General features: G+C 41.8%; 7 protein-coding genes across 11 annotated transcripts in view; 6 read left to right on the top strand and 1 right to left on the bottom strand.

The window, feature by feature from the left end:
• Positions 1–7491, top strand: part of LOC103154167 (cAMP-dependent protein kinase catalytic subunit alpha) — a 19679-nt gene extending 12188 nt beyond the window's left edge. The window contains exons 9-11 of one of the 2 annotated variants that reach the window (XM_007575363.2): positions 151–210; positions 310–414; positions 510–7491. In XM_007575363.2, coding sequence (XP_007575425.1) covers positions 151–210; positions 310–414; positions 510–635 — 291 coding nt within the window. In that variant the 3' untranslated portion in view covers positions 636–7491. Of the gene's footprint in view, positions 1–150; positions 211–309; positions 415–509 lie in introns of those variants that run through there. The other variant, XR_001659118.1, reaches the window with a different exon arrangement.
• Positions 7492–11048: 3557 nt separating this feature from the next.
• Positions 11049–22742, top strand: LOC103154166 (atherin-like). 2 transcript variants are annotated; one of them, XR_001659116.1, is made up of 8 exons: positions 11049–12345; positions 15031–15271; positions 15773–15888; positions 16953–17001; positions 17091–17202; positions 18425–18539; positions 18644–21388; positions 21536–22742. XR_001659116.1 is itself a non-coding variant. In XM_007575362.2 (7 exons), exons 1-7 carry the CDS (start codon positions 11215–11217, stop codon positions 18821–18823), a joined length of 1944 nt encoding a protein of 647 aa, XP_007575424.1. In that variant the 5' UTR covers positions 11049–11214; the 3' UTR covers positions 18824–22742. The 2 variants fall into 2 exon arrangements, 1 of the variants encoding a protein (XP_007575424.1); XM_007575362.2 differs by having other exon boundaries at positions 18644–22742.
• A 1586-nt stretch (positions 22743–24328) lies between these two features.
• On the top strand, positions 24329–34112 carry samd1b (sterile alpha motif domain containing 1b). Its single transcript, XM_007575361.2, has 7 exons — positions 24329–25587; positions 28273–28513; positions 29015–29130; positions 30195–30243; positions 30333–30444; positions 31667–31781; positions 31886–34112. Exons 1-7 carry the CDS (start codon positions 24457–24459, stop codon positions 32063–32065), a joined length of 1944 nt encoding a protein of 647 aa, XP_007575423.1. The 5' UTR covers positions 24329–24456; the 3' UTR covers positions 32066–34112.
• Positions 34113–35739: 1627 nt separating this feature from the next.
• Positions 35740–45341, top strand: LOC103154164 (transitional endoplasmic reticulum ATPase). Of its 2 annotated transcripts, XM_007575360.2 has the most exons (18): positions 35746–36115; positions 36403–36514; positions 36588–36760; positions 38063–38205; positions 38302–38432; positions 39021–39152; positions 39248–39350; positions 39907–40040; positions 40123–40258; positions 40342–40454; positions 41218–41382; positions 42445–42567; positions 42658–42870; positions 42954–43132; positions 43218–43347; positions 44360–44518; positions 44675–44826; positions 44919–45341. In XM_007575360.2, exons 1-18 carry the CDS (start codon positions 36093–36095, stop codon positions 45028–45030), a joined length of 2433 nt encoding a protein of 810 aa, XP_007575422.1. In that variant the 5' UTR covers positions 35746–36092; the 3' UTR covers positions 45031–45341. The 2 variants fall into 2 exon arrangements, with proteins under 2 accessions (XP_016517979.1, XP_007575422.1); XM_016662493.1 differs by having other exon boundaries at positions 35740–36115; positions 39907–40258; positions 40346–40454.
• Positions 45342–46348: 1007 nt separating this feature from the next.
• ndufb7 (NADH:ubiquinone oxidoreductase subunit B7) lies at positions 46349–48198 on the top strand. Its single transcript, XM_007575358.2, has 4 exons — positions 46349–46455; positions 46540–46679; positions 47700–47868; positions 48023–48198. The coding sequence occupies exons 2-4, from the start codon at positions 46568–46570 to the stop codon at positions 48114–48116; spliced, it is 375 nt and encodes a 124-aa protein (XP_007575420.1). The 5' UTR covers positions 46349–46455; positions 46540–46567; the 3' UTR covers positions 48117–48198.
• Positions 48199–48330: 132 nt separating this feature from the next.
• On the bottom strand, positions 48331–60026 carry tecrb (trans-2,3-enoyl-CoA reductase b). 2 transcript variants are annotated; one of them, XM_007575356.2, is made up of 12 exons: positions 59925–60026; positions 55790–55840; positions 52536–52587; positions 52402–52446; positions 52196–52299; positions 51799–51914; positions 50863–50968; positions 50702–50774; positions 50570–50613; positions 50282–50339; positions 49973–50061; positions 48331–48930 (listed from the first exon to the last, which is right to left on the bottom strand). In XM_007575356.2, the coding sequence occupies exons 1-12, from the start codon at positions 59937–59939 to the stop codon at positions 48757–48759; spliced, it is 927 nt and encodes a 308-aa protein (XP_007575418.1). In that variant the 5' UTR covers positions 59940–60026; the 3' UTR covers positions 48331–48756. The 2 variants fall into 2 exon arrangements, with proteins under 2 accessions (XP_007575418.1, XP_007575417.1); XM_007575355.2 differs by lacking the exon at positions 59925–60026 and having other exon boundaries at positions 55790–56099.
• Positions 60027–61787: 1761 nt separating this feature from the next.
• dnajb1b (DnaJ heat shock protein family (Hsp40) member B1b) lies at positions 61788–65609 on the top strand. The gene is made up of 3 exons (XM_007575354.2): positions 61788–62196; positions 63737–64356; positions 64832–65609. The coding sequence occupies exons 1-3, from the start codon at positions 61986–61988 to the stop codon at positions 65063–65065; spliced, it is 1065 nt and encodes a 354-aa protein (XP_007575416.1). The 5' UTR covers positions 61788–61985; the 3' UTR covers positions 65066–65609.
• Positions 65610–68796: the final 3187 nt, after the last annotated feature.

The following is a 68796-nucleotide window of genomic DNA, read 5'->3' as shown; positions in this document are numbered from 1 at the left end:
AAAACCAAAAGAGACAACAAAAATGAGAAGGATCCCCAATGCTCCCATTCACCTGCTTGTTGGGTTTTTTGGTGACTTGTTGTGGAAGACTCTTTTTGGCTCTGTAACTGTGCGTTCACACAACCGCTTCCTCTATTTCCTTGTCCTCAGGTTCGTTTCCCGTCTCACTTCAGTTCAGACCTGAAGGACCTACTGAGGAACCTCCTACAGGTGAAGGCAAAAGTCAAGGAAGTTCTGAACTTCCAGTGAGGCGTGGTTTACTTTTCCAAGACCTCCGAGATGATGAGAACGTTCTCCTCTTGGTTTCAGGTGGATCTCACAAAACGCTTTGGGAACCTCAAAAACGGAGTCAATGACATCAAAGGTCATAAGTGGTTTGCAACAACTGACTGGATTGCCATCTACCAGAAAAAGGTGCGTGTTGGTGTTTCTACATTGTGTCTCCGTTTGCACTGGATTTGATTGCGATTTGGAGCCTTTTATGTTTTTGATGTTTTTTTTGTTTCTAGGTGGAAGCTCCCTTTGTTCCAAAGTTCAAAGGACCAGGCGATACCAGCAACTTTGACGACTATGAAGAGGAGGAGATCCGCGTCTCCTTCACCGAGAAATGTGCCAAGGAGTTTGCTGAATTCTAGAGTTAGAGGAGAAGAAATAAGGAAAATAGGGAAAGTATAAGGTAGGCTGGTCAAAAGGGAGACACAAGAAAAGTGTACTGTCTTCTGTCCAAATATAAGCACCAGCTACAAAAAAAGAAAAAGGGAAAAAAATCGAATAGAGGTGTGTGGAAAAAGAGAGCGGAGACTGATAACCAGCAGTGTTGCCTTTTCTGTTGCGTTTTTGTTGTGTTTTCTTTATTGTCGTCTTATTTATGAATCCCTTTATAACGACGCTGTGTTTTATGGGTGTCGGGAGCCCCGCTGACTTAGAGTTGCCTCTACGCATTCTCGCCCGAGATCTTCCCGTTTCTGCATCCGTTTCCGTTCCGTTCGTTTCTGCGCCACAGCAAAGACGAGTCAACACGTCAATCGGCCGGTCATCGCACGAGTGCGCACGCAAGATATCGTCGGTTTGCGCCGACGAGATGGTTTGAGCAAAACACAACACGCGTTAAGATAAATGCCCATGTGATATATAGTTTGTCTTGAGTTCACCTGACCCATCTCATAGATGAAACACTTCAAAGGCTCGAGGGGCCAAAAGAAAGACGAAACAAAAAGTCAGGTACGTCTGTTGTGTAACTCCATCTACGGCTCTTATTATTGTTAATATATACAGACTTTGTACATATCTGCAGTACTCCATTTTTAAATGTTAGTAGGTACTTAGTGGCTCCAGTGAAACCATATCATGCTAACGTTACAGTACGACGACATACCAATAAAAAGGACGGATTTCTCTCAGTTTCAACGGTGTTGCGAGAAAAACACCAACCGCATAATGGAAACTCAGGTTTGAACATATCACTTAACAGACATTTATCTCCATAAAGCCTAAGGATCAGCAGGTAAATCTCGGAGTACAGATTTGGGAATTTGAAGTTCTGGTTTTAAACGAGTTTAAAAGGAACAAGAAAAGAAAAAGAGGGTCTATTTAGAGTTTTAGTTGGCGTCTTCCACACTTTATCCCTTCCAGAATTTTTGGTCAGTTTTGATAGAAAAGCACTTCCTGTTTCAGCTCAGAGCTAATTTACTACATGAGATTATTCTACTTATTGAAACAACCGTTTGGCCCCCCTGGTTTTGACTTTTAGACACCGTGTGAGGCAGAGGACCTCCGACTGCTTCTGGCTGAGGGTCGTCGGCACTCCGGTCCGTACGGATGGCGATCAGGATGGTGTGCTTTACCTTGATTGTCGCTCGTGTCACAAAAGAGAACCATGCAAACTCTGTCATCATTTCTTTTGTGTGCGTTCAGGACATGCACTAGTTTTGCTAAGTTTCATTTTATGTGTATGTATTGATGATCTGAAAATGATTGGTACTCTGTTTGTCAAGTTAGAGATGGGAAGTGAATATGCATCTGGGAATTTTGTATTGAACATGTTTTTCCTCAGTGAATTTGTTTCCATTGAGGATATTGGTATAAAATTCACACCAGATGTTGCTAGCAACCCAAATAATCTGCACATACAAAGAAATAAAAGCAACTAAGTCCATAAATCAGGTTGCATATTATAAAGTTGAATTCTCTTAAATATTTGAAAGAAAAGCTTTAAGGCATCTCCCGTATGTAGAAGCTAGTCGAAGTTCTCAGTTGTCATTTTGACTTATTCTTTGATAAAAACTGTCTTCAAATTTCTTCACCGCTCTCTGATAACCAGTTATTTCTATAGTGTTTCTAATTATGTTCAAGTCAGGTGACTGACTGAGCCGTTTTTCTCTCCTCTGGTTCCTTTTCCGACACCAGATTACAAGTTTCCATGACTGTGTTTTTGGCATCATTGTCTTTCTGACATGTGCTGTTGCACTCCTTCCTATCTTGCCACTGGCATTTTAAAAGATACCCTGTTACATGAGTCTGAACATGAGGAGGAAATTAAGGACATTTTGCAAAACCTCAAATTCTGTCATGTTTTTCAAGTGTTTGTTACTTTAGATCAGCTTTGTCTGTTTATACTAGAGACAAATAGGACCAATTTTGTTTAAATGTTCTGCAGTCATGACCAGTCATGTATTGCTTTTTCATAACCACGCCATCTTTTAATTTCTCTTTAGAAAGAGTAAACAAAAGACCCTATGGGAATTAAATTTCTATGTTTTGAGAGCGCCCCCTAGTGGTCAAACAATTACTAACCAAATTAATCAGAACACAACAGCTGCAGCTGACATGATTTTGTAGCAGCTGCTGCGTGTGTAACAACCACTCTCATGTGGCAAGATTTTGTTTATATTATAATTAAAGTCGTGTATGTTACAGTGTTGAATGTATAGTGATGCAATATACATTATTTTCCAATCACATAATTTCCTGGAGGTAAAAAAAAACTGATACAAAATATTGTAACAAGGGCATTACTAAGAATATCTTGGTACATTTCTTCCTATAAATGCTGCCACTACCACATCCTGTAAGACGGGCCCACAGTATCATGTTCCCACCTCCGAACGTCACTGTCAATGTGGTGTTTTTGGGGTTGGTGGCCAGTGCCATTTCTTCTCCAAACATTGTGTGTGTAGTGACATTCAAAGAGTTTAATGCTGGTCTCATCTAAAGATGATAATCCAGTTTTCCACTGACTTGACCAAAATGTTCTGTAGCAGACTTAGAGCAAACTTTCCGGTCAATAGGAGAGTCTTGCATAGTTAGTTTTCAATGAGGCCATTGTGGTTTATTTCCATGATTTAAAAAAAATGGATTACTAAAGCTCAGTGAGAGCAATCATTTACTTTCGGAGACCTGTTCTGATTACTCTTTTTTTGTCAGAAATTTTTACAGAAAACACAGAAGCCACCCAGCCGTGGCTGATTTTTAGTGAAATTGTGTTCTTTCCTCCTCCGGATAATGGCTGTAATGGTTCGGTGCCATTTGTATTTTTTGTAATAATATGGTTGTGGAGATTCTTACGTTTTTCTGGCAACAGCATGAAAGACAAATTGTTTATGCTCCCGCCTAAATCAGCTGTCATAAATTATTGATAACTGAACTAATACAAGACAGGATTGCTTACTACATGGTTACAGATTTCAATTATGTTTTAGTTGCCTTTTTCACTCAAGTTTATTACATATAACTTTAATTTCTGGAGCAATTTGTGTCGATCTTGCTGTGAGTGGGAGTTTCTTGGGTTGTTACAGACATCCTGTGTGAATTTTTATGTCAGTAGGACTAATAGAAATGTGTTTACTGAGAAGAACTGTTTGATCATTGTTTTCCTGCTACAGCTTGTTGAAATATCCTTTAACATGTTCGCCAAACAACCTGGTGATTTGAAGCTTACGACAAAGGCCACCTCGGATGTTTGGGGGTCTCCTTGCTTGACACAGTTTGACAGCAGGGCATTAAAACAACGTCCTGAGAGGATTCAATTGTTTGTTTCAGGCGTTAAATCATAATTTGATCTTTTACCTTATTAGGGATGTGAAATATTGCAGTTCAGATAGGCACAAGGAATTCCTTTCATCATGTTTTTTGTCAAGAGTCTCGACTTCGTGAAAAATCTCAGATATGAGAAAAATATGATTGGCCTTTTGTTTGAAATACACATCTGCAATGTTACTAGTCTGTGTGCATCATTTGTAAATTAGAGTGGTGTTTGAAATGGCTTAACATGAAGGAATTGTCCAGGTGGACGACCTGGGTTCACAGTATCCTTTACCACATGTGTCTCTTAGGAGAGACCATTCCCGTCCATCTATCTACTGTCTTCCACTTATCCAGGATCGGGTTCAAGAGGGATCCCCAGACATCCTACCCTGGCCCCCATAAGCATCATCCAGCTCATTCTGGGGCATCCCAAAGCGTTCCCATGCCAGATGGGACATAAAATCCCACCAGTGAATTCTGGGTCTTCCCCTGGGTCCGATCACGTTCCAGTGGGACGTGATCGGAAAACGTCCAAAGGGAGGCACCCAGGGGGCATTCGGATCAGATGCCCAAGCCACCTCGACTGACTGTTTCAATGTGGAGAAGCAGTGACTGAGTCCAACCATCCTCTAGAGGAAGCTCATTTCGGTCGCTTGTATCCAGGATCTCATACTTTCAGCCTCTTTTCTTATCTTATTACCACAGGTGAGGGTCAGAACCTAGGTCAGTGAATTGAGAGCTTCGCTCTTTTTTCAGTCACAACACGTCACAACTGCATACAAAGCCCCGATCCATCTGTTGATCTAGCATTCTGTCCTACTATCACTCGGGAACCAGACACCTAGATACTTAAACTCCTCCACTTGAGGCAGAGACTGACCCCTGACTGAGAGGGGAGCCGTCTTCCTGTCTCTGCTCAGGAACTTTGGCTTCAGACTTAAAGGGGCTGACTCTCATCCTGGCTGCTTCACGCTCTGCAGTGAACCGCTCCAGTGCCCACTGGAGGTCATGGGCTGAAAAAGCCAACAGAACCCCCATCTTAAGTAAAAAAAAAAAAGTAAAAATGAGATGCTGATGTTTCCGAACCAGACGCCCTCCCCTACAGGGTTATTCCTTGATATCCATGAATATTGGTGGAATCCAGAGCACACTGGGAACAGGCTTCACTTTGTGCCGAGAATACAGACCCCAGGTCCTGCTTTGGGCACACATAGATTGGATACCCAGCCAGACACCCCATACTTGTGAAGAACAGCCCCCAAAATACCTGGGATGGACCTGGTCATAAGTCTACTTCAGATCCATAAACCACAAGTAGAACTGACAAGCAAACGCCCTCGGCAGTTCTGCAAAGTAAAAGATGTAGCCCACTGCTCTATGAGCCACATTGCACTTCCTGTATCCGAGGTTCAGCCGTCAGTCAGAGCCTCCTCTCCGATACAGCGAATAAACATCAATAAACATCAAATAAGAGAACTTGCAGGAAGCAACATAAACACAATATGTTATCACGTCTGGTAAAAATGTTAATTACAGAAATACTTTAGTGTAGTACCACAATATCACACTTTTTAAAAATATTCCAACTTGTTATTGAAGTAAATTTACTCAGTGAGGAATGAAATACCATGTTAGGAAATAATTGTTTTCAACAATGTGACACAGTCACTGGGAGCCCTGTGTTAAGACGTCAAACAGCCACCTTTTTACAATAGTGCAGCACAACAGCATTTACAGAGATGGACTTTTGGCCGTTTTCTTTTACATAATCCTCTCTATAGAGATTCTCCAGAGTCTTGGCTCTTCAGACTTTGTTCAGTTTACTGATAAAAGCCACCAGGCTTTTCTCTAAATCATCAGGTATTTCAAAGAATTTATGATGCCATAATCAACAGGCTCACAGCGTCACAGATACTCCGCTGTACTTCAGTCAACATGACACTTACACATGTTCATACTTTGTTTCAAACCCACTTACAGTGTTTGTTGCTGAAAAGCTTAATCTCTGTTTCATCTGACCAAAGCTCGTACCGCTGTCTAGGGTCTCAGTAGAGTTTTGCAAGCTGTCCGTGTTTCTGTTAACGAAGGAGGGACTGGAAAGGCTTCGTGCCTCACATGCAGCTGGGTGGCTCGTAGACAGGATCTCATGATTGTTATGGAGACTTGGCGTCCCCCAAAGATGTCATTATTTGCTGCAGTTCTCAGTTCAGCTCTGTTCTCTGAATTGAAATGCTTCTATTGCATCTATTTTAAAGGGAATGTTGGGACTACCAGAAAGAATGGCTCTGGTAACTTTGTTGAAAAAATCTATTACATTCTATCATTCAATTATTTCCCTCACTGAGTAAGCGTACTCAAGTGAAAGTTTGGACTTTGTATTTTTTCTAGTGGGAGATTGTCCCGCTGCAGTAAATTCTGAATTCATTATATGTTTTGTTTTGGGGTTTTTTGTACAATTTTTTGGAAAAATAGGTTTGTCTTGTCAGTTCCCTTATTACAAATGCAGGTTAAGATCTACAAACACTCAGTTCACATCTCTCACATGGTTTAACACGTATGTGGTAAATTTGTTACAGTTTGAGCTGCTGGTTTTGTCGTGAAACTCTAAGGCAAAAGTGTGTTCACTGGCTGTGTTATTATTACTACTGTGTGAACAGAGACAGAATGTGAGTTTGGTCTGAGTTACAGCGAACCTGGAACACCTAATTGCAGAATAAAAACACATACTACATCTGAAACAATGGTCCACTGTAACATTATTTATTTTACCTTGTGATTCACACAGAAAGAGTCTGAAACTTTTAGGCCCCTTCATAAAATGACCTAATGTTATGCTTCACATTTGTTTTTCTGTATCCTTGTATGTTATAAGTGGTAGGAAATGAATTACCACAATAAATCTGGGGCTTGTTTATTTTGTTTATGCCATGTCAGGCCACTTGGTTTGAATTAAAAAAAAATGTCTCTCTTGAGTTGTTATGTTCAGTGTTCTGTCAATTTATTTTCTTGACGAATCTGAAGATATGTTGGCAGACAGATGGCAGCTTTCTGGTCGTCATCCGCTTGCTCACTGATTATGATAGCCTAATTTATAGACTATTACTATCATCATGATATTGTTTACATCTGTGGTTGGGACATCACATCCCCAACATTTCCTTCATGTCGGGTTCAGTATGCAGCATCCTTGAGACACTTTTGCAGAGACACAACTTCTTCTCAGTGCAGGCACAATGCTGGTACATAAGAGCCCACTGTCGCACTTTTTAGGGAAATGAGACCTCCCTCCTCCCCAGCCAGTGTAAACCATATCGACCCATACCACTCACACACACACAGACACACATGCGTACACACAAAACACTCTTGTGAAGGGAAGCATCTAAAGTCACGGGAACAGTGACATAAAAACAAGTGTAATATTTTGCAACATGAGTATCATTCCAATAAAGTTTTACTTGTAAAATCTCCCCTGAACTTGTGTGTCCTTACTGAGTAGTGTGTGCGTGCGCGTGCGTGTGTGTGTGTGTGTGTGTACGTGTGTGTGAGTGATTGTTCAAACAAGGACAAGTTCATGGAGAAAGAAAATGATGGTGACGTGTGTAAATCATCCTCTAGTAAAGACTGACTGGGGTATTGGTTATCCCCCACCCTTCCCATTCCTTGCCTTTGTGAACTTGTCTTTTTCCCACCAACCATGAGTGCAGAGGTTCCTAAGCAGTCTGGAAAAGTAGACAAAAGTATGAAATGTGTTTCCAGTATTTTCCAGATCTGGATAAGTATAGAGAAAAAGAAAAAAACTATGAAAGCATGTTTGTATTTTCAAATTTTATGCCTGTGTCTTTGTCTGGAAGTTGTGTCCTTTGTTGGGACCTACCTGTGTATTTTCCTTCTTGTGTCCTTCTACTTCCTACTTACTTCAGTCCTTCTCTTCCTTTCTCATTACCATCATTCCTCCTTTCCTAGTGTCCTTTCCTTTTCCCTTCTTCCTTGTGCCTTGTGTCCTTCCTTCCATATTTCCTCATTGCATCCTTCCCTTCTTCTCTAACACACATGATGGAAATGCTAGCATGTAAACAATGGCCATCTGTGACGATGAACACATATAACAGAAATGTTTTCTATCCAATGGTTTGTTTTCTTTATGTGTGTTAAAGTCAGGCAGCCTTCAGTCTCACCACATTTTGTCAATGTCTTAGAACCCATCTACATATTTATGTAAAATATCTTAGTTTTCAGTCTTTATAATGAACTTCGCAGTAAAAGAACAGCTAAAGTAAGACTGGTTGTGTATCTGTATTAGGCCAAAGGTCTGCAAGAAACACAGATATCCCTGGGAAAGATGTGATTAGCTATGAAACTATTTGTAAAAGTTTTTTTTCCTCATATTATTAACTGAAGCTCCAAACAAGTATTAGTCCTGCCAACATTTATATGTGGGACCCATATGGCTATGTGGTGAAAAATAGGCCCCACTTTAGACTGTCCAGAAGTTACATAACTATGATAATAGCCTACATTTTGTTGTGGGACAACTGGGTAAAAAGTGGCACCCATATGGAGTCTAACTGTGTTGTGCAATTTGAAAAGATTGTCCTAATATCCATTTGACAAGTCTGGAATAATGCTAAAAAAAAAACATTTCAGAAAACTTTAACTTTTTGCAAGTAGATCTGCCAGTCCATTTTGTGTGTGTGTGTGCGCGCGTGTGTGTGTGTGTGTGTGCGTGTGTGTGTGTGTGTGTGTGTGTGTGTGTGCGTGTGTCTGGTTGCTTGGATCCAACATTAAGCTTGGCTCATCAATGAAAAATAAATAGAGAACAATCATTTACTTGAAAACAATGTGAAGACAAATTTTGTTGTCTCATATATGTAATTTTACTGAAGAACTTCATCACAGAAGTTAAGGCAAACATGTCAAAACTGGATCAACACCCAGATCTTAAGATTTCCCAAATTAACCATTTATTTAAAGAACAAGCAGGAATTTAAGACACAATCCAGTCTGAGTCATTTTTAAGCCTGTGTTTTGTATATACCTTTTGAAGAAACTTAAATTAATGATTAACTTGGGGATTGGTGGGATGGAGTTCTCCCTTGGGTCTCAAAAAATCTTGGGGCGGCCCTGTTTCTTAAAGTCGATATCCTTAACTCATAAAAAACTACTTAACTACAGAATGGTTCCTTTACTCTTACGAAAAACTGAAGGAACAAATGGACCAATAGTTTTTGTTTTGGACTTTTTGGGGGGTCAGCCATTCATCCGGAATGGAGTTGCCCTCTACCTTTATGGAAATACTCAGTCGGATTCATCAAAAAGACCCAAAGATGATGGTAAAATTCAGAGAGCTTCTATGTTTCTTTGTGCTGTGGTGGATGAGTTTTGCTGTAAAACCTTCAACAAAGAGTACAGACACAAGGCGAGAGAGTCCGCCTTAAAAGCTGTTTTGTTGGACGGAGGCGCCATCTTCAGTCCACCTTAAACGCACAATGTAGCCAACGAACGCTGGAGTTCCTACAGGGCTACGGCAAGCCGTTTGTGTAAATATTTCACATCCCTAGAACATAGTTATTGTCTGCTAGTTTGCAACAGCTGTAGTTCAACGTGTCCTCATATTAATTAATTTTGCTTGATTTGTCCCTAACTTTAAAAAAAAAAAATCTAAACCACATTGTTAGTGATGTATAACAACGTATACACCAAAAATGATTTTAGATTTGTTAAATCCCAGAGAATGTCAAAAGATTCTCTTTGAGACTTTTGAGAAGTTAGAAGTAAGCTTCTCATGGGTTAATTCCCAACATTTGGGTTATGCGGAGACACATCTGTGGATGCAGTTTAAGGTAGCACTTAAAGCAGTTTGTGTCCTGGAGTGACATCACAGAAAAATCTTTAAAAAAACCAAACATGGTATCAGAGAATCTACAGGAAACCACAATGTGGATGTGCGACTGTGGCGCAGGAAGTCTAACATGTGGTGGAAGAACTTGGAGTCAGAAGACCTGCAGTGCAGGAGCTTGGACTCTGCAGACTGGTGGTGCAAAACTTTGAAGGGCTGCAGTGCAGGAGATCTGTGACATGGCCGATTAGGTGGTAGAGCAACCTGAGGTGGTTGAGGTATATGCCTTGAAAAGCCCTGATGATGGTCGGTGATGAAGGCAGAGGAACCTTGGGGACCCATTGGCATCAGCTGGGGAACTTGGTTGGTGGTGCTTGAGGAATCCTTGAGGCTGGTGGGAGAGCAGCTGAGTGTCTGGAGGCTGATGGTATACAGGTGCTTAGAGGCTGCAGGCTAGCAGTGACAGGGGAAGGCATGGTCTGGAAGCTGGCGGTGGTGAAGCGGCTGGACCTGAGGCCGGATAAGATGAAGTCTGGAAGCTGCAAATCTGTGATGCAGGAGCTTGGACTCTGGAAGCCTGCAGTGCTGAAGGTCTGGAGGATTGTGATGTGGTTGGCGACCCTGAAGAGTAAAAACCTGCCTGTCACTTTGCTCCTGACACACCTAAGCCTGTAGCAATGAGCAATAAATCAATTAAATGTACAATGAATTAAAACAAGCTCAATATTTTCCATTTGCATGATTTGTTGTTTTTCTCTTTTATCTCTCTCTCTCTCTCTCTCTCTCTCTCTCTCTCTCTCTCTTTCTACCAAAAACTTGGTGTGAGTCTTCCAAGTCTTCCAAGAGCTTTGGTATCAATTAGCCCTTTTTTGAAGAACACATTTTCTTACAGAGACTTCATGATTAATGTTATTTGTTGTTTTGTTTATTTAAAATGTTTTTCAATTTCCCTGTTTAATTTTTTTTTAAGAATCTTTAAGGGTGTGTTATTGCATTGTATGCCATCATTACCATAGTATTACTTGAAAATAGACTAAAAAGAACAATATTATCGTTTATCGCAATGACCTCTGGGACAATTGATCGTCCCGCAAAATTTGTTGCCGTGACAGGTACACCTGAATTTCCCCACTTTGAGGCAATAAAGATGAAGTCTATTCTATTCTTCGTCAAAGATACGGAATATGTACAGCAACGGCTTGCCATAGACTTCCGTCCTCAGTTCTCCAGCCAGAAAGGGGTGTGGGGGGTACCGCCGCACTTTGGCTTCCCAGCTCTGACACAGCGTCACCGGTGAAACAAGAAGACGCACTTTCGGGCCGAGCCCCGTCCGCACCCACAAAGGAGAGACGATGTCCGAGCCCAACAAGTACCGAGAGTGGATCCTGGAAACTATCGACTCTCTCCGTTCGAGGAAAGCCCGTCCGGATCTGGAAAGGATTTGTCGAATGGTCCGGAGGCGACACGGGTCAGACCCAGACCGAACCAGGACGGAGCTGGAAAAACTCATCCAGGAGCAGACGGTGCTCAAAGTTAGCTACAAGGGATCGATATCGTACCGAAACGCGGCCAAGGTGCAGAGGAAAAGCAGAAAACGGAGCGAGTTCGGCGGCGGCGCGGATGCACCGAGGGAGCGGACCAAACCCGATCATCCGAACAACAACAACGGCGACAGCGCGCACAGCTTCACCGACCCGGAGGAGGGCGAGACGGAGCCGGATCCCCGCGCCGAAACATCAGTCGGCAGTCGAAACAAAAAGCTCCAGCCTGCCTCCAGCCCGGGTAGCGGAAACGGGTGCCTCAGTTGTGGCGCAACAACGAGCTGCGCTGTCGGGAGCGGCTGTGAAGAGGAGAAAGCAAGTGCACCGAGAGACAAGGGATTAGGACAGCAGGGAGCGGGGGGCTGCCTGCCTCTCGGAGTCAGCCGCGGCGCGGGCACCGGAGACCGGAGTGAGGATGTTCCGTCCGGCGGAGGAAAGAAGCCCAGTCTGTCTGGAGCTGACACCCGAAGCCAAACTTACTGCGGGAGCGACAGCCAAGCCCAGACACAGAGGCAGACCGAGTCTGGCCAGCCCAAACTTCGACTCGGAGGAGGAAGCACCAAAGCAGCGCACCGCCACGCCAACTCCGAGCTGCGCGAACTGGCAGCTCTGTCCGAGAAGCCCCTCCGAGCAGCAGGAGGTGGAGGAGGATGTGGTGGGGGCTCCGCCGCCGCGACCCGAGGCCACGTGAAGCCGCTGGGCTTGAAGGAGATCCTGGGCTACCTGAGCAGCCAAGAGCGGCTGTCGGAGGAGAAGCTGACCCGAGGCAAAGTCAAAGTGGTGATGGAGAGAGAGGTGGAGAGGGGCAGGCTGCGCAGGACGCGCTGCGGGAACATCACTCTTCCTCTGCGGGGGATGGAGCCGGACGAGCCCGAGCCGAGTGATTCGTCCGCCGACAGACTTGCGAGAAGCGCACTGCAGGACAAGCGCGCAGCGAAAAAGGTGGGCAACTTATTATTTCTGACACGTCTGTCCCGTCTGTCGCCACGAAGCGAACTGTGTGGATCTGCCTCGATGGGCTTCGCTCATAAATTAATGATCGGTGTTTTTAAAACAGCACGCGTGGCACCGAGGCGCGCCGGGCTTATAGGTTGATAAATAATTACATTACTGTTCAAGTAAGCCTGTTTTTATTACATTGTTCTTCCCAGTTGGGATTATTTTTTTCTCAGTCTCGGTTCATTGTTACTTCGATGCGTCTTTTCTTCTCTCTCTCTCTCTCTCTCTCTCTCTCTCTCTCTCTCTCTCTCTTTTATTTGCGCTGCATCTGCCGGATCATGTGCGTGTGTGTCGGCTTTCTGCACAAAAGGTGCGGGCTGCACGACGCTGAAGTTGGCGTCCGATTCAGTGCTCTACTAAAAGCCTATTCCCCTGTATTCAACAACTTGGAGCTAAAATACTTGGAATGTTTTCATGCTCAGTATGTTTCCCTTAAAACGCGGTTTGTGAGTCTTTTAACTTGTGAAAATCTAAACAAAAAAAAAAATGCGACGATAGGTGGATTCCTGGCGTAAGAGGAACATCTTAAAAACATGACCTGTTAGATGTAGGTCAAACCTAGACAGGATGATTCTACAGTAATATCAAATTATAGAAAACAACTTGGGCTACATGAATCCTTTAACTATTTCAAATAGAAGTTGAACATTACAAAAGGGTTTAAACTGAAACAAAATGAGCTTTTGAGGGGATTGCTGGGCTTTGGACATTAGTGAATATTTTTTTGTTTGTTTGTTTGTTTGCAATTATTAAAAAGTAAAAAAAAAAAAAAAGGACAAAAAGAACAAAAAAAATTGACTTTTTGAGGCAAGACAGACTAAAGTTGTGTTAAAAAAAGAAGGCTGCATCTAATTTATCCAAATACACTGAAGGCAGATTATGCAAATGCTATTTATTTGTGAATTCATCGTTTCTTTTTGCATCACTTAATATTTTGTCCATCTTTAAAAAGAGCACTGGCTGAACTTGAACAAATTTCCTACATTAAAAATAATAAAGAAGAACTTATTAAAGTTGTAGATGGGTTTAGCCTGTCTATAAGTGGAGCAGTTTTTAAGATGTGTCTCGTGTAAATTGGTTTCAATCTAAACAAAAGCTTTCCAAATCACCTTTGACCTTTATGTATCATCCCCTGCATTTCTTGCTCATTGTTTAGCAAGATGCTAAACAATGTGTTTTAAGCCCCATGTGAGGAAGCCAGAAAAGCCTTGAAATGCCGATTTTTCAGTTTAATTAAAGAGAGGGTTTACAACTTGGATTTCATTTTAACTAGCTCCATGCATCCCCACATCACAATACTACCACCACTATGCTTCATAATGGGAGCGCTGTGTTCACATTGTATTTCCTGAGGTCTGTCAGAGCATGTTTTCCTCTAAGTGTTTCCTTTGTGTTATAGATTTTGAAATGAATGCAGTTTTAAATTGTGTCAAGCAACTACACAGCTTTAATTATTGTTTTTTTTTCAGTTTTTGCATATGTTGAAAAAAAAGTTTTAAAATTTTATTCTGTTTTACATAATCTGTTTGTCTAGGTGTGTAGGTTTAAAGGTGGAACTGCTGTAAAATAGTCTTAAACCCAACAAAGTTTTAAAATAGCATTTTTCCCCCTTTTCTTTTAACATCACACAAATTGACTAAAAGTTTTCTAAACGATAAACCTGGAATAATAAGCACAGCATAATCTCGATCTTGACTGGTCTAGTGGAGAAGAAGAAGAAAAAAAAGACACGTTTTTGCTAACCCTCTGTGTTTTTCGTAAACAGTAAACTGTTTTTGGCAATAAGCAGCAGGGTGCAAAGAACAATCCAACTCAAGGTTGGCCATTTTAAGTGTTTTTGAATTCTCAGCTAAGGTAAAGATAATTTTATTTATATATTTATACATCAACAAGGCAATACGACGTGCTTTACAGGAATTAAAAGGAAATGCAAACAAAATAACAAACCAAAGGAAAGAGCAAAAGAAGAAAAAGAATCTAATATTGATCCAAACTAAGTAAACTAGAGCCTATCGTGGCAGCTCAGAGTCATGAAATGCAGCGGAATAGCCCTTTAGTGGATCATCGAATCAGATGCTAGCTTCATTGTTGTGCGGGCTGCACGCGCAGACGAGCGGGCGGCTCCCAGGACAAGCAGCGCGAGGAGCGCCGCCCGCCTCGCTGCGCGCTGACCGCCGTCCCGCGCTCTCAGGCCGCGTCCAGATGGCGTCCGGCACCCCGTCCTTCTGGTTTCCCTTTGTTGGAAGTTTGTGTGGAAAGGAGCGCGCCTCGCGGCCGGGCAAGGCCGCGCGGCAGGCGGCGACTGTGAGGGGGAAAAAAAGAAAAGAAAAACTTGAGCCGTGCCGCTGCCGCGCATTGAGCCCGGCGGAGGGACTCGGCATCGACTTTATTGGTGTGTTTTTTTTTTCCCTCCTCCCCTCGGTGCCTCATTAAAATCTTTCTATGGTCCCTCACAGCGCACTCTGCTCCCCGCTTCTTCTTTCTCCCCGTAGGCGAAAACTTGACTAGACTACAGTGGGCGGCTCGTTATTTCTGATAGGCTATGTGTCTGTTTCCCCCCCGACTTTATCTCTTTCAATTTAAAAAACAAATTAAGAGAGAGAGGACATGTTCACTTTGTCTCTACAGTCCCCACCTCCAGCCCGTCCGGAGAGCGAGCCCATGGAAACCGGCGAGAAGGAAGAGGAGGGTCAGGGAGGAGAGGAGGAAGAGAAAGACAATGATGATGATCCCAGGAGTTCTGATGAGGATGGAGGACTTTCCCCGGTAGCCATGACAACCGAAGCTGGACTTGCTGAGAAAAGCGGAGAAGATGCGGGCTTTCAGAGGGAGCTGAAAGAGGAGAGCCCTCAGAGGGAGGATGGAAAAGGTCCGTGTTCTGCTATCAGTTCGCGTTCCTTTCACATTATCAAATGTCTTAAACTTTGAAAAAAGAGTATTCGTACTGGAAAATGTTCACATGTTGCCACAAACCTGTTGGGATTTCAGGCGATTGCCTAATAGAAATAGTGCATAACTGTGAATAAGATCTCTGTCTTCATTCCTGACACTTTTCTATGAAGGGCAAATTTAGCTAATAGTTTTCTGATTCACTGATTATCCCATCTGAGCTGGGAATGCATATGTTGGCTGCTTTTCTGATTAATTTTTATAAAATTGTTTCTCATTTTAATTAACCGCTGCAAATTATGCACTATTCTAAAATACATTCATGTAGCTATAACGGGGCAAAAATGTGAAAAAGCTCAAATTAAAACAAATATTCTTTAATATTTAAATTTGTATCAAATTTCATCTATTTTTTTTTTTTGAAGAGTGAGCAGAATAGATACTTTAAATCCATATTCTGTCTGCCTGTGTCGCCTTTCAGGGATGTGTGAGCTTGATTTTCCTCCAGAGTCCCGGTCTCCACTTGCCGACGGAGCCTCGTGGTCTGAGTGTAACGATGCCTGCTCTGAGGAGGGAGCTTTCTCCTCAGATCACCTGGTGAGTCCGTCCAGGCAAACATCCGTCCGGTTCACCTCCATCGCCGGCAGATTTTGTTTTATGAAAACAAGGTGGCTTAGCTTCCGATTTTAATCAAACAAATGTCATTTAGTGTTCAGGTTGATGCTGTAAGTATCTGGCACCGGATAGTTCTGGCTTGGTGGTCTCAAACTGCGTTCCTAGAGGGCCAGAGTCCTGCATAGTTGAGTGAAGTTACGAATCGTTTTGCTTACAGGCCAAATATTTCATTTTCACAAGCCGTAAATGAACTATTTACACTGAGATGAAATTAAATGCAGCTTTACTCTTATTTACAAATCAGATGACCTCCAGCTGCAATGCATTTTAATTAGACGTTTTCAGAATACCAGCGGCTGATTTCCATGACGTGACTCACCTTTCAGAATTAGGAACAGATGGAAAACAACGTTTTGTTTGCATTTCACAGCAGCTAAGCTCTAAGTGTTGGTCTTTAACGTGAAATCTTAAAAAAGCCAATCGAAGTCTGTTGTCAAAATGTGGACAAGTGCAGTAGGTATGAATACTTTCGCACCGCACCGTAGGCTCACACACCCATCTCACAAGAAAGTGTTTTCCTCATTTTGTTTGTTTTAACACGCCAGAATAAAGTGACACTCTAGGCGTTGAGTTTCCCTATTTGAGGAGTCGAGGAGATTTTAGGTGATTTGGGGGAGTTGAGTCAGTTGGAACGAGGGTAAAAACACCTAATAGCTAACCTGTCAGTGAGTCCGGTTGTATTTTCACCTGCCAGTAGAAGAGAGTTTCATATGTGTTTTAAAGTAAACAGTTTAATTCGGGCGCACTCCAGCGCTTGACTGAGGGGTGACTCATCAACCTTGGCAAACTGGGCTCCCCCATCCCGGCGCTTCATGGCCAACACATCATCATTCACACGCCTACAGCAGATGGTCTTAATGTGCCGCTGCAGTTGTGTCATCATGCAGCCACCTCCTGTTGTCCTTTGTTTCAGAGGAAGGTTGTATCGCTCTGGATGCTCGCTTTCTCCTTGGATTCTGTTTGACTTGTTTTTCCTCCACACACAGGGCTACACACACCACAATGAAATAAACCTCACCACCTCGAGCTTTCGCAGTAAGCTTCCCCTCTCCGATATCTCACTACCTGAGTGTTACCTGTGCATATTGGTGTGAATAACACTTGTCCCAAAATTTCCCCGGTAGACTTGGAGTATAAAACAGAGATCGGTGCTTCGTCCTGCATGCTCACTCCCACCGCCTCCCCGAGGGACTCCAGCCTCCCCGAGGAACGAGGCGCTAACGACAGCAGCGGAGGGTGAGTAAACAGCCGTTCGTAGATGAAAACGGTATCTTACGTCCACAGCCTTCGTCCTGCTGACCACACAGATTTTCTGTCAGATATAGCTCTGAATTCTGGAAAGTGACAATCAAACGTTTTGGATCAAAACTTACTTCCATCCACACGTAAAACGAGTTTTTCTAGGTTTTGCTGAGACAATAGTTTGCTAATCCTGGAAATGTTCTTCGGGTGATAGAAGGCCGACTTTGTAACTGTCTTTATGTGACTCAGAATGTTCAGGTCAGAGTCCATCACTACACCCGGGTTTCGGGCCTGATCGCTGGTTTCTAGTTTTAATAAGACGCGTGCTGACTCTAGGTTCTTCTTCTTTGGGTCCAAAGATAATATCTTCAGTTTCTTTTCTGTTTCTGATCAAGTTGTGGCACATCCACACGTTGATTTGTTCAGCACTCAAATGGCTTCATAGTTACCTGGTGTTGTAACGTAGAGCTGTGTGTGTCCTCTTTATGATTATGGTACCTTAATTTATGACATGTTGTAATCTGAGTAAGTGGGAGCATGTAGATATTAAATAAGAAGGGTCCCAGGATGGAACCGAAGGGGGGCCCCATATGTGATTTTTGTCCGTTCCGCTGAGAAGTTACCGACTGACACGAAAAAGTCCCTGTTTAGGTAAGATTTGATCCAGTCAAGTACTGGACCAGAAGGTCCAATCCAGTTCTGTCCGATTAGAATATCAGTGTTGAATGCTGCACCGAGGATTGAACACTGCAGATTGAACAGTTTGACAAGGACCGTCTCTATTTTGCACCCTTCTCCTGACTTATACCTTTGTACATTGAAATCATTTTAAAACCGTGGCTTTAGCTAAAATATCAGAAAGTTTCTACTATGATGGCTGAACTTTATACCGTTCGCTATATTCACTGAAACTGATGGCCGACTGAAGGAAGACTGACTGCTGAAAATAAATATGAAGTTTCTTCAACAAAGGTGTGACCACTGGGTTATCTGATATTTTTCATGCCCCGCTCCCACCCAACATATTTAGTAGTTTTTCAACTGAATTGTTTACAGTATGTGTCACATTAGCCATGGAAATCTCCTTTTAATGTTGCTTTTAATCCCACTTTTAAAATCCCCTGTGGTTCATGATTTCTCTCTACCCAGTGAGTTTTATAAAAGTCCAACTTGATTTTTCTGTTTGTTTGTTTGTTTGTTTGTTTTTTACCCAAAGGCACATGAAGTTTGGCAGCACCAGAGTAAGTCCGGTGGACTGGACCGTGTCTGACGTGGTCAGTTATTTCACAGCTGTGGGTTTCCCTGAGCAGGCTGCGGCCTTCAGGACCCAGGTGAGACTGTTTCTGCCACTAGTGGGCGCCACAGACTGCGTCTGTTGAATTGTTGCAGACTCCACGGGCCTGCTACACACTCTCTGCTTTGCTCTGTTCCACAGGAAATCGACGGGAAGTCTCTCCTCCTCATGCAACGCAACGACGTTTTGACCGGCCTGTCGATCAAACTCGGACCCGCCCTCAAGATCTACGAGCGTCACATCAAGGTTCTGCAGAAAACACACTTTGAGGACAATGACTGCTGCGAAGACGCAAAAAATACACTCAGACTGTTATGTTAATATCTACATATAGCTCAAGTAGTAAAGAAAGAAAATGCATGTCTTTACATTAGGTAATATAAGCTTTGAGAAAAGCATCAAGCAAACACGGCTCAGCTTTTGTTTTGTCTGTGTAGGAATTTCACAGGATTTTCTAGGAGGATTTTTCTACTGAACGGAGCACAAATGATGGCCCAAAAACAAGGTAGAATATCAGAACATTTTCATATGAGTAAATCAGACACAAAAAGGCATTTTATTTTATTTTAAAAAAATTTCAGCACTTTTTTGTTTCAATTAATCTGTGTAAGATAGTTTGTGTTTTTGTGCACATCGCCTCAGAATCCATGTTACGTTTAAATTTTAGCTCTGTGGTAGGACAGCTTCATGCTTGTAGGTTTGATTCTTCTTCATATGGAAGAAAAGTAGTGGAAAACAAATAGCAGCTTAGATAGAAGCAGATTTTTTTTTTTTTACACACCCTGAATCTGGACCGAAGCGTCACGGTTACATAATTTGTGTTTATGTCGACCCAGAACTCATCAGCACAACCAGCCGGTGTTTTCTCTTCAGTTTTTTTTTTAAAGGTTATTATTTGAGGGCTGATGTTTTTCATCTGCAGCCTAAAGCGTCACATGAACAGCTGGAAACTAAAGGTCCATAAAGTGATCGGATAGAATTTGTTCCAGTCGATTGGGCCTTTTGGATTCTGACGTCAGGGAATAGTTTTTGCAAATTTACTCTTTACTTTACATAACTTTGATTTATGATTAGGATCTAAATTAAGTTTCTGTCTGCAAAAAAGGAGGAAAAAACAGCTTCAAACTGATTGTTTTTCTGTTTTTTAAGTGTATGCTGTTGTGACAGCTCACTGAAAAAACCCATTAGACATTTTAAAACTAAACACTAAAAAATACCAAAACCTGCAGTTTATTAAATGTAGCTCCAGCACAGAACTGCAGGAACTAAAGCTTGATTTCCAAGTGTAAAAGTTTAATCCAAAACAGATTGAACTGGTTTTATAAACAAATCATCAGACCTGAATAATTTCCATGAAGCAGTGCTGTCCAGTTCCAGTCCTCAAATGTCAATGTTCTGCATGTCTTAAATGCTCACCTGGCTAAACATTTCATTTAAACAAATGAGTCTTTATTAAGCCTTTGCAGAACTGGTTGCAGAGGTAATTAAGCCACATTTCCTCCAGAACTGGATTTGGACTTATCTAAGGGATCAAGAGCAATAACGCAAAGTCTCTGCAGCAGCAAACCACTCCAGAAAAATCCATTTTCATGGACTCAGACAATATTTTCTGTTTGTCTAATATTTTGACTTTACATGCATGCAAAACTCTTTATGTAGCAAAGAAAACGGCGATCCGGCAGTAGCTAACGAGCTGAAGTCTGCTCATGTTCGGCACAATCCTTTGTCTTCGCCGGTCGGTTCCCTGAAAGCGTCACAACGGAAGATTTTTGCATTTGTCTGGGTTACACGTCCAACCCACATTTATTTAGTTGTTTTTGTTTATTTTGGCTAAAAAAAAATAAAAAAAATAAAAAAAACAGTATGTTAGTGTGAGATTCTTCTAACTGGACTCTGATTGCTGGCATTTAAACAGGATGGACATTTATAAGTTAGCCTACAGAGAACAGCAATCAATTTACATGTCAATTAAAGTAAGTCAAATAATAGGTGTGGTCTGACCTCATTTAAATTATCTCTGGTCCATAAAAAAGTAATGGAAAATTAACCAAAACCAGCAGAGTACTGAACACATATTTGCATTGTAAAATCCTCATTGAACAATAGAATATCAGTGAGGCAATCAAATATTAAAATGCGTTTTTACACTCTTGGTGACGTCATAGGAGTAGATAACACATTTCCTCAGCACCGTTCTAAGTTTTCTTGCTTTACTCGTTTTTTTCTTTTTACACATTGGTTTGTTTTGGCAATAATTTCTCCTGAGACGTGTTTCTGTTTGTGCTTTTGCACTTTCTCTACCTCTTGCTTTATTTGTTAATGTTATGTTTCGTTATCAAAATGTTTTCTGTCACTTCATCCCTTTTTTCATGAGAGGAACCCATCTGGAGAGAACAGCCGCGTTTCAGACTGTAGAAAATGGTTGATTTTCCTGTCATTTGTTACTTGTTACAGAACAATTTTAGTAAATAAAAGCAAAAAAAAAATTAATGCAAAACATACAAAACATATGCTGTTTGTAGAAGTTGTGTGCCCAGTGCCTTGCAGATTTATTCACGCATCATTTTCACATTTTGTCACAGTACGACCGCATGCTTTTGGGATTTTATGTGACTGAAAACAACACAAAGGAGAGCAAATCTGTTCTGGAAGAAATATCAGACGTGGTTTTCACTGTTAAAAATCTGATCAGTTTTCTCTGCATTTCTATACTATTTCACTCCCCCAATCTAAGTAAACCCATCAACTCCAACCAACCTCCCTGTCCCTGGATGCTGCACTCAGGTTGATGTGCAGGGTTCTGTGATTTCCTTCCATCCATTCTCTTACACTCTCATCCCATTGGGGAGGCGCTGGTGAATATCTCCAGCGGTCAACGGGCGAGAGGTGAGCTGCACTCTGGACAGGTCGCCAGTCCGCCGCGGTGTTCTGTGATTTTTTATTTTTATTTTTTTGCTGTTGCTGGCAGTTAGCCTTTAGGCTGAATGTCAAACTTTTGGTCTCTTATCATCGCCTTCTTTGACTTTCTTTCAGCTATGGATTCTTTTTGCCACTCTTCTATAAAGTCCAAGTTTGTTAAGGTCATGAAGAACAGCTGCAAACAGATTCTCCCACCTGCTTCTCTCATTCATACTATCCTCTTCTGAACTGTCAATGTAATTGGGTGGCCATTTTTTTAATTTACATAAATACAACGGTTAACTCTGTCTGTTAAGCTCGGTGCTATCAAAGGGCTGAATTGCTACTGCATAAAATCCCAGCCCGATTTGTCGTTGCAACGTGACAAATCAATAGACTTTTCAATGAACACGGCCGGATTTAGAAGGATAAGAGATCCTGGGCTGCAGCCACTTTTAGAGCCCTATTCTCATGCAAATTGCGAAATATTGTTGGGTAGGTTTACACATTTGCAGGTATGACTTGATGGAGGGTTGGTTTAAAACGTGACAGATGGCTCCCCCCACTTTGTCCCCAAAGAGATGATCATTTTCAAACATTTGAGCAGATAAATGAATAAAAGTCAAATAGTATTTCAATAAAATATACATGAGCCCATGATTTTCATATTAGCAGACACAGTATACACAAAAACCTTTTTTTTTTTTTTTGCCTCCCCTCATCCCTCCCCCCGCCCTGGGCTACTGCCCTTAAGCCCCTTTCCAGACTCTGACCCAGGCGATGAATACCCAACACAAGCACTCAGTGCGTCAGGAAGGGAGCCGGTGACGGTTCAGAGCAGCTGGGACACAACAGCAGCTCACGTTTCAACAAAAAATAACAAATAAATAAATTAAAAAAAAAGACGTGGCTGGTCCGGGAGATGACGCAAAACACAGCTCCTATTTTGAGGACAAAAGGAAATCTCTATGCAGAATTTATTTGGACACATGAATATTCAGCAGCTGCTGGGAGCAGCTGAGCTCTCGGTTTTACATTTTTGCAGGCGAGGAGCGAGGGCAGGAGGAAACCTCACACTGTCTGCGCGCCGTGTGCTTTGGGACGCTCTCCAAGGTAAAGAGCCTGGGATCCCTGCATGCGTGTAGGCGCTCATGTTGAGGTTACAACAGGAGAAGCAGACGGACGTGTTTATGTCACACAGGCAGAGTGCGGCTCCTGCAAACATGAAGACTGAAGACAAGTGAGGAAAAAGGAAAAAATAAAATAAAACAAAAGGCCGGGAGTCTCAGCTGGGAACGTTTTGGCCTCTGAAGAACAAAAGCAGCTCACCAAAGACTAAAAAGATCAGACAGAAAGCTCGAAGCTTTGAAACATAAGGGACCGACTGTGTTGAATATTCTGCAGCGTAAAATTGAGCTTATCTGAATCTCCAAGACGAAGGAGAGGAGACATGCCAGGCCCGGGAGGAGCAGAGTGAGTAAACAGCTGCATTATTTTAAACATATAGAAACAAAACAAACAAGCAAAATCAGATTAAAGGCCTTAGCCATTTATAAAAGAGCTCAAATGTTCCATCACAAGCTCCAAACCTTTGATGAATTTAGATATTTTTAGGTCTATCAAGGTGGAAAAAAAAAGTTGCTTTGCGGAGAGCCAGAGAGTTTCTAAATACGGCTCAGAGTCACATGAAGAAATTAGATCTTTGAGTGTGGAGCATGTGGGGCTGCGTGTGAACGAGTCAAAGTGTCTCCTGTCTGGAAGGCCGAAGGGAGAGGATTTCTCCACCGCCATCCTGAAGGAGAAACACAGACCCAACAGGCTGATTGTGGACGAAGCGCTCAACGAGGACAGCAGCATTGTCAGCCTGTCGCAGGTGAGTTTCTACGTGAACAACAGATCCGCGAAGGTAATGATTTTGCTCTCAGACCTGTGCGTCTCCATGTTAGAATAAGACGGAGGAGCTGCAGCTCTTCCGCGGGGACACCGTGGTGCTGAGAGGACGGAAGCGACGGCAAACCGTGTGCATCGTCCTGACGGATGACACCTGTGGGCCCGAGAGGATTCGGATGAACAGGGTGACGCGCAACAACCTGCGAGTTCGCCTCGGTGATGTCATCAGGTGTAGATCTGTGTGGAGGGCACACACACGCATACACCCACACACACACACACACTTTGAATTTGACCTTTTTACCAACAAGATTTTCCATTTTGTGGGAAACTTTAAATTAAACAAACTCTCATTCTCTCAATTTGTGAGCCACTCTAGCTCAATATATTTTTTACGACATTGCTCAATGTTGCCTGGTAAGATGCGTAAATAAAATCAAACAAAACTTTAAAAAATGGGTATGCGACGGATAGGGGCGCTATGCTAGACGGGCGCCAAAACAGTGGCGTAAAAATTAAATCTAGTCACATTTTCCTGTATTTGGCAGCTGTGTGTGCGTGTAAACGGTGTGATCTATAACAGAGACACACCTAATGAGCCCTTTTGCACCTCAGAGAGTACAAAGAGATTTTAAAGGTTCTGCCTTTGTGTAAACAAATGAAACTTTTATTACTGTCAATAGTTGAAGGTTGAATGCCGAAAAGAACTTTAGTCCTGAGATCATTAGAGTGGCTAGTGACCAACTGTTGATATTTTTGGTTCTGAAAAAATATCCCTGACTTACAAAAAGAGAGTTTAGGGGGGAAGGAAATCGGTTTATTATTTGGCTAACATGCCATAGCATGACATGGGTNAACAATATTATCGTTTATCGCAATGACCTCTGGGACAATTGATCGTCCCGCAAAATTTGTTGCCGTGACAGGTACACCTGAATTTCCCCACTTTGAGGCAATAAAGATGAAGTCTATTCTATTCTTCGTCAAAGATACGGAATATGTACAGCAACGGCTTGCCATAGACTTCCGTCCTCAGTTCTCCAGCCAGAAAGGGGTGTGGGGGGTACCGCCGCACTTTGGCTTCCCAGCTCTGACACAGCGTCACCGGTGAAACAAGAAGACGCACTTTCGGGCCGAGCCCCGTCCGCACCCACAAAGGAGAGACGATGTCCGAGCCCAACAAGTACCGAGAGTGGATCCTGGAAACTATCGACTCTCTCCGTTCGAGGAAAGCCCGTCCGGATCTGGAAAGGATTTGTCGAATGGTCCGGAGGCGACACGGGTCAGACCCAGACCGAACCAGGACGGAGCTGGAAAAACTCATCCAGGAGCAGACGGTGCTCAAAGTTAGCTACAAGGGATCGATATCGTACCGAAACGCGGCCAAGGTGCAGAGGAAAAGCAGAAAACGGAGCGAGTTCGGCGGCGGCGCGGATGCACCGAGGGAGCGGACCAAACCCGATCATCCGAACAACAACAACGGCGACAGCGCGCACAGCTTCACCGACCCGGAGGAGGGCGAGACGGAGCCGGATCCCCGCGCCGAAACATCAGTCGGCAGTCGAAACAAAAAGCTCCAGCCTGCCTCCAGCCCGGGTAGCGGAAACGGGTGCCTCAGTTGTGGCGCAACAACGAGCTGCGCTGTCGGGAGCGGCTGTGAAGAGGAGAAAGCAAGTGCACCGAGAGACAAGGGATTAGGACAGCAGGGAGCGGGGGGCTGCCTGCCTCTCGGAGTCAGCCGCGGCGCGGGCACCGGAGACCGGAGTGAGGATGTTCCGTCCGGCGGAGGAAAGAAGCCCAGTCTGTCTGGAGCTGACACCCGAAGCCAAACTTACTGCGGGAGCGACAGCCAAGCCCAGACACAGAGGCAGACCGAGTCTGGCCAGCCCAAACTTCGACTCGGAGGAGGAAGCACCAAAGCAGCGCACCGCCACGCCAACTCCGAGCTGCGCGAACTGGCAGCTCTGTCCGAGAAGCCCCTCCGAGCAGCAGGAGGTGGAGGAGGATGTGGTGGGGGCTCCGCCGCCGCGACCCGAGGCCACGTGAAGCCGCTGGGCTTGAAGGAGATCCTGGGCTACCTGAGCAGCCAAGAGCGGCTGTCGGAGGAGAAGCTGACCCGAGGCAAAGTCAAAGTGGTGATGGAGAGAGAGGTGGAGAGGGGCAGGCTGCGCAGGACGCGCTGCGGGAACATCACTCTTCCTCTGCGGGGGATGGAGCCGGACGAGCCCGAGCCGAGTGATTCGTCCGCCGACAGACTTGCGAGAAGCGCACTGCAGGACAAGCGCGCAGCGAAAAAGGTGGGCAACTTATTATTTCTGACACGTCTGTCCCGTCTGTCGCCACGAAGCGAACTGTGTGGATCTGCCTCGATGGGCTTCGCTCATAAATTAATGATCGGTGTTTTTAAAACAGCACGCGTGGCACCGAGGCGCGCCGGGCTTATAGGTTGATAAATAATTACATTACTGTTCAAGTAAGCCTGTTTTTATTACATTGTTCTTCCCAGTTGGGATTATTTTTTTCTCAGTCTCGGTTCATTGTTACTTCGATGCGTCTTTTCTTCTCTCTCTCTCTCTCTCTCTCTCTCTCTCTCTCTCTCTCTCTCTTTTATTTGCGCTGCATCTGCCGGATCATGTGCGTGTGTGTCGGCTTTCTGCACAAAAGGTGCGGGCTGCACGACGCTGAAGTTGGCGTCCGATTCAGTGCTCTACTAAAAGCCTATTCCCCTGTATTCAACAACTTGGAGCTAAAATACTTGGAATGTTTTCATGCTCAGTATGTTTCCCTTAAAACGCGGTTTGTGAGTCTTTTAACTTGTGAAAATCTAAACAAAAAAAAAAATGCGACGATAGGTGGATTCCTGGCGTAAGAGGAACATCTTAAAAACATGACCTGTTAGATGTAGGTCAAACCTAGACAGGATGATTCTACAGTAATATCAAATTATAGAAAACAACTTGGGCTACATGAATCCTTTAACTATTTCAAATAGAAGTTGAACATTACAAAAGGGTTTAAACTGAAACAAAATGAGCTTTTGAGGGGATTGCTGGGCTTTGGACATTAGTGAATATTTTTTTGTTTGTTTGTTTGTTTGCAATTATTAAAAAGTAAAAAAAAAAAAAAAGGACAAAAAGAACAAAAAAAATTGACTTTTTGAGGCAAGACAGACTAAAGTTGTGTTAAAAAAAGAAGGCTGCATCTAATTTATCCAAATACACTGAAGGCAGATTATGCAAATGCTATTTATTTGTGAATTCATCGTTTCTTTTTGCATCACTTAATATTTTGTCCATCTTTAAAAAGAGCACTGGCTGAACTTGAACAAATTTCCTACATTAAAAATAATAAAGAAGAACTTATTAAAGTTGTAGATGGGTTTAGCCTGTCTATAAGTGGAGCAGTTTTTAAGATGTGTCTCGTGTAAATTGGTTTCAATCTAAACAAAAGCTTTCCAAATCACCTTTGACCTTTATGTATCATCCCCTGCATTTCTTGCTCATTGTTTAGCAAGATGCTAAACAATGTGTTTTAAGCCCCATGTGAGGAAGCCAGAAAAGCCTTGAAATGCCGATTTTTCAGTTTAATTAAAGAGAGGGTTTACAACTTGGATTTCATTTTAACTAGCTCCATGCATCCCCACATCACAATACTACCACCACTATGCTTCATAATGGGAGCGCTGTGTTCACATTGTATTTCCTGAGGTCTGTCAGAGCATGTTTTCCTCTAAGTGTTTCCTTTGTGTTATAGATTTTGAAATGAATGCAGTTTTAAATTGTGTCAAGCAACTACACAGCTTTAATTATTGTTTTTTTTTCAGTTTTTGCATATGTTGAAAAAAAAGTTTTAAAATTTTATTCTGTTTTACATAATCTGTTTGTCTAGGTGTGTAGGTTTAAAGGTGGAACTGCTGTAAAATAGTCTTAAACCCAACAAAGTTTTAAAATAGCATTTTTCCCCCTTTTCTTTTAACATCACACAAATTGACTAAAAGTTTTCTAAACGATAAACCTGGAATAATAAGCACAGCATAATCTCGATCTTGACTGGTCTAGTGGAGAAGAAGAAGAAAAAAAAGACACGTTTTTGCTAACCCTCTGTGTTTTTCGTAAACAGTAAACTGTTTTTGGCAATAAGCAGCAGGGTGCAAAGAACAATCCAACTCAAGGTTGGCCATTTTAAGTGTTTTTGAATTCTCAGCTAAGGTAAAGATAATTTTATTTATATATTTATACATCAACAAGGCAATACGACGTGCTTTACAGGAATTAAAAGGAAATGCAAACAAAATAACAAACCAAAGGAAAGAGCAAAAGAAGAAAAAGAATCTAATATTGATCCAAACTAAGTAAACTAGAGCCTATCGTGGCAGCTCAGAGTCATGAAATGCAGCGGAATAGCCCTTTAGTGGATCATCGAATCAGATGCTAGCTTCATTGTTGTGCGGGCTGCACGCGCAGACGAGCGGGCGGCTCCCAGGACAAGCAGCGCGAGGAGCGCCGCCCGCCTCGCTGCGCGCTGACCGCCGTCCCGCGCTCTCAGGCCGCGTCCAGATGGCGTCCGGCACCCCGTCCTTCTGGTTTCCCTTTGTTGGAAGTTTGTGTGGAAAGGAGCGCGCCTCGCGGCCGGGCAAGGCCGCGCGGCAGGCGGCGACTGTGAGGGGGAAAAAAAGAAAAGAAAAACTTGAGCCGTGCCGCTGCCGCGCATTGAGCCCGGCGGAGGGACTCGGCATCGACTTTATTGGTGTGTTTTTTTTTTCCCTCCTCCCCTCGGTGCCTCATTAAAATCTTTCTATGGTCCCTCACAGCGCACTCTGCTCCCCGCTTCTTCTTTCTCCCCGTAGGCGAAAACTTGACTAGACTACAGTGGGCGGCTCGTTATTTCTGATAGGCTATGTGTCTGTTTCCCCCCCGACTTTATCTCTTTCAATTTAAAAAACAAATTAAGAGAGAGAGGACATGTTCACTTTGTCTCTACAGTCCCCACCTCCAGCCCGTCCGGAGAGCGAGCCCATGGAAACCGGCGAGAAGGAAGAGGAGGGTCAGGGAGGAGAGGAGGAAGAGAAAGACAATGATGATGATCCCAGGAGTTCTGATGAGGATGGAGGACTTTCCCCGGTAGCCATGACAACCGAAGCTGGACTTGCTGAGAAAAGCGGAGAAGATGCGGGCTTTCAGAGGGAGCTGAAAGAGGAGAGCCCTCAGAGGGAGGATGGAAAAGGTCCGTGTTCTGCTATCAGTTCGCGTTCCTTTCACATTATCAAATGTCTTAAACTTTGAAAAAAGAGTATTCGTACTGGAAAATGTTCACATGTTGCCACAAACCTGTTGGGATTTCAGGCGATTGCCTAATAGAAATAGTGCATAACTGTGAATAAGATCTCTGTCTTCATTCCTGACACTTTTCTATGAAGGGCAAATTTAGCTAATAGTTTTCTGATTCACTGATTATCCCATCTGAGCTGGGAATGCATATGTTGGCTGCTTTTCTGATTAATTTTTATAAAATTGTTTCTCATTTTAATTAACCGCTGCAAATTATGCACTATTCTAAAATACATTCATGTAGCTATAACGGGGCAAAAATGTGAAAAAGCTCAAATTAAAACAAATATTCTTTAATATTTAAATTTGTATCAAATTTCATCTATTTTTTTTTTTTGAAGAGTGAGCAGAATAGATACTTTAAATCCATATTCTGTCTGCCTGTGTCGCCTTTCAGGGATGTGTGAGCTTGATTTTCCTCCAGAGTCCCGGTCTCCACTTGCCGACGGAGCCTCGTGGTCTGAGTGTAACGATGCCTGCTCTGAGGAGGGAGCTTTCTCCTCAGATCACCTGGTGAGTCCGTCCAGGCAAACATCCGTCCGGTTCACCTCCATCGCCGGCAGATTTTGTTTTATGAAAACAAGGTGGCTTAGCTTCCGATTTTAATCAAACAAATGTCATTTAGTGTTCAGGTTGATGCTGTAAGTATCTGGCACCGGATAGTTCTGGCTTGGTGGTCTCAAACTGCGTTCCTAGAGGGCCAGAGTCCTGCATAGTTGAGTGAAGTTACGAATCGTTTTGCTTACAGGCCAAATATTTCATTTTCACAAGCCGTAAATGAACTATTTACACTGAGATGAAATTAAATGCAGCTTTACTCTTATTTACAAATCAGATGACCTCCAGCTGCAATGCATTTTAATTAGACGTTTTCAGAATACCAGCGGCTGATTTCCATGACGTGACTCACCTTTCAGAATTAGGAACAGATGGAAAACAACGTTTTGTTTGCATTTCACAGCAGCTAAGCTCTAAGTGTTGGTCTTTAACGTGAAATCTTAAAAAAGCCAATCGAAGTCTGTTGTCAAAATGTGGACAAGTGCAGTAGGTATGAATACTTTCGCACCGCACCGTAGGCTCACACACCCATCTCACAAGAAAGTGTTTTCCTCATTTTGTTTGTTTTAACACGCCAGAATAAAGTGACACTCTAGGCGTTGAGTTTCCCTATTTGAGGAGTCGAGGAGATTTTAGGTGATTTGGGGGAGTTGAGTCAGTTGGAACGAGGGTAAAAACACCTAATAGCTAACCTGTCAGTGAGTCCGGTTGTATTTTCACCTGCCAGTAGAAGAGAGTTTCATATGTGTTTTAAAGTAAACAGTTTAATTCGGGCGCACTCCAGCGCTTGACTGAGGGGTGACTCATCAACCTTGGCAAACTGGGCTCCCCCATCCCGGCGCTTCATGGCCAACACATCATCATTCACACGCCTACAGCAGATGGTCTTAATGTGCCGCTGCAGTTGTGTCATCATGCAGCCACCTCCTGTTGTCCTTTGTTTCAGAGGAAGGTTGTATCGCTCTGGATGCTCGCTTTCTCCTTGGATTCTGTTTGACTTGTTTTTCCTCCACACACAGGGCTACACACACCACAATGAAATAAACCTCACCACCTCGAGCTTTCGCAGTAAGCTTCCCCTCTCCGATATCTCACTACCTGAGTGTTACCTGTGCATATTGGTGTGAATAACACTTGTCCCAAAATTTCCCCGGTAGACTTGGAGTATAAAACAGAGATCGGTGCTTCGTCCTGCATGCTCACTCCCACCGCCTCCCCGAGGGACTCCAGCCTCCCCGAGGAACGAGGCGCTAACGACAGCAGCGGAGGGTGAGTAAACAGCCGTTCGTAGATGAAAACGGTATCTTACGTCCACAGCCTTCGTCCTGCTGACCACACAGATTTTCTGTCAGATATAGCTCTGAATTCTGGAAAGTGACAATCAAACGTTTTGGATCAAAACTTACTTCCATCCACACGTAAAACGAGTTTTTCTAGGTTTTGCTGAGACAATAGTTTGCTAATCCTGGAAATGTTCTTCGGGTGATAGAAGGCCGACTTTGTAACTGTCTTTATGTGACTCAGAATGTTCAGGTCAGAGTCCATCACTACACCCGGGTTTCGGGCCTGATCGCTGGTTTCTAGTTTTAATAAGACGCGTGCTGACTCTAGGTTCTTCTTCTTTGGGTCCAAAGATAATATCTTCAGTTTCTTTTCTGTTTCTGATCAAGTTGTGGCACATCCACACGTTGATTTGTTCAGCACTCAAATGGCTTCATAGTTACCTGGTGTTGTAACGTAGAGCTGTGTGTGTCCTCTTTATGATTATGGTACCTTAATTTATGACATGTTGTAATCTGAGTAAGTGGGAGCATGTAGATATTAAATAAGAAGGGTCCCAGGATGGAACCGAAGGGGGGCCCCATATGTGATTTTTGTCCGTTCCGCTGAGAAGTTACCGACTGACACGAAAAAGTCCCTGTTTAGGTAAGATTTGATCCAGTCAAGTACTGGACCAGAAGGTCCAATCCAGTTCTGTCCGATTAGAATATCAGTGTTGAATGCTGCACCGAGGATTGAACACTGCAGATTGAACAGTTTGACAAGGACCGTCTCTATTTTGCACCCTTCTCCTGACTTATACCTTTGTACATTGAAATCATTTTAAAACCGTGGCTTTAGCTAAAATATCAGAAAGTTTCTACTATGATGGCTGAACTTTATACCGTTCGCTATATTCACTGAAACTGATGGCCGACTGAAGGAAGACTGACTGCTGAAAATAAATATGAAGTTTCTTCAACAAAGGTGTGACCACTGGGTTATCTGATATTTTTCATGCCCCGCTCCCACCCAACATATTTAGTAGTTTTTCAACTGAATTGTTTACAGTATGTGTCACATTAGCCATGGAAATCTCCTTTTAATGTTGCTTTTAATCCCACTTTTAAAATCCCCTGTGGTTCATGATTTCTCTCTACCCAGTGAGTTTTATAAAAGTCCAACTTGATTTTTCTGTTTGTTTGTTTGTTTGTTTGTTTTTTACCCAAAGGCACATGAAGTTTGGCAGCACCAGAGTAAGTCCGGTGGACTGGACCGTGTCTGACGTGGTCAGTTATTTCACAGCTGTGGGTTTCCCTGAGCAGGCTGCGGCCTTCAGGACCCAGGTGAGACTGTTTCTGCCACTAGTGGGCGCCACAGACTGCGTCTGTTGAATTGTTGCAGACTCCACGGGCCTGCTACACACTCTCTGCTTTGCTCTGTTCCACAGGAAATCGACGGGAAGTCTCTCCTCCTCATGCAACGCAACGACGTTTTGACCGGCCTGTCGATCAAACTCGGACCCGCCCTCAAGATCTACGAGCGTCACATCAAGGTTCTGCAGAAAACACACTTTGAGGACAATGACTGCTGCGAAGACGCAAAAAATACACTCAGACTGTTATGTTAATATCTACATATAGCTCAAGTAGTAAAGAAAGAAAATGCATGTCTTTACATTAGGTAATATAAGCTTTGAGAAAAGCATCAAGCAAACACGGCTCAGCTTTTGTTTTGTCTGTGTAGGAATTTCACAGGATTTTCTAGGAGGATTTTTCTACTGAACGGAGCACAAATGATGGCCCAAAAACAAGGTAGAATATCAGAACATTTTCATATGAGTAAATCAGACACAAAAAGGCATTTTATTTTATTTTAAAAAAATTTCAGCACTTTTTTGTTTCAATTAATCTGTGTAAGATAGTTTGTGTTTTTGTGCACATCGCCTCAGAATCCATGTTACGTTTAAATTTTAGCTCTGTGGTAGGACAGCTTCATGCTTGTAGGTTTGATTCTTCTTCATATGGAAGAAAAGTAGTGGAAAACAAATAGCAGCTTAGATAGAAGCAGATTTTTTTTTTTTTACACACCCTGAATCTGGACCGAAGCGTCACGGTTACATAATTTGTGTTTATGTCGACCCAGAACTCATCAGCACAACCAGCCGGTGTTTTCTCTTCAGTTTTTTTTTTAAAGGTTATTATTTGAGGGCTGATGTTTTTCATCTGCAGCCTAAAGCGTCACATGAACAGCTGGAAACTAAAGGTCCATAAAGTGATCGGATAGAATTTGTTCCAGTCGATTGGGCCTTTTGGATTCTGACGTCAGGGAATAGTTTTTGCAAATTTACTCTTTACTTTACATAACTTTGATTTATGATTAGGATCTAAATTAAGTTTCTGTCTGCAAAAAAGGAGGAAAAAACAGCTTCAAACTGATTGTTTTTCTGTTTTTTAAGTGTATGCTGTTGTGACAGCTCACTGAAAAAACCCATTAGACATTTTAAAACTAAACACTAAAAAATACCAAAACCTGCAGTTTATTAAATGTAGCTCCAGCACAGAACTGCAGGAACTAAAGCTTGATTTCCAAGTGTAAAAGTTTAATCCAAAACAGATTGAACTGGTTTTATAAACAAATCATCAGACCTGAATAATTTCCATGAAGCAGTGCTGTCCAGTTCCAGTCCTCAAATGTCAATGTTCTGCATGTCTTAAATGCTCACCTGGCTAAACATTTCATTTAAACAAATGAGTCTTTATTAAGCCTTTGCAGAACTGGTTGCAGAGGTAATTAAGCCACATTTCCTCCAGAACTGGATTTGGACTTATCTAAGGGATCAAGAGCAATAACGCAAAGTCTCTGCAGCAGCAAACCACTCCAGAAAAATCCATTTTCATGGACTCAGACAATATTTTCTGTTTGTCTAATATTTTGACTTTACATGCATGCAAAACTCTTTATGTAGCAAAGAAAACGGCGATCCGGCAGTAGCTAACGAGCTGAAGTCTGCTCATGTTCGGCACAATCCTTTGTCTTCGCCGGTCGGTTCCCTGAAAGCGTCACAACGGAAGATTTTTGCATTTGTCTGGGTTACACGTCCAACCCACATTTATTTAGTTGTTTTTGTTTATTTTGGCTAAAAAAAAATAAAAAAAATAAAAAAAACAGTATGTTAGTGTGAGATTCTTCTAACTGGACTCTGATTGCTGGCATTTAAACAGGATGGACATTTATAAGTTAGCCTACAGAGAACAGCAATCAATTTACATGTCAATTAAAGTAAGTCAAATAATAGGTGTGGTCTGACCTCATTTAAATTATCTCTGGTCCATAAAAAAGTAATGGAAAATTAACCAAAACCAGCAGAGTACTGAACACATATTTGCATTGTAAAATCCTCATTGAACAATAGAATATCAGTGAGGCAATCAAATATTAAAATGCGTTTTTACACTCTTGGTGACGTCATAGGAGTAGATAACACATTTCCTCAGCACCGTTCTAAGTTTTCTTGCTTTACTCGTTTTTTTCTTTTTACACATTGGTTTGTTTTGGCAATAATTTCTCCTGAGACGTGTTTCTGTTTGTGCTTTTGCACTTTCTCTACCTCTTGCTTTATTTGTTAATGTTATGTTTCGTTATCAAAATGTTTTCTGTCACTTCATCCCTTTTTTCATGAGAGGAACCCATCTGGAGAGAACAGCCGCGTTTCAGACTGTAGAAAATGGTTGATTTTCCTGTCATTTGTTACTTGTTACAGAACAATTTTAGTAAATAAAAGCAAAAAAAAAATTAATGCAAAACATACAAAACATATGCTGTTTGTAGAAGTTGTGTGCCCAGTGCCTTGCAGATTTATTCACGCATCATTTTCACATTTTGTCACAGTACGACCGCATGCTTTTGGGATTTTATGTGACTGAAAACAACACAAAGGAGAGCAAATCTGTTCTGGAAGAAATATCAGACGTGGTTTTCACTGTTAAAAATCTGATCAGTTTTCTCTGCATTTCTATACTATTTCACTCCCCCAATCTAAGTAAACCCATCAACTCCAACCAACCTCCCTGTCCCTGGATGCTGCACTCAGGTTGATGTGCAGGGTTCTGTGATTTCCTTCCATCCATTCTCTTACACTCTCATCCCATTGGGGAGGCGCTGGTGAATATCTCCAGCGGTCAACGGGCGAGAGGTGAGCTGCACTCTGGACAGGTCGCCAGTCCGCCGCGGTGTTCTGTGATTTTTTATTTTTATTTTTTTGCTGTTGCTGGCAGTTAGCCTTTAGGCTGAATGTCAAACTTTTGGTCTCTTATCATCGCCTTCTTTGACTTTCTTTCAGCTATGGATTCTTTTTGCCACTCTTCTATAAAGTCCAAGTTTGTTAAGGTCATGAAGAACAGCTGCAAACAGATTCTCCCACCTGCTTCTCTCATTCATACTATCCTCTTCTGAACTGTCAATGTAATTGGGTGGCCATTTTTTTAATTTACATAAATACAACGGTTAACTCTGTCTGTTAAGCTCGGTGCTATCAAAGGGCTGAATTGCTACTGCATAAAATCCCAGCCCGATTTGTCGTTGCAACGTGACAAATCAATAGACTTTTCAATGAACACGGCCGGATTTAGAAGGATAAGAGATCCTGGGCTGCAGCCACTTTTAGAGCCCTATTCTCATGCAAATTGCGAAATATTGTTGGGTAGGTTTACACATTTGCAGGTATGACTTGATGGAGGGTTGGTTTAAAACGTGACAGATGGCTCCCCCCACTTTGTCCCCAAAGAGATGATCATTTTCAAACATTTGAGCAGATAAATGAATAAAAGTCAAATAGTATTTCAATAAAATATACATGAGCCCATGATTTTCATATTAGCAGACACAGTATACACAAAAACCTTTTTTTTTTTTTTTGCCTCCCCTCATCCCTCCCCCCGCCCTGGGCTACTGCCCTTAAGCCCCTTTCCAGACTCTGACCCAGGCGATGAATACCCAACACAAGCACTCAGTGCGTCAGGAAGGGAGCCGGTGACGGTTCAGAGCAGCTGGGACACAACAGCAGCTCACGTTTCAACAAAAAATAACAAATAAATAAATTAAAAAAAAAGACGTGGCTGGTCCGGGAGATGACGCAAAACACAGCTCCTATTTTGAGGACAAAAGGAAATCTCTATGCAGAATTTATTTGGACACATGAATATTCAGCAGCTGCTGGGAGCAGCTGAGCTCTCGGTTTTACATTTTTGCAGGCGAGGAGCGAGGGCAGGAGGAAACCTCACACTGTCTGCGCGCCGTGTGCTTTGGGACGCTCTCCAAGGTAAAGAGCCTGGGATCCCTGCATGCGTGTAGGCGCTCATGTTGAGGTTACAACAGGAGAAGCAGACGGACGTGTTTATGTCACACAGGCAGAGTGCGGCTCCTGCAAACATGAAGACTGAAGACAAGTGAGGAAAAAGGAAAAAATAAAATAAAACAAAAGGCCGGGAGTCTCAGCTGGGAACGTTTTGGCCTCTGAAGAACAAAAGCAGCTCACCAAAGACTAAAAAGATCAGACAGAAAGCTCGAAGCTTTGAAACATAAGGGACCGACTGTGTTGAATATTCTGCAGCGTAAAATTGAGCTTATCTGAATCTCTAAGACGAAGGAGAGGAGACATGCCAGGCCCGGGAGGAGCAGAGTGAGTAAACAGCTGCATTATTTTAAACATATAGAAACAAAACAAACAAACAAAATCAGATTAAAGGCCTTAGCCATTTATAAAAGAGCTCAAATGTTCCATCACAAGCTCCAAACCTTTGATGAATTTAGATATTTTTAGGTCTATCAAGGTGAAAAAAAAAGTTGCTTTGCGGAGAGCCAGAGAGTTTCTAAATACGGCTCAGAGTCACATGAAGAAATTAGATCTTTGAGTGTGGAGCATGTGGGGCTGCGTGTGAACGAGTCAAAGTGTCTCCTGTCTGGAAGGCCGAAGGGAGAGGATTTCTCCACCGCCATCCTGAAGGAGAAACACAGACCCAACAGGCTGATTGTGGACGAAGCGCTCAACGAGGACAGCAGCATCGTCAGCCTGTCGCAGGTGAGTTTCTACGTGAACAACAGATCCGCGAAGGTAATGATTTTGCTCTCAGACCTGTGCGTCTCCATGTTAGAATAAGACGGAGGAGCTGCAGCTCTTCCGCGGGGACACCGTGGTGCTGAGAGGACGGAAGCGACGGCAAACCGTGTGCATCGTCCTGACGGATGACACCTGCGGGCCCGAGAGGATTCGGATGAACAGGGTGACGCGCAACAACCTGCGAGTTCGCCTCGGTGATGTCATCAGGTGTAGATCTGTGTGGAGGGCACACACACGCATACACCCACACACACACACACACTTTGAATTTGACCTTTTTACCAACAAGATTTTCCATTTTGTGGGAAACTTTAAATTAAACAAACTCTCATTCTCTCAATTTGTGAGCCAGTCTAGCTCAATATTTTTTTTACGACATTGCTCAATGTTGCCTGGTAAGATGCGTAAATAAAATCAAATAAAACTTTAAAAAATGGGTATGCGACGGATAGGGGCGCTATGCTAGACGGGCGCCAAAACAGTGGCGTAAAAATTAAATCTAGTCACATTTTCCTGTATTTGGCAGCTGTGTGTGCGTGTAAACGGTGTGATCTATAACAGAGACACACCTAATGAGCCCTTTTGCACCTCAGAGAGTACAAAGAGATTTTAAAGGTTCTGCCTTTGTGTAAACAAATGAAACTTTTATTACTGTCAATAGTTGAAGGTTGAATGCCGAAAAGAACTTTAGTCCTGAGATCATTAGAGTGGCTAGTGACCAACTGTTGATATTTTTGGTTCTGAAAAAATATCCCTGACTTACAAAAAGAGAGTTTAGGGGGGAAGGAAATCGGTTTATTATTTGGCTAACATGCCATAGCATGACATGGGTCATTATTATTATTATTATTATTATTATTATTATTATTATTTAGATTATTACACAGGTGAGAACAAAGTAGTCAAATTGGTGTTTTTGGAGTCCATCTCTGTTGTCCTTTCCCACAACAATTAATTTATGGAAATTAATATACAGTGGATTCCAGGTATTCATGAAGGTCAGGGGCCACAATTGTCAGCATAGGGATGAAATCCACTAAACCTTGAGAAACCCTCTAAAACATCTACAATGGTCTAATTTAATAGCACAAATACCAAATCTAAATTCATCTGCAATAAGACAAAAAGAGGAAACTGTGTTGCTAGTACCACAGAAGCTAACGCCAACGACTGGATGAACAGTTCAGTGTCAGAGTAATAGCATGTGAAGTAGCATTGCCTCTTATGTATTTCATCTTCCCCAGCCGCATTTTTTGGGGGGAGCCGGGGGAATTTTAAATATGCTCTACAAAAAAAAAAAAAAAGAAAAAATCAGCAAATATGCAAATTTTCTGTGAATGATTTGGAGTTACAGACGAGTGAATCAAATTAAATTCTAACTCAAATTCCAAAATACTTTGTTGATCCCAAATGGAAATTTCCAGGAGTCCGCTGTGGCTTAACATCATGACAGATGTAGATGAAAAAGGTTACCACACGTGACAAAAGTTCATGTTTCTGACATGCCAGCATCCACGCCTGCCCTGACATCAAGTATGGGAAAAAGATCCACCTCCTCCCCATTGACGACACCATCGAGGGCCTGACGGGGAACCTCTTTGAAGTTTTCCTCAAGCCGTACTTTCTGGAGGCGTACCGGCCGGTGCACAAAGGTACGAAGACAGGATTGTACCAAAACAAAAGCTGGCTCCTTGAGTCACAGGAACTTCATCTTATGAGCGTTTCTGACAGCACTGTGATGTCTTCAGGCGACATTTTCTTGGTGCGGGGAAGCATGAGAGCTGTTGAGTTCAAGGTGGTGGAGACGGACCCGAGCCCTCACTGCATCGTTGCCCCAGACACCGTCATCTACTGCGAAGGAGAGCCGATAAAAAGAGAGGTCTGTTTGAAGGCGTTGCATTCAGGGGGCACGTGATGGGGGATGACAGGAAAGGAAAACGTTCTACCTCTAGTCAGGAGGCAGAACAGGTTTTCTTTGAGTTGCTGTGGAGAAAATGTAGGAACCCTCCAGAAGTGGATGCGAGTTAAACAAACACCTGAAACCAGTCGTTCTTTTTCTATTTACATACGGTCCCTTCACTCTGACACCCGTAAATAAAGTCCAGGGCAGCCATTGCTTTCAATGTGAGCAAAACTGAACTTTCTGACCTGCGAAATGCTGTAGTCATTTATGACATAAACTCCTAATGAAATACATACATTTTTATGCATGTGGCGTGACAAAAATCTGGGAAAAGAACCAGTTGTTTCCAAGCATTGTGTGTAATATTTAAATGTTTATAAACTGGTTTCAAGTCGAGAAAAACACAACTGGCTGCACCTTAAATCCTTGGATCTGAGCTGTTCAACAGCACAGCCTAAACAGAAAGGTTCCTCCCCTGAAACAATGTCAAAGCCTGTTATGTTTTAAGAAAACGTCTCCGCCCGGTCGTCGGAGCGTCCTGGGTTTCCCTGCTTTCTGTGGCAGGATGAAGAGGAGAATCTGAACGATGTCGGGTATGACGACATCGGAGGCTGTCGGAAACAACTGGCTCAGATCAAAGAGATGGTGGAGCTTCCTCTCCGGCACCCCGGGCTCTTCAAGGCGATCGGAGTCAAGGTGTGGCGCTCTTAAACTTGTCATTCCGATCCAAGCATAAAGCCGCTGTCTTCACATCATGTGGGTCACTTCTTCTTGTCTGTCGTCTCTCTCAGCCCCCCAGAGGTATCCTGCTTTATGGCCCTGCAGGTACAGGGAAGACCCTCGTGGCCCGAGCAGTCGCCAATGAAACCGGCGCCTTCTTCTTTCTGATCAACGGTGAGTCGTTTTCCTTCATTTAATCGCATGACACTGCAAGGGGCTGGAAAAACGTCACCTTACAAGTAGAGCGGTGACACGATATGGACTTAAAGTTTTATCAAGAAAATTTGTGATGGTATTGTAACAACAACAAAAATGACAATATGAACTATTTATTACTTTTTCTTTAGATAACTGTTGGTGTGACTGCATAACATAGCAACCGTAGCTCCACAGCCGCAAATACTGCTCTGGAAAAACGTACCCATTGGTGCTACGCTTCATTATGACAACACCAGTCACATAAAGAAATTTATTGATACTTTCATTGAACAAAATGGAAAAGAAATAGTAAAATTAGCAATCCCAACAATACGGACAGTTTGGGTGGGTTTTAAAGACTATTAATTGGAGTTTATCATAACAACGATAAATTCAAATTATCATGACATGAAATTTATCACAATAAGTGATAAACGATACGATAAATGCCCATCCGTTCTAAGAAGTTTTCTTTTCTATTTTTTCTTTCTCACTTACTTACCTGCTTGCTTCCTGCTTATTCTATCACAAGGTCCTGAGATCATGAGTAAGTTGGCAGGGGAGTCTGAAAGCAACCTAAGAAAGGCGTTTGAGGAGGCAGAGAGCAACGCTCCGGCCATCATCTTCATCGATGAGCTGGACGCCATCGCTCCCAAGAGAGAGAAGGTGAGCACGTCCAGGTATTCCATCAGAAACCGACACGTCTTTGCCGTCCTCTGGCCTGTGTTGTGTGACGGTGCGTACGCAGACTCACGGCGAGGTGGAGAGGCGCATCGTGTCGCAGCTGCTGACCCTGATGGACGGGCTCAAGCAAAGGGCTCACGTGGTCGTGATGGCGGCGACGAACCGGCCGAACAGCATCGACTCTGCTCTGAGGCGCTTCGGTCAGGACGGAAACGCACACACACGACACATGTGTCGCAGAAACACACACTGATGCATTCACGGAAACCCCGATGCTCTCCAGGCAGGTTTGATCGAGAGATCGACATCGGGATCCCAGATTCCACCGGCAGGCTGGAGATCCTGCAGATTCACACCAAGAATATGAAGCTGGCAGACGATGTCGACCTGGAAAAGGTGAGCTGCTACTGCAAAAAGGAAAAAAAAATCACAATAATTTCAGTAAAAATCTAACATTTCATGCTAAAATCAAAAGTGCGTTAGCTAATAAGTTACGGAGTCTTGGTTTTTAAACCATTTTGTCGCATCACAGCTAAAAACGTCAGTGTTATTTATGATTTTACGACACAGATCAACAAAAAAACAGAACATAATTGAGTAGTAGAATAAAATTATTCTTGATTAAAAATAAAAAATTTAAAATGTTTTTATGTCTCCTCCATTGTGTTTCTATGTGCAAGCAGCATTGACTCCTTCAGGCAGATTTCATAAGTATGTTGTAACAACATGTTTATACCTCAGTTTGTTCCACAATTTTATCCATCCATCCATTTTCTGAACACCCTTGTCCCTCAGTGGGGTTGGGAGGGGTGCTGGTGCCTATCTCCAGCTCCACAATTTTATCCTCAAATAAAATAAAATAAGCTCCTTCCCAGCAAATAGCACTGAGACTACATGCAAATGAGGCATTAATTAATAATCTTGAGGCCTAACATTTTAAAATTTATTTTTAAATGTTACTCTTGCAAGTTCAAAAAGCTGCTAACGGGATGATAATGACAAAGGCAGTTGGGAAAACTCTGCACTTAAAGTCAGTGAAACTTGCTGAGATGTTTATGGATGTGAATAAGAAACAGTCCTGCTCTCTCCACATCGGTTGTTAGCCGGTAGGTCCTTCTGCCGTCACTCTGACTGTCTACGTGTCCTAATTTGATGTCAGATCGCCATGGAAACACACGGACACGTGGGCGCTGACCTCGCCGCCCTGTGCTCAGAAGCTGCTCTGCAAGCGATCCGCAAGAAGATGACGCTCATCGACCTGGAGGACGAAACTATCGACACTGACCTGCTCAACTCTCTGGCCGTCACCATGGACGACTTCCAGGTTGATACACACACACATAATCAGGCTGTGTGTTAACATGCAAAGCTAACACCACGAATCCCGCCAAAATGTTTGTTTTTTTACATAATTGTTAAAACTGTCACTATGTCATGACAGCATAATGTGAGAGAGATAATCTATGAGCTTCTCTGCCTTACCAGTGCTAACTACAGAAATACACCGCTCAGTCAGAAACAATCAGAGGTAGGAGGCGAGTCTTAGCGCTGTCAATCATCCTCACGTATGAGATGCTCGCACCCTCACCTATGCTGTCTGGTACCCTGAAGCACAACCTGCTGGTAGCATGGCCACCGATGACGAACAGTAAATTGTTTCTCGGTCGTTAGCTCATTGAGCAGCGTGTACAGGAGTGTGATTGGCAGTGCCAAGACCCTCCTCCTGGCACTGACTGGTTGGAGGAGCGCAATCTTTTCACAGATTATCTGTCTCATATCATGCTGTCAGGACATAGAGACAGCTTAAATAAATATGTAAGAAGTGGAGTATCCTGACAAATATAAAGCATATTTATATTTTTATAAGAATTACATAATGTAGCTTCACACAATATTTCTTCAGCCCTCCTGAAAGGTTTTTTTTTTAGTTCAGATGCCATTTTAAGCTATTTTTTTAGTTTAAAAATAGCTTAATTTTTAAATTAAGCTATTTTCGAAAGCTTAAAAAAGCTTAATTTAGCTTAAGCTTAAAAAAGTTTATTTTTTAAAGCTTTCATATGTAGGCATTTTCATATAATTGCCTACATGTTCAGCAACTCAAATGACCAATGAAAAAATTTAAATATTGGATGTTTAGACATTTGTAATCATTTCTCTAAGTGAATCCATGAAAAACACCAAGATAAGTTATACTCAGTTCTGTGGTCGGGTATAAAATCTGGTATAAAATGGGGGAAAAGCTTTGATAGACCTTAGTAAAAATATGAAATAATAATATGGACTAATTTAGATGATCACAGGAAAGTGTGACTCCTTGTAAGCAAAATATGAAGAATGTAAAGACAATGCTGTGTGTATGAATACTTCTGAACTGAATCGTTTTTAGTGGGCCCTGAGTCAAAGCAACCCATCAGCTCTGAGGGAGACCGTAGCAGAGGTCCCTCAGGTCAACTGGGAGGACATCGGTGGTCTGGACGAGGTCAAACGAGAACTCCAAGAGCTCGTTCAGGTGGAGGAAACGCTCACAGCACACTCTGCACTGCAGCCACAGTCCAAGCTCCCTTAGACGACCCACACGTGTTCTTACTGATTCCTCCAGTATCCAGTGGAGTATCCTGACAAGTTCCTGAAGTTTGGGATGACGCCGTCCCGTGGGGTGCTGTTCTACGGCCCGCCGGGCTGCGGAAAAACGCTCCTGGCGAAGGCCATCGCCAACGAGTGCCAGGCGAACTTTGTGTCCATCAAAGGGCCTGAGATGCTCACCATGTGGTTTGGAGAGTCGGAGGCCAATGTCAGAGATGTGTTTGACAAGGTGGGGAGGTCTCTGACGGTGAACACCGACTCTTGGAGCTTCTGTCGTCTAACCTTTTTGGTAATTTTTCCTCCGCGCCTCAGGCCAGGCAGGCGGCCCCCTGCATCTTGTTTTTTGACGAGTTGGACTCCATCGCCAAGTCCCGGGGAGGCGGGGCGGGGGACGCCGGCGGAGCCGCGGACAGAGTCATCAACCAGATCCTCACCGAGATGGACGGCATGTCGGACAAGAAGAACGTCTTCATTATCGGCGCCACAAACAGGTGCTGCCTCTCTGCACGTCTGCTGTGAACAATGGGTGAACAGACGTAAAGTCCGTGCTGAGCTCCCTTCCTCCCATCAAACCAGGCCTGACATCATAGACCCGGCCATCCTGCGGCCGGGCCGTTTGGACCAGCTCATCTACATCCCGCTTCCAGACAAACCGTCTCGCACAGCCATTCTGAAAGCCAACCTGCGCAAATCACCGGTTGCACGGGTAAGACCTGCAGAGACACAGTTCTCAGTGGATCCGTCTGGCATGTAGCTGTACGTAACGGACCAGGAGAGGTAAATTATGAATTAAAATGTTGAATGATTTCTGTTGATGGACACAACAAGGCCAGTTTTAACTCCCTCCCTCATCATATTAAATCTTAAATTAGACCTCGACCATAGGAAAAATCTCTTCATCCAGCGTATTTTAGGGACTTTAGTTTGCAAAACCAACATAAAATAATGCATAATTGGACAGTGTTCTTAAAAATTATCTACAAATAATGATTTGAAATGTGTGAAAGGCAGCTGTGAGACATTTGCAGCAAGACACATAAAGGCAAACATGTGGGGGAGGATAAGCTGATCAGATTAGAACAAAATGTAATCTTTTGGTTTACGGGCTAAACACCGTGTTGGGTTGAAGACCAACATTGCAAAACACAAATAACAAATACATGGAAATAATGGCTGGAGCGCCAGAAGACCACAGATTCTCTTTGAAGTATTGACTCATGGTGTCTGAATACTAATGTTGGTCTATCATGTCTTAATCTTAAAATACAGTAAAAATTGTGGCTACAATCAAGTTCATTTCTGCAACAAGGCAGCTCAAAGAGCTTTACACCAGAAAAATCAAACACTGTGACCAATTATGACACAAGAAATAAACGTTCTATCTTGTCAAATGGCATCAAAATCATCAAGCAGAATGAAGTATACTGATCAATGTTCCTGTTATCATTAATCAAAGGCAACTCAAAACAGGTGAGGTTTTTAGCCCCGATTTAAAAGAGCTCAGTTTTTTGGCTGTTTGCTCCAGATTGGTGGTGTAAAGAAACCAGAATGGCTCAAATGTGAAAACGTTCAAGGGGTGTGGCTGTAATGTCCTGACCTTTAATGTCATGATGAAAAACATTAACATTCACCTGCTGATTGCTACAGAGTAAAGTAGCATTTTGATGACTGTTTCTTTTGTCTGCTGGCTCGTTTTGGGTGGGATTCTTTACCTGCAGGACGTGAATCTGGAGTTCCTCTCTGGGATCACTGAGGGTTTCTCCGGAGCCGACCTGACGGAGATCTGCCAGCGCGCCTGTAAGCTGGCCATCCGGGAGGCCATCGAAGCCGAGATCAAGGCTGAGCGTCAGAGGCAGAGCAGACCAGGAATCCCCATGGTCAGTCGTCACTGCTGCTCTTCCTCTGCGTTTCACTGAATTTTACTCACATCTCAAACCAGTTTTGGGCTTTGTGTTCGGTGCTGTTTGTCCCGGGACCTTCAGGGTTTCTGATCTAGCCTCTTTGTAGCTAATCCCGTGTCCATCTTTTCACAGGACGAGGACTTCGACCCGGTCCCAGAGATCAGAAAGGACCACTTTGAAGAGGCCATGCGCTTCGCTCGTCGCTCCGTCAGCGACAACGACATCCGCAAATACGAGATGTTTGCTCAGACTCTGCAGCAGAGCCGAGGCTTCGGGAACTTCAGGTGCGCCACACGGGTTGCAGGAGAGCAGCTACAGGTCACCTGACTCTGTTTTCATTTTCGTCCAGAGTTCTTACGTTAGATGTTTCCTCCAGGTTTCCGTCTGCTACGGGAACCCGGTCTGGAGGTCAGGGGTCAGGGCCAGGTTCTGGATCGGAGAGGCCGAGTCTGTACAGAGAGGAAGGGGATGATGACCTCTACCAGTGATGATGATGATGATGATAATGATGATGATGGTTCGATACTAGAAGAGAAGCAAGAGGTCAAATGAAAAGTGTTTGTCTAAATCTCTCTTACACTGATAGAAACTATAACATTTTTACAATAAAATGTAAAAGTATAAGGATGCAGTGACTGTTTAGAGTAATGGTAGTAAATAAATGTTGATTTGTTTTATTTGCATTACGTTACTTATTAACTGTTCAGGAAGTTATGAAGAGAAGATAAACTGGCCTCTTGTTCTGTCATCCAGTCTATTGCATTAATATTCATTTTTCATGTCATGTCGAGACTTTTTGGAAAAAAATACTATGTATGTATGAAAATACTAATTTCTCTGCTTTAATACATTAGTTATATATTTAGACATATTCATTATCATTTAAAATATGTTTGAGTGACCTTAATGATTTAAAACCAAAGGTTTGATTTTATGGGGCCAGAGATTATTATAAAAATATTTTAAATAAGTGAAACAGAAAACGAGTCACAAATAGACCAATCATACCTTGTAAAGCACTCTGAACAACCTCTTTACCTTGTTTTATGCCACTATTTGTTTTAAATGCTGCTGTTTTTGAATTGGTTATTTCATTTAATCATTTCTCAAAAACAAAAGACTTTCTTTCACTGCTGCCTCAAATAAAAACTCAGAGCATGATTAATCCACTTGTGTGTGTGACAGTCTTCTCATTGACATTTTCAAGCCAAAGAGAGTGAAAGATAAGCATAAAACATAAATAAATAAAATGAAGCTCTTTCTTTTGGTTTTCAGAGCAGACTGGCCATTTCAAAACCTGCTTTTCCGACACAAAACGAGCCTTTTGGAGCCATGCGTCTCCAAAGCAGAAAGGTGCTGTCAACTGTTGTGAGAGCATAGATGTTGGTCTAGAAATATAACTACTGTGAAGGTCAAAAAACAAATATTAGGTTATCAGTATTAGGTTAAACGGCATGTATCATTTTGCACAACTTATCCAATAGTGTGTGAATGTGCTTTAGTTTATTTATTTTTTTATTAAAAAAAGATCTTTGCTTATAAATATAAAGATAGAACAAGCAATATAACACAGGATCTGTAACAAGGTATGCCAGTGGGATAGGCTATATAATAAATATATTTAGTATATTTTTTATACAAAATTTGATTAATAGTCTGTGTAACAGTTTAAAGAAAACATCTTCCATTTTATTATTTAACATGCTTCTGATGAAATGTCCATATCTGTATTCATAGTGAATCATAACGTTTTCCCAATAAAAAAACAGTCGAATGTGCATAAACGATATCTTGTACGTGTCTACAGTGTTCTGTTGTTTCACCTTCCCTCCTGTAGGTGGCGGTAATTTTTATTTTTTTTGTGACGTTAAGTTCTGAAGCAAAGCGGAAGTGGATGCAGGGGGCTTGTGGAGGTGACCGAATGGCCGATTGCAGACTATTTCTGTAAACATTTAATTTTTTATGAGTAACAGCAGTGTGTGATATATTAATTTTAGCCTCCAGTGTGCCTGAATCACCGTTGCCATGGGCGCTCACCTGGCCAGGCAGTATATCACCGAAAGGGACACCGAGCCGGACCCTACCAAGAAGTTCGAGTTTGACCCGAAGATCGGCTTCGAAGAGAGGAAGGAGAGAGGTCGGTGTGCAGCGACGGGACCGGGTTTTATCTGAGCTGCAGCTATTAAGCAGGTGTTTTCAGGCTAAAGCGGATTTCATATCAGTTAGCTTGGGGTTTAGCTCTTGCTAATGTAGCCTTGGAGACACGAACAAAGCTGTCCTGTTGACTAGCTAATGTTAGCATGTTGAATGCCACAAAACGGTTTACCTTCTACAGGGAAAGATTTACAGTATATTGTAATGAACCAGAATGCATCTGGTTGGGAATCTAGGGTACAAAGCATAGCGATAATGTTTTAGTGAATATAACAGCGTTGAGTGGAGTAATGCACAACTGAGGGTAAAATTCAAACTTAGAAAGTGCGAATTGAACTTAAACGATTACAAAATGATTCCTCTTAAATTACAGTTGCAACTTATGCTCAAATAAAGGCGAAGCAATCAAAGAGAGAACCAATTAGCTATTAAGATGCAAAACAGATCAATAAAAATATGCATGGATGTTTTTATTCATGAAAAGCATGTATCCAGCTTTTCCGATTGGGTTGATTGATCAGTACACCCCTAAATAAAAACATGTGCCGACATATTGTTTACCTTTTTCCTCTGTGGATCAAAACTACATAAAAACACTTTCAACTACATTTTTTGTTCCTTTGAAAACATGCATATAGTTGTAAAATGAAATGTGCCCTAAATAAATAACTACAGGCTTCCGACTAAGTTGTGTAATGAATCCTGGGATGTGTTTATTGTAGTTTAACTTCAATTTCAGGTTCTTTATGTTGTGATCAAATGTCGTTCTGTTTCCCCCTTTTTTCGGATTTAAAAAGTGTTTTTAGGAGTCTGTGCACAGTAAGTCTTTAGCAGGTTTTAAAACTAATTCAAACTGAACATGAACAAAAACAGTGTTGCAGAAACCTTGAAATGCAGACCAGTTTCTCATAATACTACAAATTCTTCTTGTTTGTTTTTCTTTTACAAAATATACTAAAACAACCTGCTGAATCTCAACTAAAAACAAGTTGCTCTTTCTCAGAGATGATTGCAACCCAGGAACAGATGAACCTGGCGCAGCTGCCTTTGGGGCAGAGAGATTACTGCGCCCACCATCTGATAAAGCTCATGAAGTGCAAGAGGGACAACTGGCCCAACTTCCTGGCTTGCAAGCACGAGAGGCACGACTGGGACTACTGCGAACACCAGGAGTAAGTGTCCGCTGGTCACATTTTCCCAAGTTGCTTATTAAGGGAAAGCTGCGATGCTGCTGGTTCACACACTTCACATGCTAGAGTTTTAAATTTTAAAAGATCTACCTCTTCAATATGGTGTGCAGTTAATACATGTACTTCCTGACTGCAGTTACGTTATGCGTATGAAGGAGTACGAGAGGGAGAGGAGGCTCCAGTTGAGGAAGAAGAGGATTGAGGCCAAGGCAGAGGCAGAAGCTGCATGATGAGAAAATCCTCAGACTCTGCTTCCTTGTATATACACCTGCTGTTGTTCACATTAAACAATATTGATCAAGCTCTATATAACCCAACGCCTTTTGTTTTTACTGTGTGTGAATATCCAGCATCACTTTCTACAAGGAAAAATGCCACCGCCTGCCATCTTTCCAGCATTATTCAGTTATTAACCCAAAAACAAAATTTAAGACAAACAAAAGCTTGATTTGTATTGTTTTTTTTTAATAAATTACCTCAGACAACAAAACTCAATTCTGTCAGTTTCAGATTTTAAGATTCTTAAGCAATTCAAGGTGAGAGTTCAAAGATGCTTTCAATGCCAGCTGCTCCAGGCTAAAAAAACACCAGAAAACTGCAGCTTGAGGCAATAAAAATGAAACTCTTGCATATTTTACAGCAGTTTTTAGAAGTACGCAGCTCTGGGAAAAGAAATTCAAAAGTAAACCAGTCAGAACAGAACAGTTTGTCTGCAATACAAAAAAAATATAACAAACTAGTTGTTTACATTTTACTCAACATGAGAATTTAAAGCAGGAAGGGAAGCAAGGGATCAAGCTTTGAATCTATCAGTCTAAATCCAGTGTGAGGTTTAGAGAAAGGACGACGTCCTCGTAGTTGGTGATGGATCTACAGGACGAAGGGCAGGATGGGCGAGCGGAGCGGAGGGTAGTCGCGGAACTCCTTCAGGTAGCTGCGGTGCTTCCCTTTGGCCCAGACGGTCATCTGGATGAAACCCACCAGGGTGAAGAAGGCCACCGGCAGACACTGGGTCATCAGGGTGAAGCCGAGCCAGGAGCCCAGCTGCAAGAGGAACAGACGCCGTCACGGATAACACATACACACACACACACACACACACACATTCTCCATGTTGAGATTAGGCCCTGAAAATCTACATTAGACTTGGATCAATTAAAGCTTTTCCTCACTTTCATATTTTTCTTTAGCAGCTTTTAGATTTTTTTCTTTTTTAAAGGCTGAACCTCAATTGTAATTTCGCAACATCTCTGGATGTGTTTATGTTCCAAATATAGAAATTCAATGAAATATGGCAGGGGCTGCTGTTTGTCGTTTTCCAGGCATGTTGTGCCTATAAATTCACAACTTTGTACTGTTCTGTTCAAGTCCAATACATAAAATGTTATATTTAAATTAACCAATCTTTATTTAATCAAGATAGGAAATATGGTTAAGAAGGAGAATATTTTTTTTGGAGAAGCACAGGATTTGGATCATATTTCGCTTGTGAACCAGGTCATGTTGAAAAATCTTGTGTCTAGTTTATAATCCAGAAGTCGACTTCTAACTCCTCGAGGTCATTTACATTTAAATATTAAAAGTAAATATGTTTCTGCCATTTATAGATTTATTTATTGGGGTAAAAAGTTTGGAAACTGACAAACTTGCGCCTAGGATGAGTCTGACCACTAGATGGCAGTGAATTGCTTGCAGGACTGACTATTCTAGCAAAATTAGTGTTTTAACTAAGCTTCCTTATTGTATATCAATTGGCCAAAGAAGTGATGAATTCAGGATTTTTTGATTCCTGAATAAGTGAGTTTATCTTCAAGATTTGGAAAAAGTTTAACTGCAGACATTTCATTACTGTGTAACATTGTTACGTTGCTGACTGATTGTTAGGATTCTGATCACTAAACTGCTATTATTGTTCAGAAGGTGAATGAACAGAACCTTAAGTCTGTTATCCTTCTAAATATTGCATCCAAGCTGTTATTTTAAACTGCAATATCATAATGACAACTGAGATTCAATACAAATATAATTCTACGTTTTGTTCTGACTACACAGACTTAGAGCATGAAAAAAGTCGAGACCATGTTACCTCATAGGTGTAATTGGGACAGGAGACGAGGAGGAAGATCCAGGTGAAGGGGTTCTTGGTTGGATAGGGAATCTTCCTGGTCTTTGATCCTGGATTCACACGAAAAACAGAGGAAATTTGAAACCTGAAATCTCCTTACCAATCCAATTCTCTTAGTAAAATTAGATTAACTGAAGATTTTGCAAGCTTAGTTTTTAAATATGTTTTGTCCAGAGATAAATCCAGCTCAAGATTTTGAGGACTTCCATCAAAAAGTTCACTGATATGTTTTTGAATCGGAGGACAGTGCGAAGTGATGGATGTGCTCACCTGGTGGGCGGAGGTTCCGGAGAGCGATGTGGATGGAGAAGTTACCGATCTGACAGAACTGTGAACGAGAGCATTTAAGGCGTTACATAGAGTTTGTTTAGATGTCAAAGAAAATTAGGTAAGATGAAATTACAGGAAGTGTTGGTGTATTTGACCCTGTACTTTCAAGTCAATCTTGATAATAAACTTTAAAATACAATTCATGCCAACTCTGAGTGAAAGTCCACTGCTGACCAGAACTGTATCGTCTGGCATCAGAAGAGCTGCGATGAGGAAACTGATTCTTACCAGGAATATGATGAGCGCCAGTCTGATCTGCTGTTCTCCGTATACTGAAAAAGAAGATTTAACATAAGAAAAACAAAAACAGACCATTCATGGGTAGCTAAACCAAATGCCACAATGTTAATGGACACTCACTGGGTGGTGTGTACAATGGATGGTTGATGTAATAAGCCATCCATGCTGCAAAGCCCCAGTAGTAGGTGCAATTCTGAAAGCAACAAAGACACTCATTTTTTTTTCTTGTGTCGGAGAAGTTAACGTGTGACGAGATCAGACAGAGTTTCAGTGAGTCCCACCTTGAAGATGTTCCGCAACGGCATCGTTCCGTGAGAGAAGCGGTGGACAAACAGGGTCTCCAGGAGTCTCTTAACGTAGTGGAAGGAGTGACACATACAGGCGAGACTGAAAGAAGGAGACGTGAGCGGATGACACCCGTCACTCAAACCAGGACCCATTAAGAGCTGTCCGTACTTGAGCTGACTTGTACTATAACCGTGAGGCGCTGATGTTCTTCACTGCATGTAAAGAGATCAAACCCACTAAATCTCATTATGATTCACTGTGTTGTTGAATGTTAGGCTGTGCTTGTTTCCAGGCAACCTTTCTTCAGCATCTGCCTGCCTCCTCTTGTATGACAACTTGGCATCTGGCCGTTTGGACTCTCTCCAGGTTAGGGATGAAACCATTATTGTTAACTAATTTGGTAAACTGACTTGTTAACTGAGGTACAGAGACTCGCAAAAAAAGCCATCAGCTCAAAAAAACTGTATTAAGATAAAAACCGCATTTGTCTGCGTCTGTAAATGTGTTTTATCCAAAACTCCTCAACTCCTTATCTTCACCTGACTCCAGTTCACAAAAGGGAACTCTCTGTTCCTGCTCTCTTGTTGCATTTTAGGCAACAAGATCAGTATTTTAGTATTTAAAAAGGAACTGAATTATTTGCTTATCTTGTGTCTTTTAATGTATTTATAATATTGTATAAAAAGGGTTAAGTGGTGAAATGAAAGATCTGTAGAATTTGCTGTTTATTTTTATCCAATTAATCATCAGAACGATCAAGAGAATAATTAAGAAAATAATTGTTAGTTATAACCCTACTCCAAATATTTACAAAACCCTTTCAAATGATTGATTGTTCATTTATTCTACATATGTTTTGAAAGGTTGAGTGAGAAAAAAGGACTCTTCCTAATCCCATGAGTCATGGGGAAAACATACTGGACACTCACTGTACAACCCAGTGTTTACTGGTGGTGAAGTCATATTTGGGCGCGTAGATGAAGGGAACCCGGAAGTAGAAGAGCAGATAGATGACCAGAGGGCCGGTGTATTCTGTCAGAAACACCTGAAGACATGAGGAATAACAGATTAGACGCCACGAAATCTTGGCTTTGACAAGTGAAGCTGGAATACATGCATTGTGGGAGCTTTGAAAAAAAGAAAAGAAAAAAAAACATGGAGGATGTTCATGAGAACATCCTTGAAGCAGATCCACATCAAAGTCACAAGGACTTTTCTTTAAGTCCCAAACGCCTTTCCTTCACAGCGGGGACTCTGAATTCAGTCGCTCGCTCGTGTGTTTGAACGTGTCGGAGCTCTTGGAGCCGATTTGTGTTTTGAACTCACTGTGACCCAGCTGATCTGAGCTCCCAGGTCTCTGAAGTAGAAGGTTGCCGTGGTTCCCACAGGGAGATGCTGCAGGACGTCCTCGTCTTTCAGGGACTTCCCCTCTGAAACGATTGCATTACTGAACACGTAAGATTCACGCAGCGGAATGAGTGAAAAGCTCCCACCAGCCCTGCTTCAATTAGATCAAATTAACAGTGACGTACTGGGGTCGAGACGAATGGACTGTCTGGCTGGGTACCACTGAGGATCTGAAACGGGAGACGCAATTAGCTTACAGTCATTGTAAAGGCAGAATACAAAGAGCTGGATGTCAAAGGAGCAGGGAAACGACACGTACGGCTCTTGTGGAACATGGACTTGATCTCTCCGATGGTGGCATTTGGCTCGACCTGCAAATAACATGACAGTAAATAAACACAGGGACACCCACTCCCACACAAAGGGGACGTTCATAATCCCCTTTCCATTTATGATGGAGGTTAGAGGTAAATTTAGCTCCGACTGCGCTTAAACACCTCCTGGATGTGGGCTAACAAACAGCTGGTGTTAAAGAGTTTCAAAAAGTCTGGATGCACAAAAACACCCGTCCTTTATTCCATGAAATCATGAGGAGCACACACAGACAACAGTCCTGTTTGCCTTTGCTGTGGATCAATATTCTTAGGTATATATTTTACCCTGCATATCTCTTGATGCAATGATATTCCTAGACAAAAACCATTACCCAGTTCCTGAACAGCAGACATGCTACACATCTATGTGAAAGTGGTAGACCCCTCATGTTTCACCCATCTTGTTTTAATTCCCTCAAACTTCTGTGTGTGACCTCTCCGGGACCTCCAAGTATTTTCAGCACAATGACATCGCTGCTGTTGGATTTCAGAAACCACCTCTAGGGTTCCACTGCTGGTCTGGAGCCGATGCCCAACTTAGATCCTGCTGTGTTTTGACTGGCAAAGCTGGGCAGGGCTCTAATGGAGGTCCAGAGATATGGGACTTTCTTCACAGATAAGTTCTGATTGTACTGATTGGAAGATACATTCTCGTGGTTCTTTGAAAAGGGCTTTCTATTAGGGGTGTCTTGATCTGATATTGATACTGGAAATAGTCAGATATCAGCCAATAAATGAGTATCGGGTTTGTGTCGGCCTGCATCGAAATTCTGCGCACTCTGCTCCAGTACTTAGTCGGTCCCAGCAGCACACAGACCCTGTTGGTTCATAATAAATGGGTCACTTGTTCTCATACCGGCCGTTGTTGACTATTGCTCTCTGAGTAATATCACTTGATCAAGCCTTTTCTAAAAAAGTATCCATGATTCGCACCAATATTGTATTGTGTCAATATTGGTAGCGACCAATACTCAAAGCTGCAATATATGTATCGTATCAGAAGTGAAAATGTTAAAAAATTACTCATTGTGTCTTCATTCTAGAGGCTTTGTGTATTGAAGGATTGCCCTTCATGGACACTGATCCAGACACGTTCCTGAGTTTTATTTCTAACTCAGCCGGTCACTTTAGCTCTAATCTAGGAAGTGTGTAGAACCCAAAAGCCCCTCTGTCTACATCCGAATCTGCATCTGTCGCATCTTTGAATCCGCCTCCCTCGAGGTGATAAGACTGCGACTCTTATCACCATAGAAACTCTGCTAACTCGACAACCAGGTCTAATCTGTCCAGGATTGCGCCTCATACTATGTAGCCTTTAATAGACAGAGTTTATTTTGGCTGATGGTACCAAGAGTGTGGTTAGTGAAACTCTATCCATGCACCATCAACGCACCAAATCTCTCCGAGCACAAGCACCGACAAAATTAATCCATCTAACACATTAACAACAAACTACAGGCCAAGCACGGATACTTGTAAATAAATCTGTAAAACAAGCTGGTCATCTACAATTAAAATGAATAAGGCACATGTAAATGTGATATCTTTTCATCCGTCCGAGGAAATCTCACAAATGCCTGTGGAGATTCACAGCAATGAAACTTGGAAGATTTTGTAACTTTTACGTGACTCTAAAGACTTAAATGTCATAAGTAAAAAGAGTCAAAGACTCTTACAATCTTTGAACCCCAACTTTCTTGTGGTTCAGAAGTTTAAACACATTTCTTTTGTGTCTGGTAGGATTGTCTCTAAACTGGATGATTTGGTTGAAATGTTTTAAGTTTGCTTCCACAAGAGTCTCACAGTGATCTGCTGGAACTTTGGCCCATTTCTTCTGACAGGACAGATGCAACCGTGTCGATTTTCAATGTTGCTTTGTGATGGCCATTTTGAAACCTTGACTTTTTACTTATAAAGACGCTATAATATATATATATATATATATATATATATATATATATTTGTGGTTTCTGAAAACCATCGCTGATTATGGGGTTTATTAAATCCCTTTTAATGCATAGTTCTGTGTTTTAGTTAGGCACCATTTAAAAAGAACTACAGGTCAAGTACAACATTCATTTGAAGTTGTAAAGCCACCAACAGCTTATACACCATTATTGCCTGGTAAATAAAGCCATTATTTTGCTTTGCATGATGGGAGTAAATATCGCCTTGCATAAAGATTAAAATCATTTGAACTTTTTCCACATCGTCATGTTACTACCACAGACTTCAATATTTTCCATAAAGATTTCATGCAAAGGAACTAAATAATCTAAAATGTGTGACTTTCATATCGTTGGCAGCCTCATTAAGTCAGTACTTTACAGAACGACCACTGTCCATTCTTTGTAAAACAGCTCAATCTCACTGAGATTGGAGGGAACTGCGAACATCTATTCCTAAATCTTGCCACAGATTGTAAATTAACTTTCATTGGACTATTTTAACACATGAATTTGCTGTGATAAAAACTATTAGTAGCTATGCTGGATGTGGTGTCTTGTTGGAAGGTGAACATCCACCCCAGTCTAAAGTCCCTGATAAGATTTTTTTCTAGGCCTGTCCTGCTTTTAGAACAAGTTCTTGTTCCTACTTAAACAAAGCATCCCCGCTATATATAACTTTGGGGATGGGATGTTCCAGGTGTACATCTTGTTTATTGCATGTGGGGGAAGAAAGTTTAGTTTAACTCTGATCTGGCCAGAGCATCTTATGTTTATGTCTTCCAAGATGGTTTCTGGCCAACTGCGAATGGGAATTCTTGGGGTTTTACTTTCAACATTGGCATATTTCTTGTATAAAGGTCAATTCCGTGACAGACAAGGCCTAAATCATCAAATGATTCTCTACAAATGTGTTGTGTCCCTTTGGCCGTCATCAAGATTACTAAACGCAGCATGCAGCAGCGTCCCATGAATGAAAGGCACTCCAGAGGGTGTCCCCTTTACACTGGCTGGGATACATGCCCACAGAACGAGAGAGAGAGACAGAGAGAGAGATAGACCACTGCTTCATGTTCCAGAAAACACCCATCTCCCACACACAGACCTTTTACTGTCATGAATGGCCACATGCTGCACAGAGACAGTTATACAATAGAGGTTTTTAAAAGGTTGTAGGCATCACAGCATGACCAGCTGTGTCATCTCAACATGAAATCAAACGAACAAAACCTTGAACTTGAAGAGCTTCTTACCTTGTCCAGGAAGCAGAGCTTGTCCTTGGTCTTGGCGTCCAGTATCTCCACCTCAAAGAAAACAACGGCCTTTTTAGCTTTTTTTGCAGGTTTGCGTTTTGCTGGGGCTTGACTCGTCGGCACGGCAGCCCCCGCCGCGTTATTCGCCTTTTTCCCGCTAGCCTCTAACGCCAAGGCATCCATGTCTCCTTTGCTCCACCTGCTCTCAGTTTATCCCCCCGTTGCTCCCCACAGATCGGCACCGACCTCTCCAGATCCACGCCGAGAGACGGACAAGAGTGCAGCGGCGCTCAGCTGTGGAAATAAATCTGTCACTTCCCCCCTTGACCCCCACCCTCTTCCTCCTCATCCAGCCCCACCCTCTTCATTCAGCTCTCTCTGTCCACCTCTCGCTTTATTTAACAGCCGCCCGACCGCTTACGACGCAGACGCCGTCCACAGGAGCGGAGACAGTTGCATACAAAGGCATGCCAAGCATCCTAAATGCCAAATTGTTTACTGAACGCATGTTGGACAAAAGAAACCTCTAATTCATGCAACTCCCATCCTGACATGCAGGGAATGTGCTTGGAAATGCAACTCTTCCCTAAAAACGGACGGCTACGACCTTTGACATCTCAACTTGTTGGGTAGAGGGAGGAAAGAAGGGAGGTATTACGACAAACAGCACTTCCCTTTACCAGCCTGACCCTGTCTTCTTCTCCACAGCTAAATATAAACATCTCATAGTGACTCTGCCCATCAAGCCTTCTCCCAACTGACCCCACACGGATCTGGGCAGTGAAGTCATGGGTTTTATCAGAGGCCAACCGAGACACTCCCTTGGTTTAAGTGCCGTCAAATTCTAATAGGCTTTTTAGTGAGTTGGACTTTAAAACTCAAGTAAATTTCTCGAAGCTGTCACTGACATGAAAGTTTAACTATTCCCAGCATTGTGAAGTGATAAGACTCCCAATTCTCTGGAAAATGTGGGAAAAGATACCATCCACTTTCTCTCAGGGTAAATGGTTGGGGTAACTTTAAGAACATAAAATGCTACACTAAATCAAAATGTAAAAAAAAAATCATCAAAGCATGTCTCAATAAATAATGAATTAAAATTAACTCAATTAACTCAGGTGGCTATTGTTAACTACAAACGTGCAGACATGACCTGGTGGGCCGGTCTGTCAGTCAAACCTCTCTCAAGGGAAGCAGAAGAAGACAGTGGCTGATTTTTAGACCTTTGCTGAGGTAGATACAATCAGCGGATAAAGTTGGCTTCACAATGTAAGTATCGGCTGATCACCGATCTCCCAAAATTAAGGAAATCGACACAGATAAATCGGCTGGCCGATAACTTGGTGCACCGCTACATTCGGCCCTGATTTTCTTAAATTTGAAAGACTGGCACTCAGTCCATACCGATCTTGACAGACCCCCCAACCAGGTCCTGTCTGCAGATGCGTAGTTAAAGATAGTCATCCCACTGTTGCCAATTTAGCAACTTTGTCATTCATATGCAACAACTATTTAGACAATTTTTTTTTAATTGGCATCAACTAAATTGGAATCTCCAAGTCCTTTTAAAGATCAGTGACCGGCCACAAAGTTGTAATCAGTGCACCCGTAGTTACAACCAATTAACAGACCAGATCAACAAACTGTGCTGAACCTCATTTGTTGAATTATTTTCATACGTCATTTTTATTAAATGAGAATCCATAGCTTTTCAAATCAGGATTTCTTTTATTTTTTTTATTGCCTACAAGAAATAAAGAGCCACACATAAAGCAAGCAGGACACACGACACCACAGCTGTGACTTTGGGGTAACAACCCCGTTCCTGTCTTTGGGCCAACTCTGCTGTACCTCCCCCCTCAGCTCCCTCGTCTCGACCAAATAAAACCTGTCACACTGACAGTCGGAGCTGCTAATGAACTCTGCGGGCACGAGGACGAAGCACGGAGAATTCAGTTTTAATTGCTACAGCGGATGTCGACGGTTCAGCAACTGGATTTATAGCTTTGATCAGAGGTAAAACCTGGCGTTCATTTTAAAACTGATGTTGCAGTGAAGTGTAGAGATAATGTGCTTCATACAAGTTAGACAGACTGTATCCTGTGGGTCAGGGGAGTCACTGCAACACATTTCTCTTTGCCATCTCTAAAAATGACAAAACATGATGTTGTGAGAAATAAATCAGCCATATTGATATTAACTGACTGAAATTAAGGATTCTTCACTAAAGTAGTCTGAAAACTAACAAGTAGTAATTTAACAAATAATTTAGTGTAATTACACTTGCATTGTCATCTAGCTTTAATAATGTCAAAGCAAATAGTAAATGATGTCAGAGTTAATATCTATTTTAAGGTGTTCCTTAAAAAATACTTGATAATGTACAGCATTAGCATTATTATTAGCATCTATGATAATGTTGCACTTATCAATTAGATTTCGAAATCCACCTATTTTCCGACGATTGGTAGGTGAAATACTGAAAAATCTAATCTTTTTCGTGTTCACTAAATGCCTCCATCCCGAAAGCTCAAACTTTATTAGCTCCATAATGCATCAACAATTAGCATAACTAATGCAAATTGTTTTGTGGTTCTGGCAAAATCATGTCTTTAGCCAATCAGCTCTGTCATTACAATTCTCATTACAATTCCCCCTCTTAAACCACTGCATACTAGAAGATTATATATATATATAGGTTTTTTTCAGGAATTGTGCAGATAGCTATAAAAATCATTATTCAGCCCCACACTTACCCCTCTTTTTCTTATTTCTGAGTTAAACCTATTTTTAAAAAAATACTTTTTAAAGTATTTTTTTCTCAGGCCTTATCCCTCTGTTTCATATTTGCAGATCAGGCACAGAATTTAAACATATGTATTTTTGAAAACATTTTTTTAGAAAGTGGAAAAGTAAAGTAAGGATAAATAAAAAACAGTAACCTCAGCTCAGCTTGACCCCTTAAAAGTTAAACTGTTTCAAAGACAAAACAGTCAGACTGTTTAGAGGAGTCACAGATGAACTGTTTCAAATAATGAACTTTATATTAATTTACAAGGTTGCATTCAGCAATCAGAGCTGCTGTGATCAAGCATTAAAGTAGCCCATCTAACAAGTGCGATGGAGTGGTAATGAGTATCTATCACTTCTCCTTCAGAGGTTATAATGTTGTTCCTGATTGATGTATGTGCAAATAAATCTAACCAACATTAATCTTGTTGTATTTGTCGTCTTATAATGTCCTGTGCAAATTAATTTCACTGTTATCCCTTTATTTAGATGCAATGTACTGCTTTCATATAGGAATAAACTGTGCACACCACAGCTACAACTGAAAACTGTTTTTTTTTACAGGTGCCAAACATCCAGATTTGTCGCCTGAAAGAAAAGGGAGCAGACCAACCAGTAGTTGTGTCAGTTTCTGCCAAACTACTTCAGATCCTGTCTGATGGGTTTTGGGTGTTGATGCACCTGTGGCCTGGTGTTATTCTTCTAGTCCTGAAAGCTTCTTTGAATCTTATGACAAAGATTTGTTTTAGCCTTTTAGTAATATATTAGCAAAATTTACATTTTGAACCAGCTACATGTATATTTTCCATGAAATGTATTGCTAATCTCCCTCTATGAGCACCTTTTTAATTAAAATGATTGGAAAAAGTTTGGAATATAGATTACATGTAAATTTCGCAGATAATGTAGATTTATGGAAAAGGGCTGAGGTTGACTTTTCACCTCCATTCTTGGGTAAGACTGAGCAAGATAAGGAGCGCCATGAACCATCCCAGCCAGAGATGGCGATCTGTTAAACCCTTTCCTGCACAAAGAATGTCTCCTTTAAGCTCAAATGCTCCATTAAATTCAGGGATTCCAATTTGAAAAACACTCTGTTAATGGTGCACAAGGTTTTAAGACTATGTACGCTGTATATCTAAAAGAAACAGGCCACAAATCGTTTCAGACCCATCATAGACGGTGTTAACTGGGCTAAGCTTCACCGCTTATGGTAACCAGTAATATCGGTACCTAATTACTGAGGTTTCCAAACACAGAGTTAACGCGAAGGCCAAGAACTAGCCAGGTTTGTTAAATTTAGTCTCAAACAAGTGTGGTTTAACAATGAATGGATACCACTTACCTCGTAGTGCTTCATCTTGGCAGTGACTCTTCCTTAATATCTCGAATGAGTGACAGGTCAATGTCCAATCAGCGTATAAACATGCGGTGGCTAAGGACGTCATGGGCGGGTACAAAACGCTCCTGGCAGCCTATCACGGCTGGCATAAGTCAGGCGAACACGCCCACACTGTCGAATGTAGCCAATGAGATTTGAGCAATGGAAAAGCGACGCCTTAGCGCGAGATAATAGGATTTACTTTGGGTTGGCTCGGATTTTACTGTAAGAAATTATTATTTTTGGCGTATTCAGTGTTCCTTTTGGTAATTTCGTCCTTCAAATTGCTTGTTTCTGTTGAATGTCATTTCATGTACAATAAATAAAGTATAAAGGGCAAGGGTATAAAGTATTTCACAAATAAAGTTCAATGTTATTTAAATAAAATAAGAGAACGAAAAAGTTCACAATGTAATCCTCAAAAAGACCAGATATAATGACACCTACTTCCATGATGTTATAAATATCTGATAATCTCCCATCAGAAAAAGGGAATTTCCTTCTCCAATATATTTGGCCTGACAAGTTATTACTTTCCTACAGGTGGGGTATGTAAATGTTAGAAGTTAAATTCAGAGGTGATCTTAGCACTGTCAATCAAACTTGTGTACATGCTGCTCAGAGCCTCCCCTTGGTGTCTGCTGTGCAGCTGATTCACCACAAGGAAGCCTGCCATGAATGCTCATTCTAGCATGGTCGCCGAAGATGACTGATAAATCATCTCCTGACAGATGACAAATAAGTTGTTCCTATGCCATTAGCACCAAGATTGATTGGCTGCACCAAAATCCGCATCCTGGCTCTGTTCGGTTGGAGCAGCATTGGGAGGAGGTGGAGTAGCTCCAACTTTTCACAAATAGTCACTCACTTGTCACCACATGGTGCCAATTAGAACATTTGTAAGAATTTTTTTTAATAAATTGTGTGTAATATAAAATTCACACACCCCAGCTTTAAATCCACAGAAATTTAAAGACGAATCTTCAAAAAATGGTATTCACTGACAGTTTTTGTGTAGACTTGTTCCTGTGTACCTTAAACTTGTCAGACATGCTTCTGCAGAGTTGGTTTTGGTATGAGCCACGCCCGAGGTGAAGCAAAAGGACCTCTTTGCACAAATGAGTTGTACAAAAAGACATTTCTACTGTGTTGCTGTGGGTGTCGGTTTAAGATGTCCCCCTTTAAAATGATAATTATCTGAATCAATGATATAATTTAGTTTGAAGTATATAAAAACGGCCAAAATTTGTGGTGTTTACAAGAATTAAGACCATGGCTATCAAAATGTGTTACAATGACCACTGCTGGTATTTGGACTGAAATTGTTATAATTAATTGTATATAGTAAATACAAAAATAAATTGTGACGTAGTACTCCAAGCGCACGTGCTGGAAACGGTATGCTGCTTTCCATTTACCTCTGAGATTTGAACTTCGATTAGCGAATGATGTCAAATCACACCAAGTTTGAAAACTATTAAGATTAGCTAGATCTTACAACTCAGTTCGCTTGGTTCAGACACCAAGCGAACTGATATTAGACGTACAAGCTAATAACAGTGTATTTATTTCTGTACATTCAAACACCGAGGGAACATGCCACTACAAGAGATTGTAATATTAAATTCCCTATAAAACTAAAAAAAGACTAAGTTCTGCTTTACTGCTGTACCAGAAAGTTTGTAAAGCTCGCGGTATTTGCAAAACATCGTGAAACGTGTTGTAAAAAGTTTAGAATCATTTTGAACCTTTGCTTAAATTATGACATTGTTAAAAAATACCGAAATAAAAACAAATCTCCTACAGCACATGAAAGCACCATGGGAGTTAACGTTTCCCGATGGGCGTGACTTTGCTTGTGGCGTCACAGCCGAGATGGTTCTGGCTGCGTGTGGAACAGTCTGGAAGTTTCCACGCTGTTTATAAAGAGTATGTACAGAACTCCAGCAGCAGCCCGAGTAGATACGGACGACTGATCAGGAGCCGACGCGGACAGACAACTTTTGGGGGAACATTTAAATCAAGATGGGCAAGGACTACTACGAAATTTTGGGAATTAAGAAGGGAGCTTCAGAGGATGATATAAAAAAAGCTTATCGTAAACAGGCTTTGCGGTACCATCCCGACAAGAACAAATCACCAGGAGCGGAGGAGAAATTCAAAGAAATCGCAGAAGCTTACGACGTTTTGAGTGACCCAAAGAAGAAAGACATATATGATCGTTTTGGAGAAGAAGGTAAGCGTCATCTTGAACATGTAGTCCGCTCAGTAATCCCTGCTATGTTAGAATAACTTTATTAAAACCTTGGTTGACGTGTTAGCCGAAGTAAATGTTAACATTTTAGGGACAAACGGTGGTTGGTGGTAATCTGTTCGTGTCATGGCGCTTTGAGCTCTATTCGTCCTTCATTGTGAGTTTTACCTTCAGGGCTAACTAAAAGCCAAGGGCCTGCTTAACGGGACAAACCCAGACCTGTTTCCATAATAAATCGGCTGGAATCCTAACGGGAATGTAGCCCGACTAATAATAGCAGTGCTACTGGAAGGCTCTGCATATTTGCAGGAAGAGGCAGTTTTAGCCACATTGTTGTTATGAAGATGCTACTGATGGTAGCCTGCTGTTAGTTCACTTACAGTTCTGCCAAAACAAAATGACTAGCAAAGAGCCGTGACCTGATTAGCAGGTTCTTGAATTCAAATGCTCGGTACACCGCGACTGACTTAAACGGAAACAGTAAAATGATGGTCAAAAGTTTGCTCCCTGTGTGGTGTGTTGCCATGGTTACATCATGTTTTTATAAGTAACAAATTGGGCAACCTGCAACTGCTCTCACACTGGTGTGAGAGGACACCTTTTGTTGTGAGGGGGCTGAAAAACTGGCAGATCACACAACTAGTTATTGCTTTTAGACACATGGTGGGCATGCTCTGCTTACAATGAGTCATAATATATTTATAGAAAAGTTTTTATACAGTTGAATGAAACACAGAAACGAGAATGCAATCTACAATCAAGCCAAATATGGCAAACGATCTATAAAAAAATTATTTGAAATAATTAGCAATCTTAAATGACTAGAATTAAATTTAAAACTAATAGAAAAATAAAAACAATAACATTCACTTTCATAAACAAAATTAATAGCTAAAAATGATTTCTAGTACCTTTTAGGATTAGAACAGAAAAGAAACAAAGGAAAATGAGCATAATAATTTTACATGTTTTTAATTAATAGTGCCTCATCATAACTCTAAATATTAACAGAAAAACTCATTTGTCCAGAGGGCGTGTTGGATAAAAAGCAGATAGCATAAACAGAATGTACTTTACTGAATAATATGAAAAGTATTGCAAAAATTGTTGAAATTTTTTGTGTTCATCCTCATTTCGTGTATTCCGTATTGTCTCAAGTATAAAGCTCCCCAACCAATTCAAGAATATGCAGGCGTAGAACATCAAAATTCTCCTTATTTTTGTCAAGTTTTTGCAAACATTGCTTTCAACAAATTTTTCTTGAATCCACGTCAATGCAGAATAATCCTGTTGAAAATGTATTATTAGCAGTTCTGCTGAATTGCTATTTCATTGCATTTGTTTAAATGATCTCGATGGTGCAATATCTATGACCTTTTTATAAAATCCAAACCAAGGCTAGATTTATTAATAATTATTTCCTGTATTCTTGAGACCTATGTCACCTTTGCAATCAGTAATTACACTTAAGCATCCCAAAATTAAAATTGGGTGAAATGTTAACCTTGTCTTGTGTATTTAGGTCTGAAAGGCGGTGGTGGCGGAGGAGGACCAACAGGGGGCAGCGGACCAGGCACCTACAGCTACACCTTCCATGGAGACCCTCATGCCATCTTCGCAGAGTTTTTCGGCGGCCGTAACCCCTTCGAGCAGTTCTTCGGCGCTCGTAACGGCGGCATGGACGAAGACATGGAAACTGACGACCCGTTTGCTCAATTCGGGATGGCCGGTCGTGGAATGGGCCCCAGCGCAATGGGCGGCTTCTCGCGCTCCTTTAGCCCCGGCATGGGAGGAATGGGTGGCCACACGAGCGTCGTGAAGAAGCAGCAGGACCCCCCCGTGGTTCACGACCTCAACGTGTCACTAGAAGAAGTGCTGAACGGTTGCACGAAAAAGATGAAGATCTCTCGGAAAAGGCTCTGCCCCGACGGCCGAACGTCGAGGACGGAGGAGAAAATCCTGGAGGTGCAGATAAAGAAAGGCTGGAAAGAGGGCACCAAGATCACGTTCGCCAAAGAAGGGGACGAGACGCCGAGGAACATTCCAGCGGACGTGGTGTTCGTGCTGAAGGACAAGCCTCATCCCGTGTTCAAGCGAGACGGCTCCGACATCGTTTATACCGCCAAGGTTTCACTACGCGATGTAAGTTGAGATTACTTGAAACTTCTAATTTAGAGGGATTATTTGGTTGTAAGCGCAAAAAAAGCAGAATTTATATTTGGCATGGAAAGGTCAAATGAGTTGTGGTCACTTCTTTGTATTTTTGTCACAATTAACTGAAAAATTAACGCGTAGCTGCAGCCATCAAGGCAGGTGGAAAACTAAGCCATCAGAAATCAAAGGTGCAGCAGTCTGAAGAGGAAGCAGCGCAAAGATGCATGCAGGATTAGCGCCAGGCGAAGAGATTTGATCTGCTCTTGCTGCAAGTTGTAAATTATTTTATTGGCCTAATTGTAAATAGTTATAATATTGTCTTCTTGCTAACTTTTTGCAGGCAACGCAGCGTGACATCGACCAATAATCCCTCCATAAACTGCAGTTTGACTCTAAGCTGTTTTTAAACAGTGTTGTGGTGAATCACGTCGCTAACCGTTCTTTGCTCTCCTTGCTCCATCAGGCCTTGTGTGGCTGCACGGTCCAGGCGCCCACTCTGGACGGGAGGACTGTGACTGTTACGTCCACGGACATCGTACAGCCGGGCATGAAGCGACGGGTGAGCGGGGAGGGGCTGCCCTACCCCAAGCGACCCGATCGGCGAGGAGACCTGATCGTGGAGTTTGAGGTGAAGTTCCCGGAGCGGCTGAGCAAGAACGCCCGGGACACCATCACTCAGGTTCTTCCTCGATCGTGAACACGACCGCTGGACTCTTACTTGGGACGCCATCTTTTTACCCGTGACACGGACGTTCACGAGTTAGACTTGACGTTGAGAGCGACACTCCTGGGGTTGGATTTGCCCCGAATGTCACACGGTCCTCAGTAGTGTAAATACAGACTTTTGAGAGATTTGCTCCCAATGAACGAGTGCTGCTTTTCAGAGGCTTGACTGTAAATATGTTTCCAGTGCGGTGTGGTGTTTGGTCTAAGTGAGTTTATATTTTTCATGAAAACTGTGCAATAAATGAGAGACTACATGTGCCACTGTTCTACAGACTCTTTTGCTTATAACAGTTTTCATCGAGAAACCTTTATTTTTTTGTATGAAGTTTAAGCATCCAGGTTTGCAGTGGATGGTTTGCACAGATGTATTTGACACATAAGTGTATAAAAATTGCTTATTTTACTAAGAATAGCAGGTCACGCTCTGAAGAATGACATGGAGATGAAATATTGTCCTGTCTTCTGAATAATGCTGCATTAAGAATAATAAAAAGGAAAATGGTGCTGTTTACGCCCAATGTCTCCTGTATGTTTCTATGAAATGGTTTGTAGGTGTTTGAAATCAAATGGTTTCTTCAAGCGACTTTCTCATCTTGCTCTTCCATGAAGTGTCATAATAAACACGTTTTGAAAATTAAATGAGTAACTTGATTAACTACACAAAGAATGATGTTTTAAAGCTTTTATTTTTGTTAAATATGGTGTCTCTTGCAAATCATTTAATGGAATAGTTTATATCAGTAAATATTTTTATTACAGAAACATGTGCTTAATGAATACCATGTTTAATACATTTTTAGAGGTTCATTTCAAAAGATACTTTCTATTTGACAAATGAGCCTCACTGGAACAAATACATTTGAGTATGACTTTTATTTTGCTCCTGTGTATGGAGGACCAAAACCGACATGATAAAAAATAAAGGCATAAATATATATATTGTTTTTCTTGTCTTTGCATGTGTTTTCCTCAAGAGATTTATATATTTTGTTTTTCCTAATAAAAAAAAGTATAATTATATATTTTAAGCCCCAGTGATGTGATTTAAATAGGTTTTTAATTGAAACATGTTCATTAGGCAGCAGCACTTCTGAGAGCGCTGGAAACAGAACATTTCCTGATAGAGATTTCTTCTCCCATACTCCTTGTTTTTGAATTACTGCCCCAGTCTGAAGTCCTTAAAATGACCAAGTATGGCTTGATTGAAATGTTCTAGGATGTGCTCACGTCATCAAGTCCATGAATTAGCTTTATAGTGAGTAGTCAGTCCCTTCTTTGGCTTTTACAACCAATTTTTAAACATGTATGTTTGATTTACGTAAAAAGTTGACCTGGACATCAGGAGGTGATTAAAACCCCATAAATCCTAATCGTATCAACGGCAATCCAGCCAAATTTGCAGAGCCGTAATTCCGCCACACTTTGCGCTATCGGAAAATTTCCAACTGTTTCTGAAAGGGGAGACGTTGTGTTTTCCAGCCAATCTCAGGTTATTACGGTAATTACACTCCTCCCGTAGCAGAGAGTGAAATTACTCTGGGGGCACTCTTTTAATAGATGGTAAATTACGAAAATAACTTGCTAGATATTGAAAGTTCCAGTTGTTATGGACAAATGGGCAAATATAATTACTCACAGGACATTAAAGAGCTGCATACAATTAAAATAAGCAAAAGTATCCAGGCAGAGATTTTGAATTCAGCACATAAAGGGTTAAGATGAGATCAGTACCTAGGCTTCTACCTTTTAGTACGTGAACTGTTTGATACACTCACGAAATATTTTATTGTCCCAATGTGTAATGAGTGTTTCCTCTTTGGTTTAACCAATCGGATATGAAACTACTGGTTTGCCCTTCAGTACCACACATTTGGGTGAAATTTGCTGAGAATATTGCCACATACCACACTTCCTCTTTCCCACAAAGAGTGTTTTACACCTTCAGTCACTCACTGTCTTTGAGCTTTTCTTGAACTGTGCTTCTTTTTCCACCAGTTTCCATTTGAAGTTGGGATCGTAGGGTTCTTGACCCGCTCTTATCCACTTCTGCTTTACAGCTTGCTGAAGTAGTTTCTACGGTAGAGATTTACCTTTCTATTGAACTAGCAAAGAGTTAATACAATTATTTTTCCCTTCTAGAAGAATTACACATGAACTTAGTTGATACTAAAATCAAAATTTGAGAAAAATGTCACAAAAGTAAAATATTTTGGGATGTATGAAGATGATAGTGCTTGTTTTTCTTGTTCAAAGGAACAAGAAAAACATAAGTTGTTCTTGACATAAATATAAGAATTGTAAAGAAAAACAAAACAATTGTCAGGAACTGAAAACCTTCCAGGAGATTTGTACAAAGGTTTCACCTGAACCAATGGCACAGGGGCCCCACTGGGTGATATAAACATGCTACAAAACATACGATAATATGAAAAGACCTGTGTTGAAGTTTGATAGACAAAACCAAAGACCAATTTCTAAAACAATGGAAAGGGCTGCCGGTAGATCTACTGACGACCCTGAAGACGGATGTGTATCTGAAACAAGACTAAGGTTGATGCCATAACGTCTGCTTGGATTAACTTGCTGACCTTCGTTGTGCCTTGTGACGCCAGCAGGAACATGAACTCAGAATGCTACAGAACCTTTTTGTCTTCCTGCTTAAACTGATTCATTTGATGACATAACCAGAAAACATGACTGTCAAAACAGCCAAAATTGATAACAGGGCTAAGCTTTAGACTGGCCAATCTCCAGATATAAACTCGCTCTGATGGAGGGCGAAACGTCTCAGAGTAAACAGTTTAAAAGGGATTAAGCTTCAGTTATCAACCTGAACACCCCCCTAGATCTGCATGAAATGGTTGGTAGAAGACAAGAACGACTGTGGCAGTTGCTATGCTACCAAGAAAAATTAGAAAGTCAGGTTTTCAAAAAAAAAAAAAAAAAATAGGGAGATAGAGAGAAAATGAATGTCCTCTATCCTCAATTTGTAGCCCAGTTTTTCTCCAAGAGAGGTGGGTAGACTGTAGATTATCAACTATTTAGTATAGTTAGCTTAGCTACAGACTACTGTTTGCCTCCATTTCATTTAGTGAATGAAGGAACAAATCTACCAATGTATTCATATATTTAACTTGTCCCTGTACCTTTTATCACACTTAACAGGTGAGTCAGTCAGCAGCAGCTCTAACCCCGATACCAGCATAATCCCTCTCACCTTTTCCCCGTTCCAGTGATAAAGGTAAGCAACACTGTGTTCAATGACAACATAGTTAGCATAATTCCAGGGAATCTATAGAGATTTTTCCTGTTTCTCTGCTCTTTTTAGAATTACACAACAAAAAATATATTTATTACTGACAGAAATTCAATCTTTATAAAAAGATAACAAAAATTAGCCTCCTGTCAATCCAGATAGTCCTACACAACATGGTGACAGCTTTAACAAATATGGAGAAACATATTTTTTAATTAAAGTTATATACTGCAGCTTGAACAAAATGCAACTTCTAGCATTTTTTATAAGTCTGGATTGCTTTATGTATATTTTGCATGTAGCCTATGACTGTTGCTGGTGGGGAGAGACCTTCCTGTAAGCTAAAGCTAATTTTAAAAAATTAAGCAACCTATTTGCATAGTGTATGTGGACTGTTGCATTTAAAATTCACTAGCCTTAAATATTGTGGTAGTATCAATATTGGA

This window comes from Poecilia formosa, unplaced genomic scaffold (assembly GCF_000485575.1).
Source record: "Poecilia formosa unplaced genomic scaffold, Poecilia_formosa-5.1.2 Scaffold375, whole genome shotgun sequence".
NCBI lineage: Eukaryota > Metazoa > Chordata > Actinopteri > Cyprinodontiformes > Poeciliidae > Poecilia > Poecilia formosa.
The sequence above is the reverse complement of the archived record's forward strand: the minus strand, read 5'-3'. Positions and strand labels throughout refer to the sequence as shown.

Coding starts and splice junctions, on each gene's coding strand:
- LOC103154164 (XM_016662493.1), top strand. CDS start 36,093: ATGCCAGGCCCGGGAGGAGCAGA. Junction 36,116..36,402: donor CCAGGCCCGGGAGGAGCAGA/GTGAGTAAACAG, acceptor CCTGTCTGGAAG/GCCGAAGGGAGAGGATTTCT. Junction 40,259..40,345: donor CTCTGCTCTGAGGCGCTTCG/GTCAGGACGGAA, acceptor CTCTCCAGGCAG/GTTTGATCGAGAGATCGACA.
- dnajb1b (XM_007575354.2), top strand. CDS start 61,986: ATGGGCAAGGACTACTACGAAATTTTGGGAATTAAGAAGGGAGCTTCA. Junction 62,197..63,736: donor TGATCGTTTTGGAGAAGAAG/GTAAGCGTCATC, acceptor TTGTGTATTTAG/GTCTGAAAGGCGGTGGTGGC. Junction 64,357..64,831: donor CCAAGGTTTCACTACGCGAT/GTAAGTTGAGAT, acceptor TTGCTCCATCAG/GCCTTGTGTGGCTGCACGGT.
- LOC103154166 (XM_007575362.2), top strand. CDS start 11,215: ATGTCCGAGCCCAACAAGTACCGAGAGTGGATCCTGGAAACTATCGAC. Junction 17,002..17,090: donor CACCACCTCGAGCTTTCGCA/GTAAGCTTCCCC, acceptor TTTCCCCGGTAG/ACTTGGAGTATAAAACAGAG. Junction 17,203..18,424: donor GCTAACGACAGCAGCGGAGG/GTGAGTAAACAG, acceptor TTTTACCCAAAG/GCACATGAAGTTTGGCAGCA.
- samd1b (XM_007575361.2), top strand. CDS start 24,457: ATGTCCGAGCCCAACAAGTACCGAGAGTGGATCCTGGAAACTATCGAC. Junction 28,514..29,014: donor TCAGAGGGAGGATGGAAAAG/GTCCGTGTTCTG, acceptor GTCGCCTTTCAG/GGATGTGTGAGCTTGATTTT. Junction 31,782..31,885: donor CTGCGGCCTTCAGGACCCAG/GTGAGACTGTTT, acceptor TCTGTTCCACAG/GAAATCGACGGGAAGTCTCT.
- tecrb (XM_007575355.2), bottom strand. CDS start 55,972: ATGGATGCCTTGGCGTTAGAGGCTAGCGGGAAAAAGGCGAATAACGCG. Junction 50,614..50,701: donor TCCATTGTACACACCACCCA/GTGAGTGTCCAT, acceptor CTTCTTTTTCAG/TATACGGAGAACAGCAGATC. Junction 48,931..49,972: donor GTCCCAATTACACCTATGAG/GTAACATGGTCT, acceptor TTCCTCTTGCAG/CTGGGCTCCTGGCTCGGCTT.
- ndufb7 (XM_007575358.2), top strand. CDS start 46,568: ATGGGCGCTCACCTGGCCAGGCAGTATATCACCGAAAGGGACACCGAG. Junction 46,680..47,699: donor CGAAGAGAGGAAGGAGAGAG/GTCGGTGTGCAG, acceptor GCTCTTTCTCAG/AGATGATTGCAACCCAGGAA. Junction 47,869..48,022: donor GACTACTGCGAACACCAGGA/GTAAGTGTCCGC, acceptor TCCTGACTGCAG/TTACGTTATGCGTATGAAGG.